General features: G+C 47.4%; 5 protein-coding genes across 13 annotated transcripts; 3 read left to right on the top strand and 2 right to left on the bottom strand.

Moving 5' to 3' along the window:
• Positions 1–1,918: 1,918 nt before the first annotated feature.
• On the top strand, positions 1,919–6,572 carry COASY (Coenzyme A synthase). Of its 2 annotated transcripts, XM_079905885.1 has the most exons (10): positions 1,919–2,000; positions 2,391–3,098; positions 3,679–3,893; positions 4,139–4,270; positions 4,413–4,602; positions 4,686–4,750; positions 4,942–5,026; positions 5,180–5,277; positions 5,366–5,512; positions 5,614–6,572. In XM_079905885.1, the coding sequence occupies exons 2-10, from the start codon at positions 2,402–2,404 to the stop codon at positions 5,671–5,673; spliced, it is 1,689 nt and encodes a 562-aa protein (XP_079762011.1). In that variant the 5' UTR covers positions 1,919–2,000; positions 2,391–2,401; the 3' UTR covers positions 5,674–6,572. The 2 variants fall into 2 exon arrangements, with proteins under 2 accessions (XP_079762011.1, XP_079762012.1); XM_079905886.1 differs by lacking the exons at positions 4,686–4,750; positions 4,942–5,026.
• Positions 6,573–6,774: 202 nt separating this feature from the next.
• Positions 6,775–13,727, top strand: MLX (MAX dimerization protein MLX; the record flags this gene model as incomplete). 4 transcript variants are annotated; one of them, XM_079905635.1, is made up of 8 exons in its annotated part: positions 6,775–6,876; positions 7,430–7,466; positions 7,945–8,034; positions 8,313–8,419; positions 8,666–8,765; positions 8,953–9,052; positions 9,422–9,623; positions 12,589–13,727. In XM_079905635.1, the coding sequence occupies 8 exons, from the start codon at positions 6,835–6,837 to the stop codon at positions 12,643–12,645; spliced, it is 735 nt and encodes a 244-aa protein (XP_079761761.1). In that variant the 3' UTR covers positions 12,646–13,727. The 4 variants fall into 4 exon arrangements, with proteins under 4 accessions (XP_079761761.1, XP_079761760.1, XP_079761758.1 ...); XM_079905632.1 differs by having other exon boundaries at positions 6,835–7,038; XM_079905634.1 differs by lacking the exon at positions 7,945–8,034 and having other exon boundaries at positions 6,807–6,876.
• A 136-nt stretch (positions 13,728–13,863) lies between these two features.
• Positions 13,864–18,597, bottom strand: PSMC3IP (PSMC3 interacting protein). Of its 4 annotated transcripts, XM_079905637.1 has the most exons (8): positions 18,454–18,597; positions 18,265–18,365; positions 17,986–18,075; positions 15,076–15,187; positions 14,441–14,586; positions 14,267–14,320; positions 14,086–14,145; positions 13,864–13,999 (listed from the first exon to the last, which is right to left on the bottom strand). In XM_079905637.1, exons 1-8 carry the CDS (start codon positions 18,485–18,487, stop codon positions 13,943–13,945), a joined length of 654 nt encoding a protein of 217 aa, XP_079761763.1. In that variant the 5' UTR covers positions 18,488–18,597; the 3' UTR covers positions 13,864–13,942. The 4 variants fall into 4 exon arrangements, with proteins under 4 accessions (XP_079761763.1, XP_079761764.1, XP_079761765.1 ...); XM_079905638.1 differs by lacking the exon at positions 14,267–14,320; XM_079905639.1 differs by lacking the exon at positions 14,086–14,145 and having other exon boundaries at positions 13,882–13,999.
• A 1,067-nt stretch (positions 18,598–19,664) lies between these two features.
• Positions 19,665–40,931, bottom strand: RETREG3 (reticulophagy regulator family member 3). Of its 2 annotated transcripts, XM_079906112.1 has the most exons (10): positions 40,495–40,577; positions 37,103–37,148; positions 28,613–28,719; positions 26,872–26,902; positions 25,817–25,943; positions 25,092–25,176; positions 24,150–24,287; positions 23,022–23,104; positions 22,259–22,391; positions 19,666–21,855 (listed from the first exon to the last, which is right to left on the bottom strand). In XM_079906112.1, the coding sequence occupies exons 3-10, from the start codon at positions 28,665–28,667 to the stop codon at positions 21,398–21,400; spliced, it is 1,110 nt and encodes a 369-aa protein (XP_079762238.1). In that variant the 5' UTR covers positions 28,668–28,719; positions 37,103–37,148; positions 40,495–40,577; the 3' UTR covers positions 19,666–21,397. The 2 variants fall into 2 exon arrangements, with proteins under 2 accessions (XP_079762237.1, XP_079762238.1); XM_079906111.1 differs by lacking the exon at positions 37,103–37,148 and having other exon boundaries at positions 19,665–21,855; positions 40,495–40,931.
• Positions 40,932–41,030: 99 nt separating this feature from the next.
• TUBG1 (tubulin gamma 1) lies at positions 41,031–45,706 on the top strand. Its single transcript, XM_079905101.1, has 11 exons — positions 41,031–41,161; positions 41,480–41,592; positions 41,797–41,964; positions 42,827–42,895; positions 43,183–43,262; positions 43,687–43,813; positions 44,037–44,123; positions 44,237–44,386; positions 44,802–44,954; positions 45,038–45,199; positions 45,368–45,706. The coding sequence occupies exons 1-11, from the start codon at positions 41,113–41,115 to the stop codon at positions 45,563–45,565; spliced, it is 1,356 nt and encodes a 451-aa protein (XP_079761227.1). The 5' UTR covers positions 41,031–41,112; the 3' UTR covers positions 45,566–45,706.
• Positions 45,707–68,665: the final 22,959 nt, after the last annotated feature.

A 68,665-nucleotide genomic window follows, 5' to 3' on the forward strand; every position in this document is an offset into this window, starting at 1 on the left:
ATTTGAGGCAGCTCTCGAGCTCCTAGCTTTGTAAACCGCACAGTAATGTCTCCAACTTATCATCCCACTCCCCCACCCCGCCTGCCAGCCCCGAAGTGAGCAGAACAGTGGACAATGCACGTCCTTCTCTAACCTCAGCTCTTCTTCCAGCTTTTCAACTTGAGTTTCAGCCTCTAGTTAGGCATCAGTGGCCAGCGACCTGCCCACCCTGCAGACATTCATCTCCCATCTTAGCCACGGTGCACCCGGCACAGTTCCTCAAACAGGCACGTTAGACCAGCCTGCGTTTCCCAAGATTTCCCATGCAGGTGCCTCTTTCCCAAGGCCCATTTCTTCGGTCTCCTGGCAGGCTTGCCAATGTTGATTTGTAAACTGGCCCCATACACAGAGGGCAAAGAGAGACTGAAGAAAGAGACAGCCACTCCAGATTGGTAGGTGGCAGGTTTAATAAGCAAGGGAACTTACATACGAGGCTTGTCCTGGGCAGTGCTAGAAGAGTAGATCTCTGCACCTGCACACCAGAATCTTCAAGTTTCTACAGAGGCCTTAACTGGGTTCAGTCATGTAATTCATCCAGTTGGTCGCAACAACACATTGCCCTCTCAAGTCTGCGTCCTTGAAACAGCTCCCACTGTGGGAGTCGTGGGCAGACTACATTCCAAGGACACGGGAGGGGTGAGCAGCCTCTGACTGCCTGTGTCCAGCTGGCAACTGGTCAACTGGCAGTCACGTCATCCAGATAACCTCCTCCAACAATGTCTAAGTAGGCATGTGAGACTGTGTGTCCAGATGTTTCAGGGAATTTCCTGACCGTCTTTGCGATTTGCTTCTTCAACTGGTCCTCTCTTTAAAACCCAACTTAAGATGTGTTTGCAAGAATCCTGGTCTCAAGGCCTTTGTGGCACTAAAACTCTTCCATCCTTGACTCCAGGACCAAATGCAGGTTCTCTGGGGCCAGAGGCTTATACGCTTTGGGAGACCTCTTTAGGAATACAAAACCCACAAAATTAAGTATGAAAGTGAGCATTTATTTAGTTTGGGAAAATAAACTACAACACGTTACTGTAGTGGAATCCTGGAGATTGGCTTCCCTCCCTTTTTAGATCGTCCTGAATAGTTTACCCGAAATGTTTCCTGATGGCAACCTGGCTTTGTCCTCCCACGGAGATTTCCAGTTCCAGCCTCTCCCGCACTCATTAGCTTCACGGTAAACCCTCGGCACTAAGTCCCACCCCTCTCCCCCCCACCCCCGCCGCCCCCTTTTCTCCCGTCCATAGGGACCATTCTCTGGCGGCTCTACTGAGCTCACACGCAGAGCTCTCCTCCTCCTCCTCCCCTCTCTCCGTAAAAAACTGTCATATCACTGGTTCTGGGTGATGTGGAGAGCACTGCACGGGAGCCACGACACATGGCCTCTGTCCTTACCTCCCCAGATGTCCCTGGAACACACAGGGCGTCAATTTTTCCATCTGTGAAATGGGGGCTTGTACATTGTCCTGTGACCTCCCACATGAAGATCCTCAGACTGGGAGGGTGCCAGGAGGGCTCTGGGGACGCCGAAACCTCATTCAAGTGCTACCCTACGACCCCCCCACCTCCGTCCCCGCGATTTACGCAGGAAAGCCAGGTGTTAGTTCCGCCTTTGCCGCTGTCTCCTGAGGGACATGGCTGAGCCAACCTCTTCTCTCAGAGTCTGAAGGGCACCCGTGTGAAACGGGCTTTCAAGTCCGCCTTGACCTACTCGACCCAAGTCTCGTGAGGTTGGGTTTTGGAAATAACTTTCCCCGTATCTCCCAAACCCCCGAGCTCGGCTCCTTATCAATGCAGGTGCCCCACCCCATAAGAAATCTCGCGAGAATCCCTCGCCGAACCAAAGTTGAGATGTTTGGCCTTTCTCAGGTTCCGTAGCTCGGAGTCGCAGCACCGGAACTAATGTTAACTGGTCGCGGCTGGGGAAGCCTTCGCGGTGGTGCAAGCGGAACCAAGGCCCGGAGGTCTCAGTAAGTAGGACCCGAGCCTAAGCGTCCCTTTTTCGTACTCTCCTCCGATTCCTTGAAGATCCTGGTGTCGCTCAGCAAGAGCGCCCAGGATTTCTGGATCCCCAGCCTTATGACTCAGGGGCTCCTGCCGAGTTTTCCCCTCCCGGGATTTCGATGCAATTCAGCGAATTCACCGCTCCGTCTGAGAAATGATAAAACCGAGATTTAGAGCACAGCCCCGAGGCGCCGTTTGCCAGGTCCCGTACCCTCCCCCGGGTTCCTCTCGATCCGCACTGGGAACGCCATCCCTGCTCCAGGTCTCCCTCTCTTGGGTCCGAGTCCTCCTACAGTCTTCGGCCTCAGACACATACCACTCAGTAACCTTCGCCTCGTCTCCCTGACTGTCCGCAGGCCTGGGCAGCATGGCCGTATTCCGGTCGGGCCTCCTGGTGTTGACAACGCCGCTGACCTCCCTGGCCCCTCGCCTGGCCCCCATTCTGACCTCGGCGGCCCGGCTCGTGAATCACACGCTCTATGTACACCTGCAACCGGGCATGTGCCTGGGCGGCCCGGCTCAGCCCCAGTCCAGCCCCGTGCAGGCCACGTTTGAAGTTATCGATTTCATCACGCACCTCTACGCTGGCGCCGACGTCCACAGGCACCTGGACGTTAGAATTCTGCTGACCAATATCCGAACCAAGAGCTTTCTCCCTCCCCTGACCGGCTCAGTCCAGAACCTGGCCCACCCGCCGGAAGTGGTGCTGACCGACTTCCAGACCCTGGATGGAAGCCAGTACAACCCAGCCAAGCAACAGCTCGAGCGTTATGCTACCAGTTGTTACAGCTGTTGTCCGCAACTGTCTTCGGTGCTCCTATACCCCGATTATGGGCCTGGAGTTCTGCCCGTGGGGTCCCTGGACGTCCCCTTACCCTCCACCATCAGCCCAGCCTCCCCCGTGGGCAGGTCTGCCAAGCAGCCAGTGCGTGGCCACCAGCGAGGTGCTGTGGGTGGCACGTTTGACCGCCTGCACAATGCCCACAAGGTGTTGCTCAGCGTCGCGTGTCTCCTGGCTCAGGAGCAGCTTGTGGTGGGAGTAGCAGACAAAGACCTGTTGAAGAGTGAGTGAGAGAGACCGAGTTAGGGCAGTCTTACCCTCCCCACAGGCCAAGATTGAGGAAGGGTGGGGCCATCCGTTACTTCCCACCACTCCCAAATGTCACAGTGCCTGGCACTCAGTTTGCACGGAGGGAATTTTGTTAAATGAATAAATGCAGCTTTCTAGGTGTGTGGTCCAGTCACCATTCAATCAGGATCCCCCAAATGTGTAGCCAAGGAACCTGCACTTTTAAACAAATTCTCCAGGTGATGAATCCTAAAGTTTGAGTCCCAGGGAATAAATGGATGAGTAAGTTGTAGGTAGCAGTGCCACAGGCGGTCAGAGGAGCCTCGCGGAATTCTCTGGCTCTTGGAATTCTCCATCTGACTCTGGTGCCTTCTGGCACTGCTAGTTCTCTGCACACGTGCCAGCCCTTGTAGCTCTATTGTGCTTGCCTGCTGCCTCCTCATAGCTCCCCCGTACAGACTACTGCCCAGCTCCCCTCTGGAGATAGGATGCTTAGGGACGCTCTCCCCTAAACTGGCCCACACTCTTCCTCCCCAGTAAAAAGATCTCACTGTTCTTCTGGGCTCCTTCCCCAGGCAAGTTGCTCCCTGAGCTGCTCCAACCCTACGCAGAACGCGTGGAACATCTGAGTGAGTTCCTGGTGGACATCAAGCCCTCCTTGACTTTTGATATCATCCCCCTGCTGGACCCCTATGGGCCCGCTGGCTCTGACCCCTCTCTGGAGTTCCTGGTGGTCAGCGAGGAGACCTATCGTGGGGGGATGGCCGTCAACCGCTTCCGCCTTGAGAATGTAACCCCTGAGGGAGACTGGCAGAGGGAGTGGATGGGGATGGGGAAGGCCACTGGGGGCTGTTGGAAGTACATGACCCCAGAGGAGGGAAGAGAGGGCTCAAGGTGGTGGGAAGAGGCAAGGAGGAACTTCCCAGCTTGCCCTCCGAGGCAAGCTCTACCCCTGGGTAGGCGGGGGAGGATAAGGCGATAGATTTGTCCTCATCTCACCCCTCCTTCTCTCTCCTCACTCTTCCTTTGCCTCAGGACCTGGAGGAGCTCACCTTGTACCAGATCCAGCTGCTGAAGGACCTAAACCACAAGGAAAACGAAGAGGACAAAGTCAGCTCCTCCAGCTTCCGCCAACAAATGCTGGGAAACCTGCTCCGGCCTCCACATGTAAGCCTAACCCACCTGCCTCCCACCCCTTCCCCTGCATGGGTGGGCTGGGAATGCTGGAGAGGAGAGACTGAAGGGTTCAGCCTCAAACCTGAGTCTGGGGACCCTAGTAACTGTGGGGTTCCCTCTTATCTACCCATAGAAGAGGCCAGAGCTCCCCCCAGGTTTCTACGTGATTGGGCTGACGGGCATCAGTGGCTCTGGGAAGAGCTCAGTAGCTCAGCGGCTGAAGGGCCTGGGGGCATATGTTATCGACAGTGACCACCTGGGCCACCGGGCCTATGCCCCGGGTGGTCCTGCCTACCAGCCTGTTGTGAAAGCCTTTGGAACAGGTAATAACTGGGGAGGGCTGGAGGTGGCCTGAAGTGAGGAGATGGCTGGCCTCCTTGCCCAATCTTCTGTCTCTGTCATCCAGATATTCTCCATAAAGATGGCATTATCAACAGGAAGGTCCTAGGCAGCCGGGTGTTTGGGAACAAGGTAAACACACACCTCTCCAAGGGCTCTGCAGCTGCTGCTAGACCCAGAGGTTGGGACCCAGTGGACCTCTCTGGTCTGGCCCAGAATGCCAGTTTCCACTCAGCTGTTCCCAACTGCCTCCTCCCTCGGGCTGGCTGCATCTCATCCGGGGGAGGGTAAACTCCGCCCACCCCTTCCATTCCCTTCCTCAGAAGCAGCTGAAGATACTCACGGACATTATGTGGCCAGTTATCGCAAAGCTGGCCAGAGAGGAAATGGAGCAGGCTATGGCTGAGGGTGAGTGAGCAGCCCAAGGGAACAGCTAAGCAGAAGCTCCCTCGGGAGCGTTCCCACCCTAAATCAGACCAGCCACTTTCCCTGGGACTGTGTTTCCTTGGCTCTCTGACTGGTAGAAGGTGGCTGCTGGCAGTGACTGGGGTCTCCCCACAGGAAAGCAGGTGTGCGTCATTGATGCCGCCATGCTGCTCGAAGCAGGCTGGCAGAACATGGTCCATGAGGTGTGGACCGTTGTCATCCCTGAGACTGAGGTATCTGGATCCCACCCCCCACTCTATCCCCACTGTAGCCCGCATCCTGCTCTAAACCGGTGGGCTGATGAATGCCTTGTCTGCCCAGGCTGTACGACGCATTGTGGAGAGGGACGGCCTGAGTGAGGCTGCGGCCCAAAGCCGGCTGCAGAGCCAGATGAGTGGGCAGCAGCTTGTGGACCAGAGCCACGTGGTGCTGAGCACCTTGTGGGAGCCACACGTCACCCAGCACCAGGTTGGTGCCCAGGGAAAGGCTGGCTTGTGGGGAGGGAGTCTCTGGTGGATGCTTGTATGACCCTGTCCTCTTTTCTTCCCAACATTCTGGCCTGTCCAAAGGTGGAGAAAGCCTGGGCCCTCCTGCAGAAGCGCATCTCCAAGGCACCATCAGGCCCATGACTGACAATGAGTTCTCTGTGGGGCCAAACTGACCCCTGGAGCTGACAAGAGATCCAGTGATGATGGCGAATTGGGGCCTTGAAGCTCACCGTAGCTGGGGCCTAGAGGGCTCTGTGCTAAGCTGGGCGGGGCCTGGCTGGGCCTGCTGGACACAGGAAGCCTACCCAGCTTGCCAGTGTTTGGCCAACACTGAGAATGTGGCTCTTGGGGGAGCAGGCCCCCTAGCGTTGTTCCGTCCTCGCTTTTGCCCACAGGCCTGTGGCACCCGTGGTGGGCTGGAGCCAGGGCAAACACTGAAGCTTGTTGCAGAATTAAAGGTGAACGTTGCTAGGTGCTGCCTGTATGGCGCTTACTTCCTGCTCCAGTGCCTTTGGGTATCTTTGCGACACTTTAGCCACAAGTGCAGGGCCCAGGCCCGAGCTGTAAGCCAGGAATGCAGTGGTTAAGAGCATGGCTTTTGAAGCTAGCCAGACTGAGGCCAGTCTTGGCCCTATCACTGACTAGCTGTGTGCTTTTGGATACGTTTTGGACTTTGTAGTTACCTCAGTTTGCGTAGCTTACAAAGTAGCATGACTTGGCCAACAGGCTCTTTGAAAGCGTCAATTCCACAACTATCCTGCCAGACTTGGGCTGGGCGTTGCAGGAACATCCTACAAGCCACGCGGGGCCTCTGGCCTCACAGAGGTTGCACCCCGGAGGGGTCGGACGAGGTGGCCAAGACTGCAGGTCCGGGAAATTCGTCCCGGTCCTCGGAAGCTGGCTGGCCTCGGCAGTGCGAGTGCGCGCAACTCTCTGCGACACTGCGTACAAGCCTTTTGCGGGGAGCCCGTTTCACCGAATGTGCTTCATGTCGCGGCGGCTGGGACGCCTGCCCTGAGGAAGAGCAGGGACGGGCGAGTAGGACGGCCCCAAGACCGCCGGTATCAGCCCCGACACCAAGCCGGACTCCAGCACTCCACCGGCCGCAGCGGGGGGGGGGGAGGGGGGCGGGGGGGAGGGGGGCGGGGCGGCGTCTTCCGGGTCGCGCATGCGCAGCCTCCTCGCCCCGCCCCCCGCCTCTGGGCCGCGGGTTGGTGGGTTTGGGTCACGTGGGCGCGCATCGCCGCTTCCTCGCCGCAGGGGGCCAGCCCGCGGGCAGGTTTCCGGTTCGGTGGGTCGGAGATGACGGAGCCGGGCGCCTCTCCGGAGGACCCCTGGGTCAAGGCAAGCCCCGTGGGCGCGCACGCCGGCGAGGGGAGGGCGGGTCGGGCTCGTGCACGTAGGGGGTCCGGAAGACGAGGGGACTCCCTGAAGTCCCCAGAGCTACTCCCGCTCTCCGGGCCCCGGGGCTGCAGAGAAGACAGCTCTCACCCCGCGTGTGCCAAGGTGGGAAGACAACTGAGGCGTGTGCGCGCGGGTGTGAGGGGACGGGGTTGGAGGGCTGGGGGTGTGGAGTGGGCGGACGGGGTCCTGGCGAGGGGTGGCGCTCCCGCGGCCTAGCCACTCTTGGCTCTGGGGGAATCCTGCGGCTGCCCGCGCACCCCAGGGGTGTGTGTGTGTGTCACTCTTGGCTCTGGGGGAATCCTGCGGCTGCCCGCGCACCCCAGGGGTGTGTGTGTGTGTCACTCTTGGCTCTGGGGGAATCCTGCGGCTGCCCGCGCACCCCAGGGGTGTGTGTGTGTGTGTGTGTGTGTGTGTGTGTGTGTGTGTGTTTGTGTTTGTACACGCGCGCAGAGGCGGAGGTCTGAACGGGCTTCTCCCTTGCTTGGTGCCGCAGGTCGAGTATGCGTACAGCGACAACAGCCTGGACCCCGGTGAGTGCGTCCCCCACCGTCTGCAGCTGTGGAGGAACACTCCCATTTCAGCCCTATAGATTTAAGTGGCCTTGCTAGCCACACCTGAGCACAGTCCACTGCCCTTGAGCTGAGCGGGCCTGAGCAGCGAGGGAGGAGGAGCTGGAGGACAGGGGCAGGAAGCATCCAAGGGTGACACCTAGTTCCCTGTGTCCTGGAGCAGAGACGTGATGGAAGTAGTGACAGTTGGTCACGCACCATCATCACGCCCCGATGCCACTTTGTGAGCCAGGAGGTATCACTACAGGCCTGTGGAGCAGAATAGACACTAGAGACAGGAGCACTGCGAAATGGCACGACAGGAAGTAGGTGACCCAGTATGGCTGGCTTTTGGGTTGAAGGGGAGAGGTCAGTATTTAAGGCCCAGGAAGCCATTATGCTCCTAGCAGGGCCCCTCCCTCTATCCTACCCCTTAGTGATTGGGGCCTCTCTTTTCCAGGGCTTTTTGTAGAAAGCACCCGCAAGGGGAGTGTAGTGTCCAGAGCTAATAGCATCGGTTCCACCAGTGCCTCTTCTGTCCCCAACACAGGTAGGCAGCAACGTCCCCCCCACTCGGGGGAACCAGATATGCCTTCATTTTAGTATCTTTCCTAGACAGGGCAGCTCCAGCCATCCACGTGGAGGCGCTGGAACCCTAGTGCTAGAAGCAGGGTATTGCCATCTCTCACCTCATCTGGGATATTAGGTTCTTGTATCTATCTGCCATCTCTGGGTACCAGGTTCTTCTTCCCAGCTGGGGAAAAGTGGGCTAGATGGGCCCCACTGGGCCCCAGAATGACCTCTTCCTGCCCCCAACTCTGAGCGTAGATGACGAGGACAGCGATTACCACCAGGAATCCTACAAGGAGTCTTACAAGGACCGGCGGCGGCGAGCACACACTCAGGCTGAGCAGAAGAGGAGGGATGCCATCAAGGTGACTGGGGATGCCTGGACCTCAGCCAGCGCAGGAGGGCGCTGCACACTTCAGATCCACTCTGCCTCGACCCCGTCAGGCAGTCCCAAGCAGGCTTGGGGGCAGCTAGTCTAGGCCCTGGACATGAACTTCTCCCTCCTTCCCACTCCCTTTGAGTGAGTGAGCATGGAACTTGGTATCATGGAAGAAAAACTTTGTGCTCATTTGCCTTAACCCCGGAACCCATGTCCCCTGCTGTCTCCACAGAGAGGCTATGATGACCTGCAGACCATCGTTCCCACCTGTCAGCAGCAGGACTTCTCCATTGGCTCCCAAAAGCTCAGCAAGGCCATCGTTCTGCAGAAAAGTATGGCCAGGAGAGCACTGGAGGGCTTGGAGCCAAGGGGGCTGTGAAGGCTAGCGCCTCAGAGCCGCTTTTGGCCTGGCCCTGGTGGGGTGGTTGTAACAGGAGAGGTGGGGTCTGGGGGAAGGGGAGACACAATCAGCTTGGTCCTTCTGGTTGTGCCCACCCCCTCTTCCCTCCCCCACTCCAGCCATTGACTACATCCAGTTTTTGCACAAGGAGAAGAAAAAGCAGGAGGAGGAGGTATCCACGCTACGCAAGGACGTCATGGCCCTAAAGATCATGAAAGTGTAAGGGGGGTGCTGGGCTGGGGGAACCAGGGCTTCTGGTTCTGAGGGGACTCTGAGGCCCCTTCAGTTCACGCCCTTCCCTTTGTTCAAAGGCCACATCAGATAATATTCTCACTCTCTCATGTGGTAGGCAGGACTCTATCCCAGCTGTAGCAGATACTCTGGAAACGCCTGTGGGATTAATGAAGGGAAGGCTGGAGAGGGTGGGTCACCACTGCTGACCTGGAAGCAGTATCTAGCTGATGTTGAATACCTCCCCAAGGCTCTCTGGGAATCTCCTTCCCAGGGGAGTACGTAGGGTAGCGCTATTCTTCTTCCGGGGCCGGTGGAGCTGCTGCAGCCCCTTAGCCCTGGCCTGTTCGCTCTCAGGAACTACGAGCAGATTGTGAAGGCACACCAGGACAACCCCCACGAGGGGGAGGACCAGGTCTCTGACCAGGTGAAGTTCAACGTGTTTCAAGGCATCATGGACTCCCTCTTCCAGTCCTTCAATGCCTCTATCTCCGTGGCAAGCTTCCAGGAGCTGTCGGCCTGTGTCTTCAGCTGGATTGAGGAGCACTGTAAGCCTCAGGTATGGGGCAGCAGTGGACCACGGGGTTGGGGGTCTTCCCTCAGGCACAGTGGCCTAAGCTGTTGTTTGTTCAGAGAGACCGGGTAGCAGGTTTTAGGTTTCTTGAGGATATTTCTACAACTTTCAGTATTCTTGTTTCCCCCTTTGCTTTCTAGCCCAGTTTTTCCTGTTAAGGTTTCATTTGGCAAGAAGGATTGGAGCACTCACTAATGCAAGGCCTAGCTCTTGGCCTTTGTTTCACCCACATAGTGGCAAGTAATGGCAGCCTCAGGCATTCCTCCTCGGCCGCCCCGCAAGTAAGCCCCGATCACTTGCAGCAGACTTACTTGGGGTTTTTGGAAAGATTCCTGGCCCCCACCCCCAGGCCCACTAAAGTAGCTTTCCATGGGGTTTCTAATTATTATTTGTAATGGAGAGTGTGTTAATGGTTGCACTGAGTCTTCCATTTTTGAGGCCTGGTTGCTTTTTCTGAGGCTTGACTTGTATCTGAGATTCTCACGTTTTTGTTTCCCAACATTTTTTTCAATGTAATTTTTAAAAGTTACACTCCATTTACACTTATTACAAAAAACATTGGCTACATTCCCCATGTTGTACAATACCTCCTTGCAGCCTTACACCCAGTAGTTTGTACCTCCCACTCCCCCACCCCCCACTGGTAACCACTAGTGTGTTCTCTGTATCTGTGAATCTGCTGCTTTTTTGTTATATTGACTAGTTTGTATTTATTTAGATTCCACATATAAGTAATGTTATACACGTATATGTGGAATCTGTCTCTGACTTACTTCACTTAGCATAACGCCCTCCAAGTCCATCCATGCTGCTGCAGATGGCAACATTTCATTTTTCTCTTTGGCTGAGGAGTATTCCATTGTGTGTGCGTGTGTGTGTGTACCACATCTTCTTTATCCATTCATCTTGGTTTTTTGCAGGGTTTTTTTGGTACTTTTAAAAATTTTATTAAAGTACAGTTGATTTACAATGTTGTGTTAATTTCTGCTGTACAGGAAAGTGACTCAGTTATACATACATATAATCTTTTTCATATTCTTTTCCATTATGGTTTCTCACGAGATATTGAATATAGTTCCCTGTGCTCTACAGTGGGACCTTGCTGTTTATGCATCCATCCTATATACAGAAGTTTGCCTCTGCTAATCCCAAACTCCCACTCCTTCCCTTCCCTACCTCCCCCACCCCTGCAGGCTCAAGGCTGTTCTCTGTGCGAGTCTGTTTCTGTTTCGTAGAGATGTTGATTTGTGTCATACTTAGATTCCACATATAAGTGATATCATATGGTATTTGTTTTTCTCTTTCTGATCTACTTTGCTTAGTGTGATGATCTCTAGGTCCATCCATGTTGCTTCAGATGGCGTTATTTCATTCTTTTTTTTAAGGCTGAGTAGTATTACATTGTATATATATGCACATTTTCTTTATCCGTTCACCTGTTGATGGATGCTTAGGTTGCTTCCGTATCTTGGCAGTTGTAAATAATGCTGCTGGAACATTGGGTTGCATATCTTCGAATTAGTGTTTCTATTTTTTTTGGATATATACCTGGGAGTGGAATTGCTGGATCATATGGTAGCTCTGTTTTTAGTTTTTTGAGAAACCTCCATACTGTTTTCCACAGTGGCTGCACCAGTTTACATTCCCACCAACAGGGTGCAAGGGTCCCCTTTCCTCCACATTTGTTATTTGTGTTTGATGATCACCATTCTCACAGACGTGAGGTGATATCTCATTGTGGTTTTTTGTTTTTCTGGCTGCGCTGGGTCCATTGCGGCATGCGGGTTCTTCTTCATTGCAGCACATGGGCTCAAGCTCACGGGCTTAGCAGTTATGGCGCTTGGGCTTAGTTGCCCTGTGGCATGTGGGATCTTAGTTCCCCGACCAGATCTTACCCGCGTCCTCTGCATTGGAAGGCGGATTCTTAACCACTGTGCCACCAGGGTAGCTCACCATACTGTTTTGATTACTGTAGCTTTGTAGTATAGTCTGACGCCAGGGAGCATGATACCTCCAGCTCTGTTCTTTCTCAAGATTATTTTGCCTATTCGGGTTCTTTTGTCTTTCCATACAAATTTTAAAATTATTTGTTCTAGTTCTGTGAAAAATGCCATTGGTATTTTGACAGGGACTGCAATGAATCTGTAGATTGCCTCGGGTAGTATGGTCATTGTAACAATATTGATTCTTCCAGTCAAAGAACATGGTATATCTTTCTGTCTGTGTCATCTTCAATTTCTTTCCGTCAGAGTACAAGTCTTTTACCTTCTTAGGTAGGTTTATTTTATTCTTTTTAATGTGATGGTAAATGGGACTGTTTTCTTAATTTTTCTTTGATACTTAAATGCAAGAGATTTCTGTACATTAATTTTATACCCTGCAACTTTACCAAATGCATTGCTGAGCTCTAGTAGTTTTCTGCTGGCATCTTTAGGATTTTCCATGTTTAGTATTGTGTCATCTGCTAACAGTGATATTTTACTTCTTCCTTTCCAATTTGGATTCCTTTTACTTCTTCTCTGATTGCCATGGCTAGGGCTTCCAAAACTATGTTGAATAAAAGTGGTGAAAGTGGGCATCCTTGTCTTGTTTCTGATCTTAGAGGAAATATTTTCAGCTGAAAGCATGTCCCAACATTTTTATTGTGAAACACTGTAAACATACTGCAGCATTGAGAGAATTTTATAATGAACACTCATATATCCCCCCCCCCTCCAAAGTTTACCATTAACGTTTTTTGTATTTGCTTTATCACATAGTAATGCATCTCTCCATCCCTGACTGACTCCTTCCTGTTTTGGGGGCATTTGCAAACTGTAGACATCAGTGCTTCCCAGGTTTTTTGTTTTAACTGTACTCTAAAGAGCACACCTGGTTCAGGCAGGCATCACTGAGCAGCTCTGTGCCCTCCGTGAGCATGATCTCTCTCTTTCTCTGCTGCCCCTACCAGACCCTACGGGAGATTGTGATTGGTGTTCTACATCAATTGAAGAACCAGCTTTACTGACCAGCTCTTGGAACCTGCAGAACAGCCAACAAGAGGCCTTGAGTCTCCTACTTGGCCGTGGAGCCACTGGGCTTATGAGATTGGACTGTGACACTGCACACCAGTCAGCTGCTTTCTCCTCAGTGTTTGGCTCCCCAGCTCCCCCCTCCCCCTCAGCCCCATCTTCAGTGGGGCTGGGGAGGGGGGAAGGTTATTATGAAAGCTTTGATTAATTTATTATACTGACCATAGATCTCAAACCTACCTAGTCTTTCCCCCTCCCCATGGAAGTCCTCGGGATGGGGTCTGCTCTGGGAACCCTAGAAAGCTCCTGGCCTCTCCCTTTGTCTAGGCCTCAGGTTTCTGCTCCTGTTTGGTAACTACCGTTTGCCTGTTCTGGTCTCTCTGGCAACCTTTAGCCTGAGTCTGGCCACTTTGGCAGTAGTTGGATGGGAAGGAAGGAGGAAGGGAAAACGCTCTCACAGCCATGAAGGGTGAAAGGTGGCCTCATGCCTAGGCTAGGGCTGCCTGGTCAGCCCAAGGTGAGGCCAGAGCTTTCTCTGGCCAGCTCAGGGCAGGGCTGCCAGGTTCCTGCCCTTGCCCCCTACTCTGGGTGGTGGAGGGAAGCAACCTCCTCACCCACTCCTGTCCTCTGTGTCCCCACAGGCAGTAGCACTGCACAGCAAAGTCAAATGTGACACAACACTACATATTAAATTTTTTAATTTTTCTAAACACCAACAATGCAATTTTGCTGAAGTTACAATTTTGGAAAACTGGTCTCAAGACCACTCCCAGGCTTTCTGTCAAGTGTATCTGGGTCTCCACCACCTCAGTGCTGCCTGAATTTCTCCCAGGACTTAGGGTGGGGTGAAGGTGGGTAGAGAAGATTTTCTAAAGGTCTCCTGGAGTGTAGAGCCCAGGAGAGTCCTGGGTGAGGCCCTGGGCTCCTTGAATGCTGTGCATAGTAGCCTCTCCCTGCCCTTGTCCCCCAAGCTCTCTTTTGCCTTCCTCAGGTTTGATATCTGGGAGGTTTGATTATCCAGAGGAAATTAAATATTTTTATATCAAATTATATTACAATAAATATTGCCAAATGCTTTCCTTTTGCATTGTTCCCCATCTAACTAACTGTTAAGTTCAGGCAGTCAAAACGTGGATGACGAAATGAGTGAAACCATCCTCTCTGGGCCACCAGTGCTCCACCCAGTACTTTGGTGTGTGCCCAAAAGCGGACAGCAGCAGGAACAACAAAAAAGCTGACCTAAACAAGGCAGCCAGTCCAGGACATCTGTGTTCCCAGGCCTGCCGGAGGGCCTCAGGGATCTGGGAGCTTGAGGTTGTAATCTTCATCTGTCTCTATCCCAACTTCCTCCTGCGGTGGAGGGGCAGCAAGACAAGTGAATGAGACCTCCCTGGACGCAGGCCCCAGGGGAGCAAGGAAGGGATAACACCACTTACAAAAAACTGCTTCTTGCTCTTGGGGTATCCTTCAAGGATTGCATCAGACAGCTCTGTTGCCTGACAAGAAACAAAACCGCCCCCTTTCAGATGGGCAGTACTCGGCTTGCCTGAGGGGTCCATGATACCCCCCCGGTGGCTGCCGCTGTCCAGGGCCTGCCTAGAGTTCCCCCGCACTTACCATCCTCTTGCGCTTCCTCCACTCCTTGCAGTACCTCTGCCTCTCTCTGTACACCTAGACAGGGAAACAGGTTCCTCTGACCCCCTCAGCCCCACAGCAGCCGCTGGGGTCGACCCTCCTCACTTTGAACCTGCACAGGCAGCCCTCCCTGCTCCCCACCCCCTCCCCACCCACCTGCTCTTTCTCTTCTGGAGTCACGTGGTTGGTGGCCGCTTTGATGTTCTTCAGTCTCTCTGTGTAGCCAGCACATTCCTTCTTTAACTCCTGGATCTCTTTCTGCATCTCCGCTGTGGTCAGGGCACTAGCTAACTCCTTCAGCTCTAAAACCACATCCCCCGGAGAGGTCACTGGCTACCCTGAGGTAGGAGACCAGGCCTCCACCTTGCTCTGGGCTCTATACACAGGGTCCAGAATGGGTCCCATATTCTGGAAATCCTCACGAGAGATTAAGGCTTACAGAATTGTCGGTTTATTCTAGCTTTCTTTCCTTCCCCATCTACAAATAGTTGAGGGGAATGAGTCTGAGTAGACTGTTAGCTGTAGTCAGTTAAAGTAGCAGAGTAAAGGGAAGTGTGGGAACCGTATACTGGTACTCACAGCAGGGAAGGCAAATGCCTGACTTGCCCACTTGTCTTCAAAAGCCATTAGTTGTTAGACATAGATTTTAAAGTAATGCTTATGACAACCCAGCAAAGGGATCTTTGCTGCAAGAAGACAACACTGCAGTCAACAAACCCTTCACTTGGTAATTCCTGACCTCGGACTGACCCTGACACTAGGGGTTCCTTCTGGGGGTTGCCCAGTCCTACCAGCCTCCATGTGGCGGCAGCCCTGCTGCAAGCTCTGCACCTTAGCAGTGAGGGCCACGATTTTGGCATCCAGGACTTGGAGGTCAGCATCACTGGCCGTGTCAAATTGTTCCTGCCAGAGACAAAAGGAAAAACAGAAGCAGGCTGATGGGAGAAGCAAGAAGGGAACCCACGTTTGGGAAGGCCACGTTCATACACACTCGCGAACCTGGGCCTGGGAAGATAGTGAGAGGGTACTTTCGAGCAGTCAGTTCAGTACCAGTCCACTCAAAAAGCTGTAAAAGAACAAGTTGAAACCTGATACTCGTCCTCAAGGGGTTTTGAGGTGCAGGATACTGAACAACAGGACAGAAATATCTTTCAGGTTACCGGCAAAACCACTCACTGGGCTGAAGGAGTAAAGGAACATTCTTCTCAAGGTGATGATACCTAATTATGGGTTTCCACAATAGGAAGAATCTGGACAGGTGAAGAGGCATGGTGGGAGGTATTTAGATAAAGGATACCAGTGAAGTCTGAGGAACCTCTCGCGTGAGACCAGCAGCTAGAAAAGGCCTGTGCTGGGGCTCAGTGGGGTCTTGTCAGTGGTGATGGGAAGCAGAATGGAAAGGATGGGAATACCAGCCCAGGCAGTTTGGACTCTACATTCAGGTGAGGTAAACCATTAGGGCAGGAGGCAGCAAACTACAGCCTGCAGGCCAAATCCTGCCAAATGCATGTTTTTGAAAAAAACTTATGGAAACATAGCCACATCCACTTGCTTACATATTGTCCATGGCTGGTTTTGCTGTACGGTGGCAGACTTGAGTACTAGTGACAGTTGTGTAACTGGGACAAGAGACCATCTAACCTGCAAAGCATAAAAATATTAACTGGCCCTTTACAGAAAAAAAAAAAAAATCTGCCAACTTCTTTAAGGGATCCTCAATAGAGCAGTAATATAATGAAATCTATTTTGGGATAATTAGCCTTGATGGTGGATGTTAAATCCTGTGGGGTTACTGAGTAAAGGAAGACGAGAAATGGGGTCTGCCCCAGAACAGCTTCAGTTTTGTGAGGGAGACAAGTGAAAAGACAATTACAATAGAGTGTGCCTCAAAAGAGGTAAGTGCCCGAAGAAGGCAGTTAGCTCATAGCGTTCAGGGAAGGTTTCTGGAGGTGATGCCCTGTGTGAAATCCTAAGGGATGGGTAAGAGTTAGCCGGGCAAAGAGAAAGAAGGGACTCAAAAACTCTGAGCAGAGGAAGGACAATGAGCAAAGGCCACAGGAGTAAAACACATCTAAATGGTCTAGTATTGATGAATGGAGAAATAACAGGGACAGGAGAGGCTAGAGGCAGGCTGGGGCCAGGTCTCCAAGTGCCTTTTATCTGTTCTAGGGAGCACTAGAGTTTTCAGTAGGGAAACGGCATGACTAGATTTGTACGTATATAGATTATTCTGGCTGCAACGTTTAAGATATGTTTAAGGAGGGCAGGAGTTAGAAGGATATTGCAGTAGATGAGGAGCACCTAAACTAGAGCAGTGGTGGCAGCTGGAAAAGGAGAGGATGGATTCAAGAAGAGGAAAACAACTGGACTTGATGGCTGACTAGGCATGTGAAATAAGGGAAGTTAAGAATGATTCCCCGGGACTTCCCTGGTGGCGCAGTGGTTAAGAATCTGCCTAACAATGCAGGGGACACAGGTTTGATCCCTGGTCCAGGAAGATCCCACGTGCCACAACTACTGAGCCTACGTGCTGCAACTACTTAAGTCCACGCACCTAGAGCCTGTGCTCCGCAACAAGAGAAGCCACCGCAATGAGAAGCCCACACACCGAAACGAAGAGTAGCCCCCACTCGCCGCAACTAGAGAAAGCCTGCACGCAGCAACGAAGACCCAATGCAGAAATAAATAAACGAATGAATGAATGACTCCAGGAACATCCCTGGTGGTCCAGTGGTTAAGAATCCTCCTTCCCATGGACATATATACACTACCAAACATAAGGTAGATAGCTAGTGGGAAGCAGCCGCATAGCACAGGGAGATCAGCTCGGTGCTTTGTGACCCCCTGGAGGGGTGGGATAGGGAGGGTAGGAGGGAGGGAGACGCAAGAGGGAAGAGATATGGGAACATATGTATAACTGATTCACTTTGTTATAAGGCAGAAACTAACACACCATTGTAAAGCAATTATACCCCAATAAAGGTTAAAAAAAAAAAGAATAAAATATACTTATTTTCTTCAAAAAAAAAAAAAGAATCCGCCTTCCAATGCAGGGGACGGGGGTTCGATCCCTGGTCAGGGAACTAAGATCCCACGTGCGGGTGGGCGGGGGGCAATTAAGCCCCCCCACCGCAACTAAGACGCAATGCAGCCAAAATAAACAAATAATAATAAAAAAGAATGACTCCCCGGTCTCTGGCCTGGGTGAAGAGTGATTCCATTAAGGGAGAAGAATACAAGAGGAGCCAGTTTAGGGGAGAGATGAGGCATTCTACTTTGGCAATATTGATTCTGAACGGCCTGAAAAGCATCCAGGTGAGGGGGGTCTGGGCTGGAGATACAAAGTTAATGTCACATGTGTTTACGGAAGGGGGTGGAGACAGAAGGAAAATAATTTGGAAGACGGTGGTTCTCATCTAGATGATTGGGAATAAGAACTTCCAAGGATAAATGGATCTCGATAGCAACAACTCAGGATCTTCTGTCCTCTATCATATTTCAAGTCTGGAAATCTCGTGAAGTTTGGATGACAGCAAAGGGGGTCCATACTTTGACTTAAAGGCTGGCTGGGACCCTTTTATGGGCCTAAGACCGGTGAATTTCACAGGATGCTTCAATTCTCCCAAAGAGAGTTCATACCAGGGACTGATTCACCTAATGCCGGACTCTCACACACGTGCTAATCTGCACGTTTCCCTCACCTGGTCAGCAAAGTATATTTTCTGCTTGCCGTACATCTTCTCTTTGATCTTGCCTTGTTGGGCCAGCTGGTCCAGCGCCTTCACCACCGCCTGGCAGAGGGGAGGGGGCGGAGAAGTCGGGGGAGTGACTTCGGGCCGGGCTGGGGAATGTCACCAATGAGGCGGGAAGCGCCCGAAGAGCCTTAGGAAGCCCAAGGCTAGAATGGCAGCCTCGGGAGGGGAGGAATCCAGGCTGATTCAAGGGGTCCCAGGGGAGGAATCCCAGGAGAGGGTCCTCACCGCCTTGCCCAGTCCGTGTTCCCGCTGCAGGTTCCCGAACACGTCCTGGGCGCTGTAGGGCCGGTTCTGCTCCTGTAGGTACCTCAGCAGGATCCCGGAGGCTGCGGAGAGAGACGAGGCGGGTAGGGGTTCCCTCAACCGACCCCTGCCCGCCCTTCTCCCAGGTCTCCCGGCGCCCACGGCCCTTACCTCCCGCCACGGCTTCCGCCCGGCCTTTACTCATGTCCTTTACCGCCACAAAACTCCGAAAGCCGGAAGTTGCAGTTGCTCGGGGCAACAGCTCCTTCCGGCGATGAGCCGGGCTGGCCTCAAGTGCTGATTGGCGGAGGGAAGCCTTCGCGAGGGGCGGAGCAGCCCTTCCCGGACACCGTGTTTCAGCTCGGCCGGGAACTCGGGCGCCTACGTCTCGCCGGCCGGGTCCCGGTCTCTGCCGGGTAGGCGGGGCGCGCGCTTCGAACCTCTCACTTACTCCTCTCGGAACCAGGGCTGTAGGGAATCACGCGCTGATGTTTCGGGACCCAGTTCTAGCGGCCGCTGAGCACTCGTGACCTTGAATTGGGCTGAGTATTCGAACGGAAAGAAACCTCAGCATCACCTCCCGCTGGGCAAGCGACTTGCTCAAGGTCACAGGGCTAGTTACCTACGGACGTGTCCCCTCCTACGGCCCAAACCTTTCAGTCGGTTTTTCTCATTTTTTGTAAAACGGCAACAAGAGGTGTTTGCAGGAGGGGAGTTATGAAGACAATAGAAGGGGTAAGCGCCCTGAAAAGAATAACGCTGCCTTAATTTGCCCGTTACCGAGCTTCGCACACAGGGGGCGCTCAGCACATGCTGTGGTTGAAGGTAGGGTTGGGAGGCGCTGCTCTTAAGCCACAATGCTTGTAGAAGTTTCCTCTTGGCCGAGACAATCTTATGGCAACACCTGGCAGGTGCTTTCCACTCCTGCCCACATCGGCCAATGGGACAAAGCCTGAAATAAGTATTTCTAGTTTCTGAGGTCAGCTGAAGGCCAAAGAGCAGCTGTTGAGTTGCAGGTTCAAACAATCCAGGGGGCCATGGTGCTAATGTTTAAAGCTTCTATTACCTAAAATCTCATTAGCCATTGAAACCTGTGCTTGTCTTCACACGTTTAGGGGACAATATTAAGAATTAGAAATGACGGAACTGCAGGCTAGATGCCAGCCGAGAGTGCCGGTTATGCTCACATCCGGGCTCTCCTGGAGAGGGGAAGTAGCCTCCCACCATGGTGATTGTTCCGGCCATCACAGAAGGAAAAACAGGGATGGGCAGGTGGGTCCCTCACACATGGGCTTCCTCTTTTGAGGCTATCACCTCCTCAAATTAATATCATCTCAGATTAACAAGACTTATCAAAGGATAAGGCACCATTCAACATCAGTCTCTTAATTGTTCTCATACAAGATTTATTCCCCAGCACCCCTCCCTCCCTCATCCCCATCCCAATTCACAGTGGAGGACTAAGGAGATTCAGAGCAGGATCCGCAGGTACAAGAAACACCTTCCAAAGATTTTGCTCTCCTTCCTTCCCTCCCTCTTGCCAATTTCCAAGGCCCGAAGCTAAACACACTCATGCAAACACACAAAGTCCCACTCCTTTCCCACACCTGTTTTTTCCACATCAGAGCTCACTTGTAAGACATCTGGGCTCTGGGAAGAGAGAAGGTATCCAAAGTCTGTTTGAGAACACTAAAGTGGGGAGAGGCCGTTATCCTAACCTTCCACAAAGGGAAGTGACTATGAATCAGACACCTAGCTCTTCTCCCTTCTCACCGTTGACTATTTTCACTCCTTGGCCTCTACCTTGTCCATCAACCAAGAGCAAACATGTTAGCACACTCCCACCTGCAGCACGTGAAAATGGGCTCTGTCCAACATCCCTCACCCAGCTACAGGGGTGTTGGGGGAGTGGTCCCTGAGGATCAGCAAAGGGTTAATGCAGAGGGAAAGAGGACAGAAGAGTTCAGCTTGAGCTCTGATTGGGGAGGCACAGGTTTAGAACTAATGACCTTTTAAAATTTTTGTCTCACATGATTATATTAGGGGCAGTAGAACAGATACCCTTTACTGGGGTCTCTGCTGATTATAGACACATTCTTGCTAACTGGGCTCATCCTTAAAAGAAGCCCTGCCAAACTGGGGAGGAGTTGAAAACAAAATTATTAAAGGAGCTGAACAAGGAGTAAGAATAGCTGGTGCAAGAAGAGCTGGTGGCTCCTGGGATGAATGCCACTGAGCCATCTGTAAAGTGCTACTCTGACATTGCCCATGTGGGATTATTGCTTCTCCAGAGGAGGAGCAGGGGAAGGAACAGGAACATGGAAATGGGTATGGCATGGTATTGCTTTGCTCACTGCTCAGGCTGATGGGCAAATGGAGCCAGGGGTTAGCAGCACCAAAAATAACCAGGCAGCTCCGAAAGATTCAGTGAGACCATGAGATACAGAGGCACTCACCCTCCCAGCCAGCTGACCCCATGGCCCAAAGTAATGTAGAAGAGGCCCACCCCCACCTCATGTTCACATTCTTAAATTTCACAAGCAATATGTTGGAGCACTGGAGGTTAGGCCTCGAGAAATGAGGATGGGCTGGGGCAGAGGGAACAGGCCTGCTCTGCAGAACCAAAGGACAAGCTTGCTTAGAAAAAGGCAAATCAAAGCATGGCTTAGCAAAAGAGGAAGATGACAGTGTAACTCTCCCAGCTGCCTGACTTGGAGCTCTCGGGAGATGATAAAGGGAGGAAGGAAGGAAGGGATCTATCACTGAGGGCTTCTGAGCACCCATACTTAGAAGCACACAGCAGCATCCCCTCAAAAGGGAACCAATACCCCTGACTACTTCGTTCCCCAGAAATACCACCATCCTGATGGAGAGAAGTGTCCCTCAGGGGAGCACATTCTCACTTCAGTGACTTGAGCTCAGAAGTCAGTGTCCAGCTGGTGGCAGAGGAGTGAGTGTCCTCTCTCATCAGGCCTCTGCGCATCTGCCAGGCTACTGAGCATACATATATAACTCGGGGGCTGGGACCTGGGTTCTTCCCTTGCCCCTTCACCTTAAGTGGAATGGGGAGCAAAAAAAACCTAAACCACAATGACCCCCAAGGGGAGTCTCTGCCTCAGTGGCTCCTGGAACTGGCAGGGTCCAGCTGATTCAGCTCCGACTGGTCCAGAAGTTCAAAGTCATCCCCCTCAGCATCAGTGTCCAGGTCTGAACTGGGGGCCCGGAGGACACCTCTTGTGGCTCTCCGGGGAGGTAGGCCAGCAGGGCCTGGCTGGGAGGCCCCTGACAGGGCCAGCTGGATCATGCCCTGGGAGACCAGGCTAGCAAGGTTGCTGGTGAGGTTGGATCCTGCAGGCAGGGCGCCGAGCAAAAGCTCCGGCAGTGCAGCCTCGTCCCGGCTGGCAGGGGGGCCCTGAGGCTCCTCGGCCCCTGGTGGGGAACGGTACATCGAGCTGGGCATCCCGATGCTGGTATCGTCCTCATCATCCAGGCCAGCAGGATCCACGTTAATGGAAGGAAAGTCTGGAAGGTCTCTGGCAAAGGATTCCTCTGGATCACTGTGACCATCTAGGTCTGGGAGAACAGAGGAGTGTCTGAGACATGGCAACTGCTTGGCCTTCCTATGCCCTAGCCCCACCAAGTCATCTCCAAGTAACCAGATGTTTCCACCCTGGATTTCTGGCACCGGTCAGCTTTCCCCCTCCACTTATAGACTGCTGTGACCTCTATTGGCCAGAGAACTCCCCCTTTCTTCCTCTGCTATGTCCCCCATAAGCCGAGAATCTGAGGCTATAAGGGACTGAGGATTTCTAGGAGAGCAGCAGTGCCACCTGGCTGGAGCCATACCCCTAACGCTGCTCTGCCACCTGCTCCACAGCTCAGAAAACAGGAGAAGCGGGGGCAGTATCCCCGCTGCCCGGGAAGCTGAGAGGCAACAGTCAGGGCCAGTATCAACTTGGGTCCAAGGTTCCTCTACCTTCAGAGCCTTCTGTTAGAGGTGTCTGGCCCCGTGAAAGATTGAATGTGCCGTTGTCTGTACAGGAGACCTCAGCATCCGAGTGCTCAGAGTCTGTGATGGCCAATTCCCTGGCAACAGTAGAATCATCCAGCTTAGGAAAAGAAAAGACCAACACGCCTGAAGAGATGGTGCCATTAGAAACGAGCGCAGTTCCCTAGTTACAGCTTCACCAGTGAGCTGGCCCTAAAGGCTACCTTAAGGCATGCATGGGGACTTGAGTCAAAATCTTGACCCCTTTTAGGCTGCTCCCCCAGGGAAAACACCCTTTTTCATCAGTCTTGAGCACAGGAAGGAAAGCAGTCTTGGGTGTCAACCAGCCACTTACTCTTAAGCAAATAATTGATCCAGAGAATACTTTTCACAGGTGGCCAGGAGGATGCCCACATTGCCTGACCTAAGGCAAGCCGGGCTGTTTAAAAAACGATCACGCCAGTTGCAGAAGTTCTGCCATGATGGCAGGGGTTAAAAGGAGGCATGGAAGAGGGTGTGCTGGTCACCAGGCTCAAACTGAGATTCTACATACAAAGTCCCAATATAAAACTAGCTTCTCTCCTCACTGCTCTTGGGGCAGTGAGGTCCTTGGAAAAGGGCAAGAAGCTGGGTCCCTGGAGAGCCCACAGGGAGCTTGAAAACCTGGTTACTGTCTAAACATGCGTGCCAGATGGTTAAAAAGGAGCTAAAAAAAAACTGGCCAGCGACGCAGCTCCCACACCCAAGATACCTGAGGACAGAAGGCAGCAAGTTCCTCTTCACTGTCACTGTGGTTGTCCCCAGCGCGTTCTGCGTGTAGACCTCTGCGGCGCACTATGTGGAAAGAGCAAAAACGCCTTGACGCCTTCCCTTGAGGGGAAACTCCTGTCCCCTTTGGATTTCAAAGGCATAAAATCAGAACACGAGAATGAACCCCCTAAGCCTACATAACAACGCCTGAGGGAGGAGCTGCTGAGCCTAAGTGGCAAGGTAAGCTGATAACACAGGAGAAAGATCTCTCTTCCAACATCCCTCCCTTTTTGTTCTGGTCAGATGATCAACTACCAGGCTTGTCAACAACTCTCAGGATCAGCTAGGGACAGACCAGATGTCAATGTGTAAAGCGGACACTGTCACAGAGAAGGCAAAGGGAGATGCCCCACCTGGGCCGAATCAGCCTTTTGAGGACTGGTACTATTCAACTGGCTGCGTTAGGGGGAGCTGGGCCTTGGTGCCCATGTGCAGGGCTCTTAGAAGGCCAGGGTTTAATGAAAACCCAACCTGACCATACCACAGAAGAGAGGGAAAAGTTCGCACGACTGTCACTCGTGTGTTGGAAGATCCTGGGCTAGTACACTTCTGGCTTCTGAAGCCAGTTTTAAATTACTTTTGGAAGGCAGCTTTCAGTACTGAATGGAGGCCGAGCTTAGGAGTTTGAAAGACCTGCTCTGCCATTTACTAACCGTGAGCTTCAGTTTCCTCAACCAGAAACTCAACCAGAAAAAGATAATACCACCCTCTTCTCAAGGTTGTTATAAACGTTAAATAAGACAATGTATGCAGAGCAGCCAGCACATGGGACGTGCTTCATAAAAAGAGGCTAACACTGGGAATATCTTCACTGTCTGTCTTTTAGTTGACTTGGGAGAACTTTTCTCGTTATTTGTTTAAAATGGGAGCGTCTAGAATTCCAAACGGGAAAAACCAGTAAGCCTGCACAGATTTCCCTGGAATAGAAGGTCACTTTTACCACCAACCCCCTACACACCAACCACATCCCACTTCTCCATGTTCAAGGACCTATTATGTCAGACCTACGGGCTTCTCCTTCTCCTCCCCAAATTGTCCAAGTAGAAGGAAGCTTCCCCTTGACACTTACATTGTCTCTCTCTCTGCTTGGACATCATGTAGCCACGGACACTGAAGTCCAGCCGCTGCAGAGCTGGCTTCAGTCGTACATACACTCGATCCCACAGTCGGTGGTACACAGCAAGGGGCCACATCATGACAGTGACAACTGAGAGGAGTGGGAAAGAGTGGCAAAATGGAGAAAGGGCTGCATGAAACAGTCCTGACTGTCCCTCTGCTATCGTGTCCTTGGGGCTTGGACACGGTAAATTCTAATTCTGCTGGTCATCTTCACAGATGTGAAGGTTCTGGAGGGCAGAGACTTCGGCAGTCACCTACAGGGCTGTGCATAGCGGAGTACATGCTGACACATCGAGGGCAGGACCAGGCAGTGCTGTCACTTGCATATGGGTGTTGCTGAGCCATAAATAAGGCCAAATGGTAACAATGCCTCAGCAAATACACAACAAATCATGTGAGCTTCGGATATACAATGGCCAGGGCCATCACTGCTCAGTTCTTCCAGTCTCAAGCAGACAGAGTTCATGCCAATATGAAGCAACTAAATTTACAGAACTGTGCTCCAGGGGGAAAAAAAAGTGCTCCGGGGTAAACAGAACCTAGTAGAGGATCCCCTAAGTGTTATGTTCTACTGTTATACAATACACTGACTCTAAAAATTCCCTCCTGAAATAGGGACAGACAGTCCTTTATAGCTGGTAACACAATATATGTTAGTGGACCCTCATCAGTTTCTAAAGCTGACTTGGTAAGAAAAGGACTTTATATGTGGGGAGCCTGATACAGGTAAGAAGAAAGATATTTTCATGACACTAAGCAGGACATGAAAATATAAAAAGGTCATTTCCTGGAGAACCAAAATATAAAAGTCCTCTCCCTAAACCCAGAGTTAGCTATGGCTGGAAAAGCTATGAGGAGGGTAAGCTTGTGGGGAGGTATGTACCATACTTACGAATTAAGTAGGAGAGCAGGAGCCCAGGGATGTAGCGGCCCAAGACAGCCAAAAAGGTCAGTATCCCACAGCTCAGCAAGCAGAACTGGGGGCGTCAGGAAACAGTAGTAAGCTTCTGCTATACGGCAGGGGACTGGGTTGGGCATGGGGGGCGGCTAAGATGGAGATGTGATAGAAATGATTCTTTATGACCTCTGAGTAAAGCATGGACATGTCAGAATGACATGTACCTAGCTACTGTTGCATCCAGTGGTGATTCTGTTTGGGAGGAAAGGGAGGATGTCCACTTCTATTCAAACTCTTCTCACATGGCTAACCCCACAGGGCCGCACCTTTCATGCTGGCAAACTGGTTTGAATAGGACTCAGCCAAAAGTTCTCTCTGAAAACAAGTGTTGGTGGTGGGCTTTTTAAGTCGAAGTAAAATAAAATAAAAAACTCAACCACCTACCACATGTTTAACGACACAGAATGCACACAAGCAAGCTTTCTTTCCCGTCTTGGGGCAGGAAGATGGCCTAATCTAAGTAGCAAGCACCCAAAGAAGGAATCGTCACGCTCTTGCCTTAGTCTTAGTCAGAAGCCCCTTCCTACAACTTCCCTTGTCTATACAAACACCATGGTCTTCCCTTTCTTGAAGGAGGGTAGGTAGTAAAAGGGCTGTTTCCGTTTAGCATGAACTGAACTGAGAGCCAGAAATGAGAGTGAAAAAGGGAAGAGTCTTACCTTGCCTGGGTTTTGCTTTTTGAAAAGCAAAAGGTTCCTTATGAAAATGGTCCCACTAACCCAGACTTCAGCTACGTGGTAGCAGAGCTCGGGCACGCTGAGCAACCGAGGGTGCACAAAGCCCCAGCTATGGGAGAGAGAAGGGGGAGCTGTGAAAGGAGGGTGTTGAAGGTTCCCCCCGCATCTCACTGTGAAGGCAGCCAGTCCTTCCGGTTTAAATAGGGTCTGGGAAGTGGCTAGTCCTAGTTGCTCTGGACGTGAAGCATGACTTTCTTCTTGGCTCACCAGGTTGAAACTGGAATTTAAGGACTAGGAGGGCAGACTTGTTCTGACAACTCCACCCTATGAGCAAGCAGCCCAATCCACGTGTGTAAACCTGCCACCAGCTCCAAGGCCCTTTGTGCTTAAAAACATCTTTCCTGGGCTCAGACCATTGCAATTCACTGTGATTGCAACGCAGGGAAAAAAGTAAAGCACAGTCTGATACCACTGCTGCAGAGGCGAGAGGCAGAGGATGTGCCCCTGAGAGAGAAAACAAAGCAAAACCAAAATAAACCATGGCAAAGAAAATTCTTTGGGTCAAATATATGAGATGAATGAATTGAGAAATGAAAGCAGGAGCTGTAAGCCACAAGGGGAATCTTTGGCTTGCTGATGCCAGGAATCACTGTTTTCTGACCAGGAACTTGAAACAGCCAGAGGTTACAGAAAACACTAAATGACCTGGTATAAAAGCTAGGAGACAAATGAAGTAAGTTGCCTCTAAGTTTTCATACTAGAGCTGAATAATGCAGCCAATTCCTTGGTTATGTCAGGTTATGGGGCGCTGTAATGCTTCTTTCTCAGAAACATCTTTTGTAAATATCAGAGGACACTAGCCATCTTAACATATTCCTTCCTGAACTTGAGGATTTGTTAAAATGATTATTTGCAACAGACTAGGTTCTCAGCTTATACTTTGTATCTAGAACATGGAGTTAACAACCTATAACCAGAATATTACAACAAGAGAATCAATCAGAGCAACAAAAAGGGATTTAATTAGTGTTCCATACCTCTCATTGTCTAATGCGTCGGGTCTTGGCACTACAATATTAAAACAAACACCAGCATTAGTTGGTAAGGAAAACTTAAACATGAAAATGTTAGGCTGTTGGTCTGATAGCTCAAGTTTTAATGGGTTTGGGGAAAAGGAAACAGTAATAGACAATAAAAAGGAGACACCATGTTATACTGCCAGAGTTAGGGAGCTGCAGACAAGGGAATGATGGCTGATGCCTGCTCTTTTCTCTGGTGGGATGGGGTGGGGATCCAAATGGAGCATTAGGGCCCCTTCTAATTACTACAGTTGAGAGCCAAGGCGCACATAAAAAAAGGTCCATCCCACCCCTCAAGTGTGTCTGGGTTGCGCGTACGCATCAATGTGTGCCAGGTTACGAAGGCATTATATGACTACTTCAACTCTAGAAATCTGCCTATTCTCTTTAAAAAGAGACCCGTTAACTACAATCAATGATGTAAAGTCTTTTGACATTCACTAGCCATAAGACAGGTGGGTGAACTACCTGATTCCTTGAAGTCTCTCCAAAATAGGATGGGAATGTATTTAAAAGCTGTATACTCTGGTTTGAATATTCTGCCAACACTTCAAAATTACCATGTCCGACCTACATCAATTTTCCTCTCTCTCACTCCCCACCCAAACCAACTGCCCTGCCTGACGTTGCCTACATCTAACTGTAATGCCACTGCTACTCTCCCAGCTTTGAAATCCCAAAGCTGCTGTTATCCCTTACTCTCCTAACCTCTACTTATCAGTTTGACGTGTCTTCCGTCTTCACAGCTCTCCAAGCCATCCATCGTTTGTTTCCACTGATACCTCTCTGACTACTTCTCACACAGATACAGCCAGAGTCTCCCTTCTTCGCCCTTTTCTCTTACCATGTGGTTGGGTAAAATGCTATCAAATTAATCTTTAATATCTTCTCAGCATATAGCTCTAATAAAAGAATTATCAGGGACCACCCACTATCTATAGGATAAAGGTTCTAAGCCTAACTTAAAGGCCCTTATAAAATCTAATCCCAACACACTTTATTTCCTAGCACTCCCTTTAATGACCTCTCCACTCCTGTGAAAATGATCAGTTCCCTGCCCTCAGGAGATGCTTTGCAGCTTCTGGTTCCTCAGACTAATCAAGCCTCTGACCCCCATAGAAACCCACTTATCTCTCTACCTGTCCAAATCTTTTGTTTCATTCAAGGCTTGAGCTAGGGCCAAAATACATGACAAACATACTGCACTGTGACATCTCTGGTGCTGTTCTGTAACTTTTCTTATGTTTACGTACGTATCATCTTGGATAAAAGGAACCATATCTTAGAGGACTTTATCTAAGTCATTAATACCTAACTTAGTGCTTTGCAAATAAACAATTTAAAAGAAATTCCAGAGGCAAATTGATACTGTCTTGGTAATGATGTAGCACCCAGTGAGGAGAATTATTTTTTAACAACTTGAGCACTATTTATTCCTCAGGCCAATTATGAGGGCAAGAATATCTCAGGTGGCGGATACAGATTTCCTAAGCTTAATAAACAATGAGAAGGACAGAACTCAGCTCTAAGGAACTACAGATGGGGCACTAGCCCTTCAAACGTCTCCTAAAGCAAATAATTCAGACTTCAAAAGATATTCCCAGCTCCACATACTCTCCCCAAACCCCCTAAAACTAAAGGTAAAAATGACAGAAAAGCCATTTCCGGTTCAGATTGTTCTAAATGCTACCAGACTTACCTTTTATTTCAGGCCAGATTTTGCTCTTCCATTGATCTATACACACAATGATCATTGAGCTGAATGCAAGTAAAAACACAAGACGAAGGGATGTCAGGGCAAAGAACCTAAAGAGAAGGAAGAACAGAAGATCATTATCCAATTAAGCTAATTTCAGAAAAGACCATATGTGCACCACTGGTCCTGTGGTAAACAGACTTAAGTGTTAGTTATACACCTTGGGAAAAATCACTTAAACTTTCTGGACTTCAGCTATTCTACCTATGGTGCAGAGATAATAATTTGCTTCTGTAAAGGCAGAGGACTAAACCAAATAACCTCCTAAAGCCCATTTCAACTTTCAAGCCTGTGATTCTATTAATGTCAAGGAGAAATTCATTCTTTGTTTTTGTTTTTGCCACACAGCACGGCTTGTGGGATCTTAGTTCCCTGACCAGGGATTGAACCTGGGCCCTCATCAGGGAAAAATGCAGAATCCTAACCACTGGACTGCCAGGGAATTCCCGAAATTCATTCTTGTACTGACCAAGTCGTTTTGATGAAAGCAAACATCGTTCTACCAAATTAGACCCTGGTTCAGGGCAACAAACTGACAGACATGCACTAAAGTGCACCTAATTCAATGAGATATCCTTTTACAGAGGAAGGAACTAAGGCTCAAAAAAGTAAAACGAGTTGGTCAAGGTCACACAGAAAGTGAGCACTGAAGCTACATCTAAAAGCCAGTTCTCCAGAATTAACACCAACCCTTCTCAAACTCTTCCCAAAAAATTGAAAAAGAGAGAACACTTCTTGATTCATTTAATGAGGGCAACATTACTGTGGTACCAAAGCCAGACAAAAACACTACAAGAAAACTAAAGTATATTGATACCTATGAATATAGATGCAAAAATCCTCAATAAAATATTCAAAACGCATTCAGCAGCATATTAAAAGGACTACACACCATGACCAATTCCTGGGATTTACTCCAGGAATGCAAGGGTGGTTCAACATACAAAAACTCAACAGTTGTAATGTATCACATTAAGAGAATAAAGGAAGAGCTAGTTCTTATTAGAAGGCATCAACCATAAAGAGATATTTACAAAAAATCTGGGAAATCTGAACACTGACAGTACATCTGAAGATATTAAGGAATTATTGTAATTTTGGGGCTATGATGTTATGGAAGTTATGCTTTTAAAGAGTCCTTATCTTTTAGAAATACATACTAAAATATTTATGAATGAAATGATATCTGGGATTTGTGTCAAAACAATAGTTTGGCAAGGGAAAGGGTGTGAAAGAAGAGGAAACAAGATTGACTATGAGTTGATAATTGCTGAAGCTGGATGATGAGTACTTGAGATTATTTATGCTATTCTGTCTACCTCTATATATTTAAAATCTTTCACAATAAAAATTTTTTTCAAAAAAAGCTAGTTCTTCTGAGTCTTTCTATGATCCAACTCTAAAGCCTTTAGGGCAATGCCCTGTACAGTGTCTGTAGTCCAGTGACGTTACCAGACTGTGAGGAAATAAGTATAAAAATTGAAAGTAAGAATTTAGCAATTTGACCAAGTAATTTTGAATCTAAGGGTATATTTGGGCTTGTATTTTGTATGCATTTTAAACATATCTAGTAACTCATTTATACTGTATTTTACAAAAGTATTGCTCAGAAATAGACTGGGGAAAACGACAACACTAGTCCTTCACTGCAGATCGTTTGAGAAACAGTGTTCTAAGATCTTGAAGGAAGCCAAATGCATCACAAGAGGCGGTTCAGCAGGCATGGCTCTTAGACTGACTTGAGTTTGTTTCTCTGAACAGCCACTCTGAGTTGATGACCTTGAATAAATTAGCTTGACCTCTTTAAGCCTCAGTTTCCTCATCTATATGTGATGTTAACAACAACAAATCAGGAGACTTTCCTGGTGGTCCAGTGGCAAAGAATCCACCTTCCAATGTAGGTGACACAGGTTTGATCCCTGGTCGGGGAACTAAGATCCCACTTGCCGCGGGGGCGACTAAGCCTGCGCGCCACAACTACTAAGCTCGCGCACCTCAACTAGAGAGAGAAAAACGCACACGCCACAACTACAGAGAAGCCCACACACTGCAATGAAAGACCCCTCATGCCTCAATGAAGATCCCACATGCCGCAGCTAAGACCCAATGCAGACAAATAAATAAATATTTTTTAAAAAAATAACAAATCATGCAAGATTATTTGTAGGTATTAGAAACAACATACTTAATCACTTATAGAAATATCATAGTTGGGCTTCCCTGGTGGCACAGAGGTTAAGAATCCGCCTGCCAATGCAGGGGACACGGGTTCGAGCCCTGGCCTGGGAAGATCCCACATGCTGCGGAGGAACTAAGCTCACCACTACTGAGCCCACGTGCCACAACTACTGAAGCCTGCGCGCCTAGAGCCCGTGCTCCGCAACAAGAGAAGCCACGAGAATGAGAAGCCTGCGCACCACAAAGAATAGTAGCTCCCACTCACCGCAACTAAAGAAAGCCCAGGCACAGCAACGAAGACCCAACACAGCCATAAATAAATAAATAAATAAATAAAATTTTAAAAAGGAAAGGAACAGAGAGCTAGAAAAGCAGCAAGAAAACAACTAACAAAATTTAAAAAAATATCATAGTTGATCTTGCTAAAAAGACAAGAAAATACAAGGCACCTAATATACGCCTAATATATGTCCTATTCAGTTTTACAATGCAGAAGTGTCGTTAGCTATCATCACAGCAACTGATCAAACAAGAGTAAGGATGACCAGGAGTTGGTTATAAATGACCTCTTCTCTCCTCAACACATGACCTAATGACATATTCACAGAACACCATACTAAGAGTATAATCCTTACATTAAAAAAAAAAAAAGCTTTATCTGTATCTATGAATACGTATATGCAAGCAGGAATTGTCAGAGGAACTTTCATTTTGGTCTCTAGACGTTTCTGCACTGTTTTCAATAAACATGAATCTATGTCACATAATTTTTTAAACTATACAAAGAATGAGGGATGGAAGAAACCAAGAACTTAGAAATCCAGTCATCAATGACAACCCTATTCCAATATTTCCACTCCATCACTTGAAGGATACTGTAATTATATATGAGATTACAGAATGAAAGTAGTTTAATAGATTTAAGCCTCTAGAGCTGCCCCAGGCCATTAATCTTCTCTCCAAAGCCAGTTCATCATCCCAACAAACAAGGAAATTTAGCAAGGCCAAGGAGAAGGGCTCGAGGGCATCCTGCTCCCCAGTGCTGCTGCTTCCATGTCCCAGCAGCAGGATGTGGCACACTGTTTTCTCCGGAGTACTTGAAAGGGCTCTCTGGGGAGGCAATCCAGGCTGTCTGCAATCTCTGCTTCCCAAATCATGATTACTAACACAAATATAAATTGGGGTAGGGAAAGGATACTAAGCTCTCCTAAGAAAGGTCAGTTTTCCAAAGATGATGGCAATAAAAATACTGTTTCTCCAAGAGCTGGACTATTTTAGTAACCTGTTAGAACCCCCACCTATGCTTCAACTCAGTTCAAACATTTATTAATTGCCTATTATATGCTGAGGCCTTGTGGTAAGTAGGCCAATTACAGAAAAGAGTAAAACATGGACCATACCCTCAAGTGTATTTATGTCAGTACGTGTTTGTAATATAGCATGACAAGTTAACGATAACAAAGAGGACATCTAAGCTGGGATTTGAAAGATTAATGGTAAGACAACAGGGCAAAAGGATGCGGGGAAAGAGAGGACATTCAGATAGGGAGAAGAGCCAGCTGGAATGATGTATTTAGGGAACTACAAGTAGTATGACAGAACTGGAACCTAAAGAACAGAGGGAGGGGATGAGTATGGGGAGAGAGGCAGAAGTCAGATCACGAAGGGTCTTTCATGACAAAGGGTACTGGATTTTATCCTGCAGATAAAGTTGAATCAGCAAAGAGTTTTACAAAGGGTATATTTTCTGGATCATGAAGGCTGAAACTGTGCGCATCTTCTTGAACCAGATTAATCCTGGTCCATAATTCAATTTTAGAGCCAGATATAAGATAACCTTTCCTTGAACAAGCCAATGCAGAAACTTAAGAGGAAGAAGAGTTTTTCTGTGTGGTGCAAAATAACAATTCTTGGAAAAATAGCTTCTTCCATATAGATAAAATCTTAACTAATGGAAAGACCACCTCAAACCACTAGAGTTACCTCTCCAAGGTAACCAGACAATTAATATCAAATATTATTAATTCCCTTCGGGGGTCTATCAAATATAAAAGAATATGGATAAGTGTGTGCTCCTTTCCTTCAGCCCTCAATACTAAATTCTTAAACAAAAAGGAAATATCAATCTCAGGTGCATGTGTTTGGGATATACTGAAGTCACACTACACTTTTATTTTATGGAGGTAACCTGGAAGCCTACCTGTAAAAAAACCTCTGCAACTAAGCACAAGGACAAGACAAAATTGAAGATAAAGTACTTGTGAGATTGGTATAGGTAAGGAATGAAGAAAAATAAGGGAGGATTCCTCTGGATTAGTTTAGTCCTGCAACGTCTATTCACGCAGGCCAAAAAATTCACATGCAGATATGTGTACAGGTTTGATAAGACAACATGCAAAACATTTTTCAGCAACTATGATCAGCATGAGAACTTTCCAATTTAGCAAAGATAACTACAAATGCAGTCAACTCTGGATATTCACATGTGAATTATTTAATTTGGTTACTGCCCATAGCCCATTACTCCTTCTACCCATTGTAGGCTCACAATAGACTTTTCCTTAATGATATTTATTTTTTCATATTTCTAAAGGCAAGCATGTTTACAGGAGAAATTTTAGAAAATATAATTACTAATTAAGGAAGAAAATAAAAATAATTAGTACACTATCACCCGTATGAAACAGTCTTGCCAATAAAAAAAAAATTTTTTTTTTGAAACTAAATCTGATCAAGACTCTAGATTTAGCTACCAATTTACAGGAAATACACAGAGGAGCACAGGGGAACATGTTACGCCACAGGGATGCAATCAGCAAAATTCAATCTGTAGGACACTTTACAGGACAAACTGGTTTCTTCAACAGATAAACTGCAGAGGAAAAAAGACTGAAAGGGAAGCAACAGAGTAAAAGAGATGCTAAAAACAGAACAATCGGTCACAATATGTGGACTGCATTTGGATGCTAACCCCAAAGAACTGTTGAAAAAACAAAGTGACATTTATGAGAAAATTTGAACACTGACTGGAGCCATTAATTTTTTACATGTGATAATGGTAGTGATTTTTTAAAAAATCTTTATTTTTCAGGGTCACATACTGAAACACTTAAGAGATTAAATGACATGATGTCTAGGATTTCCCTCAAAACAAGAAAGGAAGCGGAAAAGAACTGGGGTATGGAAGACACAAAATTGGCCATGAAATGAAAAATTTTAAAGCTGGGTACAGTTGTAATACATACTATTATTCTGACTGCTTATATATATATTTTTAATTTTCCATAGTAAAAAGTTTAAAAAATAACCTATTATCTACACACATATCCTAAAATGGCAACAGAGGTTCTTCATTTAAAAAAATATTCAAATATAAAAACTCCATGGAAGTATATAGAATATCTGGTTTAAAAACCTCCTCCTTCATTTAAAAATACATGGGCATGAAAAAAAAAAAAAAAAAAAAAAAAATACATGGGCATGTTTTCCTTCATCACCAGAAAAGCACCACAACTTGAAAATGATTACATCATACACAGATACAATTAGGTGGTTTTTTTTTTTTTTTCTTTGGCTGCACTGGGTCTTCCTTGATGCACGCGTGCTTTCTCTAGTTGCGGTGAGCAGGGGCTACTTTTTGTTGCGGTACGTGGGCTTCTCATTGCAGTGGCTTCTCTTGTGGAGCACGGGCTCTAGGCGCACAGGCTTCAGTAGTTGTGGCACGCAGGCTCAGTAGTTGTGGCTCGTGGGCTCTAGAGTGCAGGCTCAGTAGTTGTGGCACACAGGCTTAGTTGCTCCGCGGCATGTTGGATCTTCCCAGACCAGGGCTCAAACCCCCGTCTCCTACATTGGCAGGAGAATTCTTAACCACTGCGCCACCAGGGAAGCCCCTACAATTAGTTTTCTAAACCTTTCCCTAATTGAACTGAGATGTTTCCAATTTTTGATGTAATAAAGCTGAACTAATATCACTGAGCATAAATCTTTGACCTTATTTATGATTAGCCACTTTAAATAGAAGTACCAGGTCAAAAAGCATTAACTTTTTTTTTTGTAACAGTATTATTGAGATACAGTTTGCATACCATAAAATGTATCCTTTCAAACTAATTCAATGTTTTTTAGTATATTCAGAGTTGTGTGACTATCATCATTATCTAATTTAGAACATTTTGATCATCCCAAAAAGAAACCCATGCCCATTAGCAATCACTCCCCATTTCTCCCAGCCCCTGAAAAGGTAATAACTTTTTAAGTATCTTAATACATGTTGCTAAATTACTTTCCAGAAAGTCTGTTGAATTTATGTTCCTATCAACCATAAACCAGTTTTTCCATATTGTGCCCGGAATTAAATACTATCATTTTTAAAAACCTAATAGGCAGAAATTAGTAACTCACTGCCACTTATATTAGAATTTTTTATTACTAATACGTAAAAATTTATATATCTATTGATTTATTATTATTTGGGTTTTTTTGTCTTTTTATAAACTGTCCATCCCCTTTATTATGGGCTAAAATCCAATTAATTATCCGTCTAAATAGAATACTCCTTGGAAAAACAATCTGGTGTCCAGAAAAATCATGAGAAATTTCAAAAGTAAACAATTTTTCTGAGGTCAAATATACCATGGATCCTCATCATTAGTACAGATAAATTAAAGTTTGTTATAATCATAAACAAAAGAAAGATCCCAAGTCTATTTTCAATCAAAGAAGATACTATTTCTGGGTTCCTTTGTTATTATGGAGTAAGCTTCTCTCAGTGGCACTTCGAACAAAGCATCCCATCCTATAGGGACAGAAAGCCCCCTATTGTACAGCACTTGTGGCTGTCTGCTTAATGAGCCAGTCACTGGTACATCAGAATGAAAACAAATTAACCCAACCAATATCATGTAGAGATAGTTGTTGCTTGCACAAAACCAGAAATGAAACCAGCTAGCTGCAAATGACCTACCTTATGTTAATGGACAGAAAACACCCAACCTATAAAAAAATAAATAAAATAAAATTCAAAAAAAAAAAAAAAGAAAGCACCCTTATAATCAGAAGAGATAAAAACTGATGGCAAAAGAGAGGCAAAAAAAAAAGTAAGCCAAGGCATCTCTGGGAGTCTTCCTTGCTATCAAAAGCAACAAGAACCCTCCAAAACTATCATCAGAAACATTTGCTCAATAGATTTCAACTGAAATTTGACGTGTAGATTTTTTTTTTCACAGAACAAATGTTTCTACTTAAATAGGCCCTCCCTTCCATCTCCTATCTCTCACTATTACTTTTTACTCAAATTCTAACTTTTAAAAAATATTTATTTATTTATTTGGCTGCATCCGGTCTTAGTTGCGGCACACAGGACCTTTAGTTGCTGCATGCGGGATCTTTTAGTTGCAGCATGCGGGCTCTTAGCTGCGGCATGTGGGATGTAGTTCGCTGACCAGGGATCAAATCCCGGCCCCCTGCATTGGGAGCACTGAGTCTTAACCACTGGACCACCAGGGAAGTCCCTCAAATTCTAACCTTTTAGATCAGCATTGTGGTATACCTTTAATCACTTCTCCAGTCATTTTTTGGGGGGCGGGGGGATGGGGGGGATTGGTTAACTCAGACTAGTGACTGTAAAAGCAGATCCCGACAGAGATCTTAACAAAAAAACAGCTTGTGGATTGCTCTAAATCAATATTCCTAATTTGAAGACCATCTAGAATCACAGACTGCTAAAAACTGAAGAGGAGCTCAGCAGTCATCTAGCCCTCCTTGAACCATATGTACTTCATAGGAGGCGGTGCGAGGGCTTAAGAGTTCACACACGTTTCCAGGGCTCCTTTGTCCTCCCCTTATCTTATGAGTCAAACTAAAAAAGTTACTGAAACTCTTCTTTTCTGATCCTGTCACGACAGACTCTTGCTGACTCACATTCTTCCCCCAAATCATTCATTTACAGGTGGTGCTGAGGCTAATGAAAATATAGGCTATTGATAAGGAAGGCCTGACATTTCTGTTATTACACTAGAGAAAATAACATATAAGTGACCAGAAGCAATATAGGCTGGAAGATCTCTAATATGATCACTATAATTTTTCTGGAACCTGAAAATAAGAGTGAAAGCCTTGAAATACTATAGGAGCAAGGCATCTACATCTATCCCTATCTTTTATGTTGTTTTTTATTAATATGTAAGAGGGCACATTCACAGGTATGGAAAAACCTCAAATGAGAAGACAGAACACTGAAAGTTAAGAGCTACCTACCTGAATTCTGATGATTTGTTTGTATTCCTATCCAGTCTTCTAATACCTCAAAATGTATAAAACACCTCAGTTAATGACATATCATTATTCAAAACAAATAATGAAAGAAAAGTAAAATGTTTCAGATTTGATTTTTCTCTGACCTGAGCTAATGGATCCACCTGTGTTTCTTAAATTGCTTTTTTAAATAAAGTGAGAACAAAGCAGTTACTCTTCAACATTCCTAAGCAAAACGTCAACACCCACATTCAATTTGATGCTACTGGAATGTGAAGTCTAACTTTTATTTTGAACCTCACACTACCTTCCAAGGAAGCTCAGTTCCTAAAACAATCCTGTGAATTCCAACGCTAAAACTACCCTAGCCTCTGGGGTCAGTCATTTTGTACCCTTCACAGGTATGAGTCCTCTCCAAGAATGGCATATCCAATTGCTCTTTCATTCTCAAGAGTCACACCCTCATTTTGCTACATCTCTCCCTCAGCTACTTAGAGCCTGATGGGAACGTAACAGGAGTAACTGCATTCTGGATACACAACAGGCAAGCTACCAGGAAATGCCAGAGATAAAGACCAATCACACTGATGCTTTAAGAGACTCAGAGTAGGTAAAGGGGATCTGAGTGAGATTCTAAACACAGCATATTAGTAAACTTAAGTATATACTATTGGGAGCCAGTAAATTAAAGATAACTAACATTTAAAGATGTGTCTCAGTCAGAGCGGCTCCTTATGTGCAGACCTCAACCCCACATTCTACTTTGAAAATCTCTCTCAGGCAAGGGGGATGTGGAAAGCCCTCTCCTCAAAAATAACAACATACATGCTACTGATCTATTTGCATTAATAAACCCTTGGTTTCTCAGGATTCATTTAAATCCTGATAAAGTTTTTATATATCAGTCACACTCTGACACAAACTGGTTTATGATCAACTTTTTTCCTAGGCCCCCTAGGAAACCCAATGTAGGAAATGAAGTTCTGACTAAATGGTCTGCGGTTAGAGGTTGGGACAGGGAGGTGACAGGAAAAGAAGAAAAGGTCATTTTGGAAACTGCTCCAGAATGAGGTGCTACAGTTAAGGTTTTTGACAGACAGCCAAGGAGAGAAGTAGATACCTGGGGATCAAGGAAGAAACACTATCAAAAATAAATGAAGGGGCTTCCCTGGTGGCGCAGTGGTTGAGAGTCCGCCTGCCGATGCAGGGGACACGGGTTCGTGCTCCGGTCCGGGAGGATCCCACATGCCACGGAGCGGCTGGGCCCGTGAGCCATGGCCGCTGAGCCTGCGCGTCCGCAGCCTGCGCGTCCGGAGCCGGTGCTCCGTAACGGGAGAGGCCACAACAGTGACAGGCCCGCGTACCGCAAAAGAATAAATATATAAATAAATAAATGAAGAGGGGCAGGGGACACAGGTTCGAGCCCTGGTCCGGGAAGATACCACATGCCACGGAGCAACTAAGCCCGTGCGCCACAACTACTGAGCCTGCACTCTAGAGCCCACGAGTCACAACTACTGAAGCCTGTGCGCCTACAGCCCATGCTCTGCAACAAGAGAAGCCACCGCAATGAGAAGCCCGCACACCGCAATGAAGAGTAGCCCCCGCTTGCCGCAACTAGAGAAGGCCTGCATGCAGCAACAAAGACCCAACGCAGCCATAAATAAATAAATAAATTTATTTTTAAAAATAACAAAATAAATAAATAAATGGGGCTTCCCTGGTGGCGCAGTGGTTAAGAATCCGCCTGCCAATGCAGGGGACACGGGTTCGGGCCCTGGTCCGGGAAGATCCCACATGCCGTGAAGCAACTAAGCCCGTGCGCCACAACTACTGAGCCTGCGCTCTAGAGCCCGCGAGCCACAACTACTGAGCCCACATGCCACAACTACTGAAGCCCGCGTGCCTAGAGCCCGTGCTCCACAACAGGAAAAGCCACTGCAATGAGAAACCCGCACAACACAATGAAGAGTAGCCCCCGCTCGCCACAACTAGAGAACACCCACACCCAGCAAGGAAGACCCATAGCAGCCAAAAATAAATAAATAAATGAAGAAAAAAAAGAACACTCTTTAAAAAAGTCATGAGGGACACAAAATAATTTAAAAATAAATGAATGAATGAATGAAGAATGCTGTAGGAGAAGTTTATCATCAAGTTTGCTCAAGACTCTAGAAGCAACAACTGCTGTGACACCTCTAATCTGAGTCTCCTTCAAACTGTGAGAGGATTAATGTAATAAGCACCAGTGTGTCTTCCTGTCAATGAACTTGGAATTATTCATTTTGCTCCAGCTCACTGAAAGTCTTCTTTCAGACAAAGGATAATAAATGTTTTGGTTTTAAAACCAAGAATTTCAAGAGGAAATGTATTTTTAGCAAAAATAATTTTGTTTTGGAAACACACACTTTGTTCTGTTTCAGACTTATCCAGAACAGCTTTATTTCACTCAGCTGTAGAAGCCACCCTACACTTCAGTTCCCTTGGAATCTGATCAATAATACTTCCCTAGTTATTAATAAATCCAAACTCTGCTTGGCACATCTTATGAAGACCTAAGTCCACTTTAGGTGATGACAACTCAGAAGCAGCAGTTCCATTTTCACAGAGCATGACACAGACTGATTCTTAAAGCATACTTGTAGCCCCACTTTTCCAGCTCAGGAAAATACACACACTATTAGACACCCTCAATTTCCCTGGCTATAAACCGTGGCTAAGGATGCCTCTCTAATTCCCTGGAACAGGGAAGACTTGCCGTCATACGTGACTTTGAAACGGGTGAAATCTCACAATCACTATTTCATAACTGTTCTTTAAAAGCTTACAATTTTCTTTCAAGTTGCAACTATGGAGGCTCTCACGGACGCTCAGACTTCGCAAACTTCCCGAGTGGGCGAAAGAATATCTATCTAACATGCTAATTCAGATCGCTCAAGTTTGTTTTCTTATCACACCTATGTATACCTTTTCAAGAGCTCACACCTCACGCATCTACCCCAATAATAATTACTAAAATCCCTGGAGACAGTCTTCAAACCACTGTTGAGCAGACAAGAGAAGGGAGGTGATGGCCTTAACGGGACACAGCTTCCCCTGGCTAATATGAGGCGCCCTCGCTCACTGCGAGCGGCTCAAGATGTTACTAGAAGCTCCTGCCAGATGTGCGGGGCGAGGGTGCGGGAGCAGATAAAGCACGGGAAACAACTGGAAGGCCCTGGGGAGAACTGCGGTGCTAAAGCCGCAGGCGGGAAGCAGTGGAAGGTGAGGCAAAATTAGGCAGGTACAGGAAGGAGCCAATGCAGCGAAGAAAATAAGGGGGGCGAGAGATAGAGCCTTAGAGAAACCTGACGAATTCGCGCCTCGGAGGGTTTCCGAGGATCCAGTTCTCTCACCAGAAAGCCGCGTTCAGCCCCAGGCACCACAGGGCGCTCCTGGCTGGCCGCTCCCACACCAGGGCTGCCTGCACCCGGCTCAGCAGAGGCTCGTAAGGCCCCAGCACCTCCACCAGGGCCCGCTGCGCCGCCTCAACCTGCTGGTCACGCTCCCAGGAGCCTGACATACTGCGGCGGCCCCTGAAAGTCTGCCCCGAAGCTGGGCCTGGGGCCACGGCCACCCCCTCAGCCTCCGCCATCTCCCCCCGGCAGCCACAACATCCGGGGCCACGGCTCGACAGTCACAATAACACCAACTGCGCAGGTGCAAGATTCGGCGGGAAGGCCGCTTCCCTCCACAGTGCGCCTGCGCGTAGGGTCTAACTCCTGTCCACCCAGAGAGAAGAACGCTGCGTCAAAGTACGTCCCCGGCGCCCCAATCAGGAGCCGCGCACGCGCAGTCTGCAAGACTGAAACCAAGTGATTAAGGAAGTGCGGTCGGCAGAACTCAGTTCTCATTGGAGCGAAGAACGTTCGTGGGCGGAGCGAGTTGTTTGGCGCCTGCGTCGTCCGGCTAGCGGGCTAGCGAGCCGCGGCTGGGCTGGCGGGAGCGGCTGCAACGCAGGTGCCTGAGGAGCGATGCCGAGGGAGATCATCACCCTACAATTGGGCCAGTGCGGCAATCAGAGTGAGCGAACCTCCGGCCCCTCCACTAGCCAGGTTCCTTAGGTTCTATGGGATCTCGCTGTGGGATCCTGGACTCCATCGGCCCTTCCCAGAATCGTAGTTCTCCGAAAGGCAGGACATACCTGACCCAGTGTCCAGTTGCCCAACCCCGAGGGGCCGTCCCCTGCTCAGTCGCTGACATACAGCCCTTTCCTCTGACACGGGAGACTCCCGAAGCTTGACTTCCTATCCCTGGACCCAGGCGCTCAGTCCCCGCTCCTAGCTGGAACCTGCCCAGACCTAGATATCCTCTTTCTCCCCCGCCCGCCCCTCCCCCCAGTTGGGTTCGAGTTCTGGAAACAGCTGTGCGCCGAGCATGGTATCAGCCCCGAGGGCATCGTGGAGGAGTTCGCCACCGAAGGCACTGACCGCAAGGACGTCTTTTTCTACCAGGTGCCCCCAGCGACTTGGCCAGGGCCGGTAGTGGCCCAGGGGGCCTGAAGGGAAGGGCAGTGGCTTGGTACTGGAAACCCGCTGGGCAGAGGAGCCAGGGCGGCTGGCTTGAAGAGGGAGGGCAGGCAGGAGCCAGAGTTGGGAGGACTGGAGGAGTGGGTGGGCCCGAGCTTATTGGGCCCGATCCTGGACTCCCCTCGACAGGCAGACGATGAGCACTACATCCCCAGGGCGGTGCTGCTGGACCTGGAGCCGCGGGTGATCCATTCCATCCTCAATTCCCCCTATGCCAAGCTCTACAATCCAGAGAACATCTACCTGTCAGAGCATGGAGGAGGAGCTGGCAACAACTGGGCCAGCGGATTCTCCCAGGTTATTTGCTGTTCCCTGGCAGAACAACTCCATTCCCGTGTGGGGACAGGCCCTATGACTTCTTAGAGAGAGATGAACCAGATGGAGGATGTGTGACTGTAGAGAGAGAGACATGGCTGAGGGGAGTTCTAAGCCAACTATGTAATATTGTTAAGAAACTGTACTAGCTAGTGCTGTGTGCCAGGCCATACTAAGTGCTTTACGTATATTAACTTATTTAAACCTCCCAACAACCCTATAGGTAGGTTCTACAGGTCCACAGGCTCTGTGGGTTTCCAGAATAAAAAAAACCCTCTGAAACCAAAAGATGATTTATAACAACTCATTTAGCAGCAAAACCAAATCTCAATGGAGACAAGTTATTTTATAGTTTCTTTGCAACTTATTGTCACTACTCATAACTTCCATTGCAGAAATATTAATGTATTTGATTAGCACCCCTCAGACCCCCACTGGCATTTTACTTGGTACGTATTATACATTCTATGTTGCCTTCCTAGATCTGAAGTACTTGAATTCCAAAACGTAACTGGCCCCAAGAATTTTAGATAAGGAATTGCGGACCTGTATTAGTACCTTCATTATACAGATGAGGAAACTGACGTATAGATGAAGTAACCTGCCCAGAGTCACCCAGCCAACTAGAACTAGAGCTAATATAGGAACCCAGGCAGTCTGGATGTAGAGGGCCTGCTTGTAACCGCTAGGCTGTACTACCTCTCAGTGCAAATAAAAAGCAGGACCACTGTGCTCCTAAAAAGGACTTTTAGGTGCTATAAGGAGAATCGAGGGTGGCTCTTCTGAGGTCAGAGTCCTTGTCCCTTAGTCCTGTCCCACTCTGACACCCCCCATGTCTGTACAGGGAGAGAAGATCCATGAGGACATTTTTGACATCATTGACCGGGAGGCAGATGGCAGTGACAGTCTAGAGGTGAGTGTCTCAGGAATGCTGGTGGGAGCCAACATGGGGAAGGCTCAGCAACACCCTTTAGAAGCCACCTGTTAGGTACGAGACCTTCCCATGTGCCCTTTGCATTGGTCAGAAGCCACAGGGCCTTGCTGGAAACAAGGCAGAATCTCCTAAGCTGCATATGTGTGGCGGGGAGGGAAGTGGAGGAGAGGGCCTGGGAAGATAGGAGTCCAAGAAATTATGAGATGGGTCCAGTTTGAAATCCTGCCACTAGATATGTAGACACTGTCGGCCCCTTCCCCATACAGGGCTTCGTGCTATGTCACTCCATCGCTGGGGGAACAGGCTCTGGCCTGGGCTCCTACCTGTTAGAACGGCTCAACGACAGGTAAGTCTGTGTTTTGAGGGGCTGGGAGGATTTGGTTTCCCAGGTGACTGGGAGGCCCTCCAGATGAACCTTCCTATTTCCTGGAGCAGGAAAGGGCCCTTCTATTCCCTCCTGTACTGAGGAAAGACAAGGTACAATGACCAAGAACCCAATCACACTCCCAGTGGCTGGAAATGGAGTCTAGCATCTCAGCCTTAGATTAAAATTCAAGGAGTATGGCCGGTTTGGAATTAGAACCCTAGGTCCTAAGATGTCTCTCTACCCTTCCCCGCTTTTGGGTTACAGACTTCCAAAAGTCAAGTCTCCCTTCTCTGCTGTTCTGTGACCCCACCCAAATTTCCCCACCCTGACAGTCATTGGAAGCCCCGAGTTTACCAAGCCTCCAGTCTGTTGCCCTTGACCATCCTCTCTCAAACACCGCTAGGTACCCCAAAAAGTTGGTGCAGACATACTCGGTGTTTCCCAATCAGGACGAGATGAGCGATGTGGTGGTCCAGCCCTACAACTCACTGCTCACGCTCAAGAGGCTGACCCAGAACGCAGACTGTGTGGTGAGTCCTGGATTCTCCCTTCTCCACTCCCAACCTTCCTATTTTATCATTTTCATGCATTTTTAAATGTCCATTTGGGACCTTCCTGTGCCCCAGTCCTGTTCAAGTCCCTTTTGGATGGGTCTTTCTGGTGCCAAGGAAATTAAGCTTCAGAGCCCAGAATCAGGCAGAGCTCCTGTCCTTTCTGGCCCCATAAATCTGTCACCCTCTTCGGTCCCCCCAGGTGGTGCTGGACAACACAGCCCTGAACCGGATCGCCACAGACCGCCTGCACATCCAGAACCCATCCTTCTCTCAGATCAACCAGCTGGTGAGCCCTCACTCCTAGACTCCTTTGGACTGGAACCCCGCCTCACCGGAGTGCCGTCTGGGGAAGGGAGGCCTCGCAGGACAAGGCCCTTGACACAGCACCCCTGTCCCCAGGTGTCCACCATCATGTCGGCCAGCACCACCACCCTGCGCTACCCTGGCTACATGAACAACGACCTCATCGGCCTCATCGCCTCGCTCATTCCCACACCACGGCTGCACTTCCTCATGACCGGCTACACACCCCTCACCACGGACCAGTCGGTAAGAGCAGCCCGCAGGCCCAGCAGGCCCTGACTTGCCTTTCTCTTTTCCTGCTGCACCCAGAGCTGCCCCGTGCAGCCCCCAGAGGCCCTGCGCTCAGGGACTGGCACAGGCTGGGCGACCTCCTGGCTGGCTTGCTCTCCTCTTCCCTCTGCCTGGGGCTCCCTGCAGGGCCCGGGCTGTACGGGGTCTGCTGATGCTGCTGCACAAGGGCATGAGTTTGCTGAGCTCGGGAGGACTGAGATCCCTGATCCCACAGCAGAGGCTCAGTGTGGACCTGAATCTAAGGACACTCCCCACAGAGGCCAAAGTACCCCGCGTCTGACGGGGACGTGTGTTGCCTGCTGCTCTCCGTCCATGCGTGTCTCGACTGTGCCCTGAGTGCTGGCCTGCCCTGTGGCCACTGTCCCCTCAGGTGGCCAGCGTGAGGAAGACCACGGTCCTGGATGTCATGAGGAGGCTCCTGCAGCCCAAGAACGTGATGGTGTCCACGGGCCGGGATCGCCAGACCAACCACTGCTACATCGCCATCCTCAACATCATCCAGGGGGAGGTGGACCCCACCCAGGTAGGTGAGGCCCCTTCGTTCTACCCCCAGAGCCCACAGGGGTAGAGGAGAGGCTACCACCACCACTCCTGTGCCCACCCCAGGTCCACAAGAGCCTGCAGAGGATCCGGGAACGGAAGTTGGCCAACTTCATCCCCTGGGGCCCAGCCAGCATCCAGGTGGCCCTGTCCAGAAAGTCGCCCTACCTGCCTTCTGCCCACAGGGTCAGCGGGCTCATGATGGCCAACCACACCAGCATCTCCTCGGTGAGTCTCACAGTTGGCACATAAGTATTGTCCTGGTTGTGCCGCACCCCTGCTGCCCCTGCTTCTGGCTTTTTTACTGTGGAGATAGCCCAGCCTTGGTTCCCTGGCTCTCTGAGCCATGTTGTTCGCTGAGGTTCTTTGTGACCCCTGCTTTCTGCAAACCCCAAGCTTTTCGAGCGGACCTGTCGCCAGTACGACAAGCTGCGGAAGCGGGAGGCCTTCCTGGAGCAGTTCCGCAAGGAGGACATCTTCAAGGAGAACTTTGACGAGCTGGACACATCCAGGGAGATTGTGCAGCAGCTCATCGACGAGTATCATGCAGCCACGCGGCCCGACTACATCTCCTGGGGCACCCAGGAGCAGTGAGTCCTCAGGATGGGGACCCTCATCTGCCTTACTGGTTGGCCCAGGCCCCACCTGCCTGACCACCCCCTCAGAGCACAGATCAGGGACCTCGTACCTCTTTCTTATAAACATACAAGTACATGGCCAGGAGACACATGTACTTCTCCTCTTTTGAGACTATTTATGTTTAATAAAGCACTGGCTATAAATCAAGTCACTGGTCTCTTGGAAGCCTTGGAGAACTGGGGGAGGTGGGTGCCTATACTTTCTCCATCATTCCGACAGGGTCTTCCTCTACCTCCTACACCTTCAACTCTAAGCAAACGGCCTCCCCTAGCTTTTCCTCCTCCCGCCCAGTATTGGAGAACATGGGTGAGGTTGACCCACCTGAGACGTTCCTTTCCAGGACAAAAAGGTCCACAAATACTGCCTTGCTCTCTATCTGACACTCCACGTCCCAGTTCCCTCCCACCCCTCCCTGTATGGTGACCATTCCATCAGGTTCACATTCCCACATCAGAGTGTTCTGTTGGTCGTCACAGCAGCAGGCCTGTGGCCACCACCCTCACCACCAAACTCTGGACAAGCAATAGAGTCAGCCCAAGTGCCTTTAATCTTTCTGCAGGCAGAGCAGTGACAGAAAGCCAGTCCGGGAGAGCCCTGGTCAGGCAGCTGGAGTCTAGGACAATCAAATCAGGAGACCAAATCCAAAGTCTAGACTGTAAGCAGGGCCAGAATGGGCCCATATCTGGGGCACCATAATTGTGTATTCAGGTGGTCTCCAGTTATTTCAAAGGCCAGAGCCTTCCACTTCTGGTGCAAGATTGCAGGGAGGTAGTCAATACATAGTGGCCTAAATCTTCAGGATCAAAAGGGCAAAGGATTGGGGCTGGCCGGGCTCAGCAAGCAGATGAAGCAGCCCAAGAAAGTTCCTGCAACTCTAGGGAGGCTGAAGAGTACACAGGAGCTTTGGGTGAACTAAGACCTTTTTCCTTCTTGCTGCCTGTTAGCCTGGGGACACACTTTTCCTTCCACGAACCAATTTATCTTTTATAAAGCTCTGGACGTGAACAAAGTGAGCAACATACAGGCCAGACCTTCATGAACAAAGGGGACACAGGACTGATGGGCAGAGAATGCAATGTCACAAGCCAGGTCCTGGGCTGCCTGAGGGGTGGCAGGGAGGCCACAAGCCTGTCACCACCACCGTCATAGCACGAGCCTGTCACTTTTGGTTGCCAGGGTCTGTAGGTGACTGACTAGGGAGAGCCAGCCTGGCTGGTGTCAGCCAGCTTCCTCCCTTCATCCAGTAGGGAGGAAGATGACTTCAGGGAAAACCTATGGGCACCGGGTCCCTTCTCAGCTCTACCTCTGACCCCTGCACCACTGGGTACCTTGCCTGGCTCCTGTTCTGACCCTGATGACCAGCCTTTTATCACTTGGGGCATCTGCACGAGTGGCTGGTGCGAGTAGGGGATCATGAGCTGGCAGATGGGGTGAGGCTGCTATACGTGAATAGCAGCTGGTCCCCCTCCAGGCCACAAGCCATCCCAGGGCCCTCATCTGCAAGACCTAGTTAAAGAGTGTGGAGCCCAGGGGGAGGGAACACCTAGGTAGTCCGGAGTAAAGTTGTGTGTGGATATTACTACAGTCACCAACCCAGAGGGGTGAATACCATCCCTGAGAGGGAGAACTGGACGTAACAAAGATGCCTCCTTTTTCAGACCGCTGAGTGTCTAAGCGCAGACAAACACCTCAATGCCAGCTTCAGAGCCAGGCCCCTCCCCCAAGGCTATTTCCAGATCACCCATCACCCCACACCAGCACAGCCCCTCCCTGTTCTTGGGCAGCAGCACACCCCAAAGTATGTCAACCAGAGGGCAGAGAGGAGGCCAGGTGGAAAGGGAGGGAGGCCTCTGGGAATCAGGGCAGCAGGTGGTGCTGGTGGTGAAAAATCCCTGCAGCCTGAGAGCCTGCCAGCCACAGAAGTAACAGTGAGACGAGGGCTGCCGCAGAAGAGCTGGAGAGAGCAGAATGCTCAAGCCGGAACAGGAACCTCTCTTGACTAAACAAATCAGAGAAAATGAGCCATTTAAAGGTAATGTTCCTAGAACACTCCAGTGTGATGTGACCCCAGGGACCCTGAAACACGCATGAGACAGAGATCTAGCAGCAGGAAGCACTTTAAAAATAGAGTGGTATAAACCAATCTGAAACCTCAGGATTGTAATTTTGGAAAGTGTGTGGAGATGAAGGCAAGAGGTAATGAGCACAAGGGTAGGGAGGCTCAGGGTGAGCACAGCCACTGCACCGAGCTGGTGAATCGTCTAGCAAGCCTTATCCCTGGTCTCCACTGGACACAAGTATTCTAGAAATCCCTGGAAATGGGCACTCTGCAGTAGATAGTCAGAGTGCCCAGACTGTATCTTAAAATCCAACATACAGGGCTTCCCTGGTGGCGCAGTGGTTGGGAGTCTGCCTGCCAATGCAGGGGACACGGGTTCGTGCCCCGGTCCGGGAGGATCCCGCATGCCGCGGAGCGGCTGGGCCCGTGGGCCGTGGCCGCTGGGCCTGTGCGTCCGGAGCCTGTGCTCCACAGCAGGAGAGGCCGCGGCAGTGGGACGCCCATGTACCGCAAAAAAATTTAAAATCCAACATACAGCCCCCCCTCCAGTAATGCCCACCCCTCTACCACTTGCTCACTTTCCAGTCCCACTTGAGGATCTGAAGCAGGTAAGGGGCTGCCCTAGAAAAGTCACAGAACATTTAACTTGACATTCTGATTTACTAATCCATCATGTGTAAGTTTAAATTAAATTCCCTAGGGCCTGATCACTCAGTGTGAATTGGTGAAACTGAGCTCCTTGCAAAGCTGCAGGCCCCATCAGTCAGGGTCTAACGCCCCCATGAGACCCAGTTGGAAACACCATCTGCATATCTGTGGCATTGCTATAGTGGTAACCTTGGCCATGGAATCCAGAGGTAGGCAGTTCTTCTACATAACCCTCAACCCTCAAATCCAGTGGTACTGAATTATCACCTGGGTGACCAACTCATCCTGGTTTTAGTACTGAATGTCTTGAGTCCCAAGAACCCCCTCAGATTTGGTTTTAAAACTAAAATTCCCATATTCCCTCATTCCTGGGAAAACCAGGACAGTTGGTCACCCTAAATTAAAGAACACCATAGAGAATGACTGGAAAATCTCAAAGCAGTACAAGTGAGTGATCAGGGCTGAATCAAGGCCAAGTAGACAACAGTTCATGTGTTCACTAATTAAGCAAGCATTTATTAAAAATAGAGACCAAGGGCTTCCCTGGTGGCGCAGTGGTTGAGAGTCCGCCTGCCGATGCAGGGGACACGGGTTCGTGCCCCGGTCTGGGAAGATCCCACATGCCGCGGAGCAGCTGGGCCCGTGAGCCATGGCCGCTGAGCCTGCGTGTCCGGAGCCTGTGCTCCGCAACGGGAGAGGCCACAACAGTGAGAGGCCCGTGAACCCAAAAAAAAATAGAGACCAAGTTGCCCATTAAGCTTCACAATGGACCCTACCTAAGGAGGTTTCCAATTTTATTGGGAGTGGGTAATATATAATGTAATTTATATTATGTATTTATAAAATATTAATAATATTTTTGCATGTGATCATATATTGTTTTTCTTAATTAAATGTCTCAAACTATGTTGTCCAATTTTAAGTGCTATATGTAAAATATAATACAAAATAATTTTGGAATCATTATTGAGCATTTAATATACACTAAGCACTGTTCTAAGCACTTTACATATATGAGCTCATTTAATTTTGACAACAACCATATAGATAGGTACTGTTTTAGCGCAATTTTTACAAACAAGGAAACCGAAGGTCAGAGGAAAGTGAAGCTCAGGGTCACATGGCTAGTAAGTAGTCTTTCCCCACCTGGAAAGAAAAGACTTAGGAGGAGATGTGGTGACTGCCAAATATATGATGGGCTGTCAGCTGCAGGAGGGAGGAGACTCATTCTGTAACACTCCAGGGAGCAGAATGAGGACCAGTGGAGGGAACTATGGGGGGGGGCAGGGTCCAGCTCTGCAGCAGGAAGAACTTCCCCATGATCAATACTGTCTACCAGATGCAATGAGTGGCCACATGGACCGTGAGTCCCCCTCCACTGAACTCGGTCAAGCAGATTCTGCATGACGACTTGCCTGGAATGGATGGATCCCAGGAAACGGATGAGGTGACCTTTTTTTTTCACAGCATGCCGGATCTTTGTTCCCCGACCAAGGATCGAACCCGTGCTCCCTGAAGTGGAAGAGCAGAGTCCTAACCGCTGGACCACCAGGGAATTCCCAGATGAGGTGACCTTCAGTGTGCCTTCCAGCCTTAAGGACTGTTAGGAATTTCTTGAAAACCACTTTCTTTTATAGTAAAGCTTATTCATTTTCAAAACGAGTATATTAAGGGCTTACTGCGTGCCTGAACTTTTCTGGGAATTGGGGATACCTAAATGAATAAACTAAGGTGCTGAATCTCAAAAAATTCATAGCCCAAGACATCTATGCAGAAAGTGACAGTCAAGGTGGTAAGCAAACATCAGAAGGATCACAACAGTGTGTGCTCAATCAATATTTGTTGAGGATTTCCCTGGTGGCGCAGTGGTTAAGAATCCTCCTGCCAATGCAGAGGACACGGGTTCGAGCCCTGGTCCAGGAAGATCTCACATGCCGTGGAGCAACTAAGCCCATGCGCCACAACTACTGAGACTGTGCTCTAGAGCCCACGAGCCACAGCTACTGAAGCCCGCGTGCCGCAACTACTGAAGCCCGCGTGCCTAGAGCCCGCGCTCCACAACAAGAGAAGCCACTGCAATGAGAAGCCCACGCACCACAACGAAGAGTAGCCTCTGCTCACTGCAACTAGAGGAAGCCCGCGCGCAGCAATGAAGACCCAATGCAGCCATAAATAAATAAATTTTTAAAATAAGAGCTAAAAATATATATATATATAATTTGTTGAATACTTGCAAGAACGGAAGGCTGTGAGAGGCCAGTGCGGGAGTCACAGAGAACAATCATTTGACAGGGTCTTGAATTCTGAGGGAAAGCTTTCCAAGTGGAGACGTATGAGAGAGTAGGAGGGCTGGCATGTGCAAAGGCCCAGGCTGGGCAGGGGAGCGCGAGTTGCAGCTCACCTCTCTTCTGAAGCTCAACCCCTCCCTTCCCATCAGTGGCTGCGAAGGGAAGCTCACACCAGGCAAATGAGGCCACCAGCGCTCACCTGGGGCTGAGGGGAGACCAAAGGCAGAGAAAAGGGGTGTGGCCCAACCCAGGTATGATAGTAGGCTTCACAGAGAGAAACCAGCAGGGCCTTGTATGCCGGGGAGCAGTTAACACACTGACACCCAGAGGGAAGAGCATGGTAGGCACAGGGAAGAGCACCTGAGAGAGGAGGGAGCCCCCAAAACAGGACAGGGTTCTGGAAGCTGCAGAGACTCAGAGGTGCATGTGGGGGAGCAACAGGAGACCAGGTCAGGGAGATATTCCAAGACCAGACAGGTCATGTAGAGCCTTTTATGCCATGTAGAGTTTGGACTTTATTCTCGGAGCAAAGGGGAACCCCTGAAGGCCACCTGGGAAGCTCCAGTCACCAGCCTGCCCTTTCTGGACTTTCCCCCCCAAATGACCCCCACGCCCCTTCCTGCTTTCTTTCTTATTTTTTTTTTACTCTTCCATTATGGTTTATTACAGGATATTGAATATAGTCCCCTGCCTTATACAGTAGGACCTTCTTGTTTATCTATTTTATATATAGTAGCTTGTATCTGCTAATCCTGAACTCCTAATTTATTCCTCCCCCACCCCCTGTCCTCTTGGGTAACCGTAAGTTTGTTTTCTATGTCTGTGAGTCTGTTTCTGTTTCGTAAGTTCATTTGTGTCATATTTTTAGATTCCACATATAAGTGATATCATATGGTGTTTGTCTTTTTCTGACTTACTTCACTTAGCATGATAATCTCTAGGTCCATCCATGTTGCTGCAAGTCACATTATTTCATTCTTTTTTATGGCTGAGTAGTATTCCATTGCGTATATATACCGTATCTTCTTTATTCATTCATCTATCGATGGACAGTTAGGTTGCTTCCACGTCTTGGCTATTGTAAATAGTGCTGCTATGAACACTGGGGTGCGTGTAGTTTTTCGAATTAGAGTTTTCCCCAGTTATATGCCCAGGAGTGGGATTGCTGGGTCACATGGCAACTCTATTTTTAGTTTTTTAAGGAACCTCCATACTGTTTTCCATAGTGGCTGCACCAATTTACATTCCCACCAACAGTGTAGGAGGGTTCCTTTTTCTCCACACCCTCCCTAGCATTTGTCATTTGCAGACTTTTTTTTAAAGTTTATTTATTTATTTATTTATTTGTTTATTTGGCTGCATTGGGTCTTAGTTGCTGCACGTGGGCTTTCTGTAGTTGCGGCGAGCAGGGGTTACTCCTCATTGCAGTGAGCGGGCTTCTCATTGTGGTGGCCTCTCTTGTTGTGGAGCATGGGTTCTAGGCACGCGGGCTTCCGTAGTTGTGGCACGCAAGCTCAGTAGTTGTGGCTCGAGGCCTCTAGAGCACAGGCTCAGTAGTTGTGGCACACGGGCTTCGTTGCTCCGCGGCATGTGGGATCTTCCCAGACCAGGGCTCAAACCCATGTCCCCTGCATTGGTAGGCGGATTCTTAACCACTGCACCACCAGGGAAGCCCCATTGTAGACTTTTGAATGATGGCCATTCTGACCAGTGTGAGGTGGTACTTCACTGTAGTTTTGATTTACATTTCTCTAATAATTAGAGATGTTGAGCATCTTTTCATGTGCCTGTTGGCTATCTGGATGTCTTTGGAGAAATGTCTATTTAGGTCTTCTGCCCACTTTTTGATTGGGTTGTTTGTTTTTTTTGTCATTGAGCTATATGAGCTGTTTGTATAGTTTGGAAATTAAGCCCTTGTCGGTCACAACATTTGCAAATATTTTCTCCCAGTTCTGTAGGTTGTCTTTTGGTTTTGTTTATGGCTTCCTTTGCTGTGCAAAGTTTGAGTAGGTCCCATTTGTTTATTTTTGCTTTTATTTCTATTGCTTTGCTCATCCCCTGCTTTCTCTTCCCTCCTGTTCCCTGACTTTTTCTGCAACCAATATTTGGCAAATCTGATGTCAAAACTCTTGTCTATGCCCTGCCACTCCTTTCTGAAGGTGGATTCTTAGATGCTGTTGCCAGCATGCTGACGGCCTGCTCTTTATCATTTTTTTCTGAGGAGCCATGGCCTGCCCTGCCCTAAGCTGCCCCAGACCAGTTCTGCTCAGCAGCCTGCCCTGCTTCCTTCCCTCCCCCAAAGCCCTCAAATCATTCCTGACAGGCTCAGCCGGGCCTCCTCCCCCAGCTCAACCACAACATTCCCCTTTCTGTCTGCAGTCCACCAGATGCATAATTTCACAATATTTTGTTAGTGTTATAATTATATTTTTGTCATGTAATTTCCTTTTCTAAACTCTCAAACACAACCCCATGTAGTCCATAAAATGCTTTGGCATTCTTGCAATAATTAAGTTCCAACAAATAAAGTTGGTTTTGAAATGTACCCCCCCTTCCTTAGCAGTTAACTCTATAATTAAGACAGTTTCTTCAGTTCATTTTTTAAAGTAATCAAGACGTGGATATGAAACATGGACATTCTCTTTTTTCGTTAAAAATGAAAATATAAAGGGAAAGGCAGGGTACAAAACTCTAGCTACAAACTGATTTTTTTTTTTTTTTAGTTTGAAATGATAGATTCACAGGAAAGTGCAAAGAAACATACAGGGAGGTCTTTGACACCCTTCAGCCAGCCTTCCCTGATGTTAACATCTTGCATAACTATAGTACAATAGCAAAACTAGGAAACTGGCGTTGGCACAATCCACAGAGCATAAGCAGACTTCACCTGTCACATATAGTTCGCTCATGTGTGTGTGCAGCCCTATGCAATTTTATCACATGTGTACTTTCATGTAACCACCACAATAAACATGATACTTCATTGTGACAACATCGCACGACTCTTTCATGCCACCCTTTTATATCCACACTCACCCTGCCCTCAGCCTGATTTAAATATGAAAAAATATTAAACGGAGCACAGAAAAATTGCTGAGAGAAAATACAGCAAAACGATTGTCAATAGATGTCTGGATTGTGGATAATGCTTGATTTATTTTTTATTTTACTTTTTATTTTTACAATTTCCAGTCTTTTCCATTTTTCTTCAGTGATAATCCATTACTTTTATGAGGATAATATCTTGAAGAAATTTATAACATATACCATAGTATTTATAATAGCGTGATCCAACAATTTTCAAATTGGAAAAAATTCTGGTAGATTTTAACTTGTTTTGAAGTTTACTTTACCAACAGATCAAAATAAGCCCTTCCTTTCCAGGTGTAAAATTTTTTCCATCTCCCACAGAGCGATTTACAAAGTAAAACATCTAAGCGTTGTTCATAATTCTATCTTAGCCCGCCTTTATAAGGTTAAACTTGAGCACAGTAAAAGGACATTGTTTCAGTTATTTATTGATTGCATAAAAATTCATCGCAAAACGTAGAGGCAAAAAATATTGATTTATTGTTTCTCTTGATTCTGTTAGTTGATTGCAAAGTTCTTTTTCTGGATCACTTGGGCTACTACAGATGGTTGGAACAGCTGGAAATTTATTCCAAGTTGGCCTCATTCACAAGTCTGACAGTTGGTGCTGGGCAGGGAGTCTCAGTTCTTCTTGTGACCTCCCAACCTCCAGTAGACTAGACACTGGTACAGGACAGGGTTCCAAGAGGGCAAGCCCCAGTGCACAAGCGCTTACCCTCCCGTGCTTGTGTGATTCATGAGTCTCTTGGTCAAGTCCAAAGTTGATTAGGGAGGGAGCTACACAAAGGCAGGAATACTGAGAGTCAGGGTCATTAGGGGCCACCAAATGCAACAATCTACCACAGATATGAAGGCTTGCCCCTTTATAAGAATGTAAATATGGGCAAAATAAAATATTGCTTTGGGTCCAGGGGTAAGGTTGAAGAAGGCAATTATAAGGCAATTTCTAATCGTCATATAACCATGATTCAATCAAGATAATAGAAAAGGCCAATTTCCCCATGGCTAACTTAAGAACTAGTGCCTTATTAAGTGAGTTGAATAATACAGTTACATAATCAACTAGATGTTACATTCCTATATCTATTTCCATAGTAGAAAGTAATATAGATAAGAAATTCTCTTTTCTTAATATTCACCAAACATAATTTAGCTTTTTTTTTTTTTTTGGCCACACCGAGGCACGTGGGATCTTAGTTCCCAAACCAGGGATCGGTCACCCGAGCCCATGCAGTAGAAGCGTGGAGTCTTAACCACTGGACCGCCAGGGAAGTCCCCATAATTTAGCTCTTTATTTTAAAAAAGATTTGTTGGAATTCCCTGGCAGTCCAGTGGTTAGGACTCTGTGCTCTCACTGCCGAGGACCCGGGTTCAATCCCTGGTAGCGGATCGAAAATCCTACAAGGCTTGCAGAGTGGCCAAAAAAATAAAAATAAATTTAAAAAAAAGATTTATTGTTTAAAAACAAGTATTTGTGAAAATTATAATTCCTAAGAGTTATACATTAAATCAAACTTTGCCTCAGAACTAATTTCTACAAATACAGGAAATATAAAAATGGATATGTTGGGACTTCCCTGGTGGTGCAGTGGTTAAGAATCCGCCTGCCAGTTCAGGGGACACGGGTTCGAGCCCTGGTCCGGGAAGATCCCACATGCCGCGGAGCAACTAAGCCCGTGCACCACAACTACGGAGCCTGTGCTCTAGAGCCCACGTGCCACAACTACTGAAGCTCACGTGCCTAAAGCCCGTGCTCTGCAACAAGAGAAGCCACCCAATGAGAAGCCCACGAACCGCAACGAAGAGTAACCCCTGCTCGCCGCAACTAGAGAAAGCCCACACGCAGCAACAAAGACCCAATGCAGCCATAAATAAGTTAAAAAATTTTTTAAATCCTTTAAAAAACAAAAAGTCTGACCTGTTTAGATGCATGAATTCCTAGACCAACACAAATTTGAAAGGAGAAAGGAGAGAGCTACTAGGGACTGTCAAGTAAAAAGCAGTCAGGACCAGCACAATCATCCTGATAAGGAGAGAAGAAACAGAAACATTACCAAAAGCCATAAGGAAGGGCCAGTTGGCTTAGGGGAGAACCTAAGAGTCTTTGGGCAGCATGGCCAAACTCAAAGCCTAGCATTCATGCAGTGCCTCGAGTCAACGAGAAAAGATTGAATTTCATTCAGTATATTCCATTTAAGAAAAAAGAGAAGAGTACATTTTACATATACTCCCATCAGAAATATATATATATATATATATATATATAAATGTTTTAAGTTCTGAGACCTAAAGAGATAAGCCTGGTTATCTGGAATATCCACTTATCTACATGGAAAATCTTTTTTTTTTTTCCCCTGTTAAACAGTGAGGGGCTACTGATTTTCCACTGAAAGGGGTAGTATCTTTTCTCTGGGATACCAGCCCCCTGTTCACTGCTCTCCTGGCAATTACTCCACTACATTTCAATTAATGATTCACTTCTCTGTCTCCCCCGCTGGCCTATGCATTTCTTGTGGGCTGGGAGAGGGTCTTTTATCTCTGTAGCCCTGATATCTACCGCAGGCCTAGCACATTGTAACCATTCAACAAACATCTGTTAAATAAGTGAAAGAACAGTGTCAAGGCCATAGCTTCTACTGTCTTTCCTTTAACAAGGAGACAATAAAAGACTTGCCACACAATCACATAATAGTGTACCCCAGGATAAATTTGTGTGTTCACTACATTGGCCTTCAGATCAAGAACATTGTGACTTTAATCCCAGACCATTTTCAAAAAGGAGGGAAGGGCTTCCCTGGTGGTGCAGTGGTTGAGGGTCCGCCTGCTGATGCAGGGGACACGGGTTCGTGCCCTGGTCCGGGAGGATCCCACATGCCGCGGAGTGGCTGGGCTCAGTGAGCCATGGCCGCTGAGCCTGTGCATCCGGAGCCTGTGCTCCGCAATGAGAGAGGCCACAACAGTGAGAGGCCCGCCTACCGCAAAAAAAAAAAAAAAAAAAAAGGAGGGAAAAGGGGGCAAGAGATGTCATTTCTGCAACTTACAGAGACAAATTTTTTTCAATTCCTTTTATGCATGACGTAAGGAAAGCAATCCCCAGATTCTTACACTGAATAGCTTTATGGTATCAGGAACCACGTGGCTTGTTGTAGCTGAATTTCTGATATTTGATCCTTTGGAAATCTTCCCAATGGATACATTATACAATGTGCCATTAGCGCCTGAATGGAAACAAACTAGTGACTAGGAGTATTTTACTTCCTACAAGATCAAATCATAGTCATGAATCACGAACTAGATCTGTAGACGGCTGCACCAAAACAGAAAATCAGTGGAAGGTATGGCAGTTCCAAGGCCCTCCCTGCAAAGTCAGTTGGGAAAGAGGGCGTCAGAACTGGCACAGCGGGAAGGTCACCCACAGGGTAAGACAAAGTTGCCAACTGGATGTGCTCCTTTGAAACAAATTTGCAGCGGCCTGCCTTTCTCAAGGAGCAGGGCCGCAGCCAGGAGATGACAGAAAGGAGGAGGTGAGGAATGAGAGCGAGCCTCATCGACACCCAGCTACAGCGGGTTGGGCCAATGAGAAAGACACTGGGCCAGAGAGCCCCAGACCTTGCCCAGAGACTCGAAAGTGATTCAAGGAAAATGAACATTTTCCTTTCCCCAACCTACCGTCCTCCCTGAGAGGCCTGACTCCCACCATGTCCCATTCTTCCTTAGGATTCCAGAACCTAGAGAGAACCGCTCCCCAAAACTTTTCTCTTGCCCACCTAGATTCCAGTTCTGGAAATGGTACTATTCTGAGTATTCTGTCAGCGGGGAGGACCCCAAGGGCAGAAAGGAATCACACAGGGCACTGGCCACAGAGTTGGTGTGAAAGAAACACCAAGTCACCTGAGGTTCATGAAAAGGATCAAGTAGCGATGAGCATACTAGGGTTCATGTCAAGGAGCTAATGAAGGCCAGACTACTACCTCTGCTTCTAGGACATAACTATAGACGATAAAGCTTAAGAGGGTCCCCCACCCAAAGCCCTGGGACAACCTTAACTGAAGTCTAGTGTGGCCCCTGGAAATCCTTGTGACCTCACTCTCTCGTGGATTGTAAATGGACTCCTGAGAGCACTGGGATACTCTGCTCTGGGGTCCAGTTGTGTTCAGGGATCTCCCCGTAGTGACTCTTCTCTTCCAACCAGCTATGTTCCCTTGGCCTCACGCTATTTATTTCTCTGTATACACTGCAGTTGTCCCTTGCTCATTCAGTAAGTTTCTGACCACTGCCTCTAACCCACATGTGAGTGCATGCCTTCAGGTAAGTTTTGTTATCAGGAGATGCAGCAGCTGTTAATCCGTAGGCCCTGAGCCACTAAACTGATTCTCCTACCCTGCCATACTCCATGCACTTATATCCTTGCCATGTGAACAGCAAGGCCCCCTATAAATGCAAGCATTCCTTCTGTTTCCCCTACACCAAGACTTCTTAACCTTTGCTGGTGCATGGATCACTTTGAGAATCTGTTACGAACCTTTCCCCAGAAGAATGTAAACATATGAATTTGAAAATAATGTTAAGGGGTTCTTGATTCCTAAAGCCCATCTTTTGGACTCCAACCCAATGCTAACAATTCCTGATGGCAAGAAATGATGACCCTTCTAAAGAGACAGGCAGTCAGAAGAGTGAGAGCTCTGGGGAATTCCCTGGCAGTCCAGTGGTTAGGACTCAGGGCTCTCACTGCTGGGCCTGGGTTCAATTCCTGGTCAGGGAACTAAGATCCCACAAGCCACGCAGCGCAGCCAAAGAAAAATAAAAAAGAGCAACAGCTTAACCTACTTGCTCTCCATATGCATAAAAGCCTGCAGAAGATTTGGGGACAAAAGTTTGTCAGTTTCATCCTTGAGGTCCAGCCAGGGGCTGTGCTCAGCTGTCCACCGAGCTCAGGCAGCAGGCTAGGCTCATAATGACCAACCAAGGCAGCATCTCCTCATTGAGGCTGGCAGACACAGGCCCCTGCCCTTGCCCACACCAACACACTCCCACCTATGGGGCTAGCCCAGGCCTTACACACCTTTCCCCTATGGCCATCCAGGCAAGCCAGGTGACTCTGGTGCTACCTTGTCACCTTGAAATAGTGGATGAAAAGGACTTCCTCCAGGTCTGCCAGGCCACACCTTTTCTATATTTCCTTCTTCTACCTTCATCTCTCTCTCTCTCTCTCTCTCTCTCTCTCTCACACTCACACACACACACACACACACACACACAGACACACACACACACACATTCCAGCTGTCACTCAGGAGAACAGCCAGTGTCAGCATCTTGAGGCCCCCCCTGGAGCATTTCTCCCAGAGCACATCTTCAGGGAGGATTCTGCTGAGCTCAGTCATGACTGTCACCCAGCCACTGTCCAGATTCCATTTCCTGGGTCACTGTGACCTCCTCAAAGGCCACAGCCATCACGGAGCTGGTATTCTCATGCTGACATCCTACTCCAACCCTCTCTGCCTCAAAACAAAACAAAACAGCCTTGATCTTGGCACAAAACTAAGTGGTCATCACACACACAGAGGATTGCCACCAACCTTCCCCAACCAATGCCCAAAATGATCACATATCTTTTTTTAAAAAAAAAATAGTCAATAGGGCTTCCCTGGTGGCGCGGTGGTTGAGAGTCCGCCTGTCGATGCAGGGCACACGGGTTCGTGCCCCGGTCCGCGAAGATCCCACGTGCCGCGGAGTAGCTGGGCCCATGAGCCATGGCCGCTGAGCCTGTACGTCCGGAGCCTGTGCTCTGCAATGGGAGAGGCCACAACAGCGAGAGGTCCGTGTACCACAAAAAAAAAAAAAAAAAAAAAAAAAGTCAATAATGTATTGCATGGCATTCATAACATTTTTTTGGTTATAAATTTATTTATTTATTTATTTTTGGCTGCATTGGGTCTTCATTGCTGCACGCAGGCTTTCTCTAGTTGCAGCGAGCAGAGGTTACTCTTCGTTGCTGTGCACGAGCTTCTCATTGTGGTGGCTTCTCTTGTTGTGAAGCATGGGCTCTAGGTGCATGGGCTTCAGTAGCTGTGGCACACGGGCTCAGTAGTTGTGACTCACGGGCTGTAGAGCGCAGGCTCAGTAGTTGTGGCACACGGGCTTAGGTGCTCTGCAGAATGTGGCATCTTCCCAGACCAGGGCTTGAACCCGTGTCCTCTCCATTGGCAGGCAGATTCTTAACCACTGTGCCACCAGGGAAGTCCCTGATTACATATTTCTAACAAAGACTGACCATGAACATAATCTAGAGTCCGTGGACCCCAGGGATAGGGAGAGATTTCCCTGCCCTTCCATAGACTAGGGACTTCTCCCACTCTAGCCTTTCCCAATCGTGGGAAAGCTTCCTCCTCCCCACATATACCATCTTTCCTACCGGTAGAGCATTTCATCCTTGAGGTCCAGCCAGGAGAAACAAAACTGTAAGGTACTAAAAAAAACCTCTCAGGATGGACCTCAGAGTCAATTCTTGATGCCGTGGACCATCACATGAATTAGAAATCCATGTGAATAACATGTCACCAGAGTTTTATTCCAAGATTCAGTCCAATTCTGGCCTCTCCCGACATGCTGTCAAGCAGTGCAATGTACTTAAAATGTTATCATAACCTATGTCTCAGAACGTTGTCAATAACTAGATTTGTGATCTTGGGCAGGGCACCTGTCCCTGGGCCTCTGTTTCATCATTCATTCACTCAACAAACATTTATTGAGAATCTAGTAAGCTCCAGGCACTGTGCTAAGTGCTAATGACAACAAAGATGAGCAAGATATAGACTGGCTGAAGAATTTCCCACTCTATTGTTTACGTATTAATGTAAATAACACATCACATGGCTGCATGAGTTATTTACATTAACACATAATTAGGGCAATAACACACTAGGGTAATAATGGAGGCCAGACAAGGTACTAGAGGAAAACTGGGAGGGGAGAACCTGTGTCTGACTGGGGCAGAGGGGTCTGTAAAAATAAGGGGGTTGGACTTCCAGATGAAAGAGTCTGTTACTCTAAGATCATGATGCATTCCAAAAGGGCCCAGCAGCCGTTTGGATATTTCAGTTCAGGGAAATGTGTGCTAACCACCCTCCACTAGTGCAGATAAGGCATTTACCATTGGCAGTTTACCATTTGGCACCAACACCTCTTGCAAATTGAAGAGAAGCCAGATTCTCATTGTCAGACCTTTGCAATATCCAATTCCAATGATTACCTACGAGTGTAAATGACACTTGGTGAAATCAAGTCTCTTCCAACTCAAAGGTCAGAAAACACATTATGTATACTTGTACCATATATATACTTAACCAGTTGATGAAACAAACACATCATTTAGGAGAGGGAAAATAACCAAACCCATACACACATAAAGTGAATCTATCATAAGGTTTTCTTTCAAACAAAAACCAGAAATAAAACCTATTGATCTGTGATTGCTGGGAACTCATTCACCCTGAGATGCTACTGAACTAAAGTCTGCTAAATGTGGCTTACAATTAACTCACAAGCACTAGTTAATACAATTTAAATCCTCAAATACTGAGAGGAACAGAGTTGTGAATGCCTAAAAGGTCAATATCAATCCTTCCAAGCTATTTTCTTTTTCTGCTTACCTGTTTTTTCTATATTTACTACAATAAATATTTTTTCAAATTAATTAATTAATTTCTGGCTGCGTTGGGTCTTTGTTGCTGTGCGTGTGCTTTCTCTAGTTGCGGCAGGTGGGGGCTACTCTTCATTGTGGCCCACGGGCTTCTCATTGCGGTGGCTTCTCTTGTTGCAGAGCACGGGCTCTAGGGCATGCGGGTTTCAGTAATTGTGGCGCATGGGCTTCAGTAGTTGTGGCGCACGGGCTTAGTTGCTCTGTGGCATGTGGGATCTTCCCAGACCAGGGCTCAGACCCGTGTGTCCTGCATTGGCAGGCGGATTCTTAACCACTGAACCACCAGGGAAGCCCAATAAATGTTTTGATGTTGTAATATTTAAACCTGGTAAGGTCATTATTTTACATAGAATAAAGTGTGTCCTCTCCCATTAAAATATTTATTAGTTTTTCCTGTCTTGCCAAGGTAGTGTGTGGAATCTGATACTGCCACATGCAAAATGACTGGTAAGTCAGTTATATCTACAATTCAGTGCTTAGATTTTGTTCTATCTTGAAGTAGGAATACAGGTAAAATACAAGGCTTCCCCATCCCATTTTCAATTCTTCATCAGTTTTATATATATATTTTTTTTTTTTTCTTTTTTTTTTTGCGGTACGCGGGCCTCTCACTGTTGTGGCCTCTCCCGTTGCGGAGCACAGGCTCCAGACGCGCAGGCTCAGCGGCCATGGCTCACGGGCCCAGCCGCTCCGCGGCATGTGGGATCTTCCCGGACCGGGACACGAACCCGTGTCCCCTGCATTGGCAGGCAGACTCTCAACCACTGCGCCACCGGGGAAGCCCTATATATATATTTTTGATAAAAGTATATCTATGTATATTTGATATATATTTATCAAAAATATATATTTATCAAAAATTTTACGTGTTAAGAAGCCACCTTGATGGTTGCACACCAATGTGAATGTACTTACTGAATATTACACGTTAAAATTACACTGAGGGTTTCCCTGGTGGTGCAGTGGTTAAGAATCCGCCTGCCAGTGCAGGAGACATGGGTTTGAGCCCTGGTCCAGGAAGATCCCACATGCCGTGGGGCAACTAAGCCCGTGCACCACAACTACTGAGCCTGTGCTCTAGAGCCTGCGTGCCACAACTACTGAACCCGTGTGGCTAGAGCCCATGCTCCACAACAAGAGGAGCCACCACAATGAGAAGCCCACGCACCGCAACGAAGAGTAGCCTCTGCTTGACACAACTAGAGAAAGCCCACGTGCAGCAACGAAGACCCAATGCAGCCAAAAACAAAATTACACTGAACTGTACACTTAAAAACGGTTAAAAGAGTAAATTTTATGTGATGTATCTTTTACCACATTAAAAAAAATAATTAAAATGTTTTATTTTAAAAAATGCAATTGACTTGTGTATATGGACCTTGTATTGTAATCTTTCTAAACTCCCTTATTAGTTCCAGTAGCTTTTGAAGGAATAGTCCTTAGGATCTTCTATGTACAATCTTGTCTTATGTCTTCTGTAAATACAGTTTTATTCTTTTCTTAAAAAAAAAAAAGATATCTCTACATTAACAAAGCAAAGACTACCAGAATATAAAATCTTCTTTTCTGTACACTAAAATGCTTTTAAGATATGCCAAAGAGGAAGAGCCATGACACAACAGATGTCAACTCAGATTAGGGAAGATAAGATTAAAATTACTTTGATTCAACACATGAGAACAATTTGAGAATGACTTTGCTTCAACATGTGATTAACAGAAGAACACCATGAAGTCCTGTATCATTCCTGAGCCACAGAGGAACTATGGCAGAGGGAAGTGGACACAGGCTTTCCAGGGTTCCTTGGACTCTCATCTTATTGATCACGGGGTGATTCAACCAGGGAGCACTGTTTGGTCTCGATCCACCCAGAAGACACCCTCGATGACTTGCTTCTATCACACATTTACAGATGGGGTTGAAGTAAGTAAGGGAAGGGATTCTGACACGTCTCACCCGGAAACCTCAGAATAGACGCAGATCCCCCCTGAGAGCCTGCACAAAGGGACTGTCTGAGACCTGCAAACCCTGGGGTTCAACCGCCAAGGTCTTAAACTGGAGAGGTAAGGAGCCCGAGGGGCAGGCAGGCCAGGACTAAGAAAACAAGAGCTCCAAAACACATAAACAAAAACCATTAATAAAAAGTGCTAGGGCTGGATTTTCCAATTCTCAGTTAGACTGTTAAATAACTATTCTTAGAAATTTGTTGCGCTGATTTAACAAACCAAGAGCAGGAAACTAAAACTATGTCAAAAGTTAATTTTTAATAATCTCCCAAATAGTTTTAATTAGCCAAATATACTAGCCCGGCATAGCTGGAGAGACATATTGATAGCGTAATAAACATCAGTAGAGTCAAAAGGGACTACAAATTTCAACATACATATAAAAACAGTGGAAGCCGTAGAAATAATGACTTAGTCCCAGATACCTGAGGAGATCAAATTATTAAATATAACATATTAAAGCAGTAACAGAAGATATTACATCTTACCACAGTGGAAATATTTTTTTTTATTTCATCAGAAAAAAAATCTGATTTAATTTTTTCATGGCTGGGAAAATAGGATCTTAAAAAGGAATTCTGCCAAGAGCACCAACACAAATATATCATGACTTAAACAGAAATCATCTTTACTGTAAGAAGGAGAAAAAAATACAACTTTCACAATACAGAAAATACAGGCCATGAACAATATTATTACTAGTAGATCATGCAAAGATATTTTTTGAAAAAGAAACAAGCCTCAGTTTCCTCATTCATGAAATGAAAACTTGAAATAGACTGAGTATTTAGTGATCAAACTTTTTATGCGTTAACAAGCTATCTCGGACTTCCCTGGTGGCGCAGTGGTTAAGAATCCACCTGCCAATGCAGGGGACACAGGTTCGAGCCCTGGTCCAGGAAGATCCCACATGCCGCGGAGCAACTAAGCCCGTGCGCCACAACTACTGAAGCCCGCGCGCGTAGAGCCTGTGCTCCGCAAAAAAGAGAAGCCACCGCAATGAGAAGTCCGCGGGCCACAACGAAGAGTAGCCCCCACTCGCCACAACTAGAGAAAGCCTGCGCGCAGCAATGAAGACCCAATGCAGCCAAAAGTAAACAGATAAATAAATTTATAAAACAAAAAACAAGCCATCTTGAGGGATAGGGAAGGATGGGTTGGGAGTTTGGGGTTAGCAGATGCAAACGATTGTACGTAGAATGGATAAAAAACAAGGTCCTACTGTATACCACAGGGAACTATATTCAATTTCCTGTGATAAACCATAATGGAAAGAATATTTTAAAATGTATATATATGTATAACTGAATCGCTTTGCTATACAGCAGAAATTAACACATTATAAATCAACTATGCTTCAATAAAAAAGAGAAAAAGAAGCTATCTCGATGGTTGCACATCAGTGTGAATGTACTAATGCCACTGAATTGTACATTTAAAAATGGTTATAATGGTAAATGAGCTATAGGGGTGACAGGAGCCCCCAGGCAACCCCTCCCGAGGAGAACTGCCTCTACCCTTCCCTTTCCTTAGGGTGTAGTTGTCATTTTCTCTGTGAACACTGTGGGGGAAAGGTTGAGAAGGTTTAATTAGTAAATGATTTTTATGTCCCATCCAGCTCTAGCATGCTGTCACTATGCCTCCAATAAATGAACATTGTAATGCACAGTGACAACAATTTGAATAGACAGAACCCCCCGTTCTACACAAAGAAGTTATAACAAATAATGAAAATGACAGAAACATTTCTATCTCTCTAACAGCTACTTTTCTGAAAAGTACATTTAAAGAATATCAAGATTAAAAAAATTAAATACAGTTTAAAGCAGGCATTCCTAGCAAAATGTGTTTTAGGGCAGACTGAAATGAGGGCCTAAGGTCATCCATTTGATGGCTGTAACTGTAGCTATTTCCAACTAAGAGAATGTAGCCATTACATTCTCCCCAGCCACAGTTACAGGGATAACATGGACATGAACTAAGGACAAACACAGAATCCTGAAACTGTCATCATGAAATACATAATTTCCAATAAGTAGTATAAAAAAGGATACAAAAAATACATAATAAAATCAAAAAATTGAAATTTGTCCCTATCCTTTCTCTAGTGGGTATGAAGATATTAAAACACAATCATTTATTCTTTTTTTTATAAATTTATTTGTTTATTTTTGGCTGCATTGGGTCTTTGTTGTTGCAAGCGGACTTTTCTCTTTAGTTGCTGCGAGTCGGGGCTACTCTTTGTTGCAGTACGCAGGCTTCTCATTAAGGTGGCTTCTTTTGTTGTGGAGCACGGGCTGTAGGTGCGCGTGCTTCAGTAGTTGTGGCACATGGGCTCAGTAGTTGTGGCTCAAGGGCTCTAGAGCGCAGCCTCAGTAGTTGCAGCGCACAGGCTTAGTTACTCCGCAGCATGTGGGATCTTCCCAGACCAGGCCTCAAACCCGTGTCCCCTGCGTCAGCAGGCGGATTCTTAACCACTGGGTCACCAGGGAAGCCCCAATCACTTATTCCTAAAATAGTGCATGATTATTTTACAGAGCACTGATGGCATACACAAATTTACCTTAGCATTCAAGAGATTCCTAAAAGAACGTTCTCAAATTTATACATAGGATAAGTTCTTCACTTGAAATCAAGTATGAAGTACATAGGGTGCAATTATATGATCCTTGCTACTTTTTATGTTTTTAAATGTCCAAAATCAAAAGTTTGGAAGTTTAATTATAGATTATATCTTTCTAATGTTAAAATGTTTAGATTTTGTTACGTGATGTGCATAGCTGAATCCTGAGTGTGTTATTTCAGCCTGGTCAGTGATCTATGTTTTTAGCACTCCTGCTTCAATAAGAGAAATAAAAAGACTCAATTGAGCATATTGTTGAGCAATGCTCCTTAAAGTTCAATGTACAAACAAATAACCCAGGGATCTCCTGAAAATGCAGATTCTGATCCAGTAGATCTTGGGTGGGACCTTGTTATTTTTTAACAAGTCTCTAAGTGAGGCTGAACCTGCTGGGCCAGAACCATATCTGAGGAGCATAGCTAGAGAGCAATGGCTTTCAAACTGAGGTGCATGAGAATCATGGGGAGGGCTCCTTAAACCAGATTGTTGGGCCCCACCCCCAGATCTGAGGTGGGGTTTGAAATTCTGCATTTCTTTTTTTTTTTTTTTTTTTTGGCCGCATTGCAAGGCTTATGAGATCTTAGTTCCCTGACCACGGATTGAACCCGGGCAGTGAAAGCACCGAGTCCTAACCCCTGGACTGCCAGGGAATTCCCTGCATTTCTAACAAGTTCCCAGGCAATGCTGATGTTGCTTGTCTGGGATCCACACTTTGAGAATCGCTGCTCTCAAGGAAAGAATATTAGATTGGGAGAGACAACACCTGGGTCTAACCGCCGCTCTGTTACTAACTGGCCCTCTGACTCCATCAGGTAGAAATGCAGTCAGCTGCAATTAAAAGAGCATTCAATGAAGAGTAGCTTCATTATAGTAGTTTGTTTTTCTCACTTGGTAAACCCAGAGGTGGGGAGTCCAGGGTTGAGGTACCTATTAGGAAGCCATCAGGACACATGGCCTTTCTATCTTTGTGTTCTTCCATCACTAATGTGTGGCTTTTTGTGCTCATGGACACAAGACAGTTGCTGAACCAAGTTCCACGCAGAAGGAAGGGAATAGAGCAAAGGTGGAAGGGGCATCCGGCTGCACTTGCCCTTCTGAAAAAGTGTTCCCAGGAGTCTCGCTCCATGGCTTCTGCTTACATCTCACTGGCCAGAACTGAGGCAACCATAGACCAATCACTGGAAGGTGACTAGACAGAGGGGATTGGCCTCGCCAACCAACAATGTCTACCACAGTGATCTAAGACACAGACACAGATCTTAATATAACAACAAGACAGACAGAAGCTCCAAAACCTCAGTACACGTCTCAGCTCTCTGACCCCCCCGTCTCCTCATTTGTAAAGTGTATGAGATACACTACTGGCATTTTGGCACCTGCAGTATGGGTCTGTCCTGTACGTTGCAGGACATTTAGTAACTCTGATCTCTAGGTACTCAGTATTGCCCACACCCACCTTTGTGATAAGACCAAATAGGCCTCTGCTGTTTTGCTGCTGCTACCTCCGGTTGGGGTGGAGCTTGGTAGGGGACTACCTTCTGGGGTTGGAAACCATCGTACTATATGGTGTCTGGTCCAAAATCATGTGATTCTTCCTGGCCTCTTCGATAAAGGCTAGTGTTTTTTTGTTTTTTTTCTTTTGTTGGTTTGTTTGTTTATTTGTTTGAAGGCCTGCCTACACAGCAGGAGCATGGGTCCTCACTTTTCACCTCATGGTGGGTAGGCATTTTTCACCTCCTTATTGCTATTTTTAGACATTACTCTCTTTTTTTTGAAATATAGTTTATTTACAATGTTGTGTTAGTTTCTGGTGTATAGCAAAGTGATTCAGATATATATAGATATCCAGGTATATTGTTTTTCAGATTCTTTTCTATTATAGTTTATTGTGAGATATTGAATATAGTTCCCTGTGCTATACAGTAGGACCTTGTTGTTTATCCATTCTAAATGTAATAGTTTGCATCTACCAACCCCAAACTCCCAGTCCATCCCTCTCCCCACTTCGCCTTGGCAACCAGAAGTCTGATCTCTATGTCTGTGAGTCTATTTCTATTTTGTAGATAGGTTCATTTGTGCCATATTTTAGATTCCACATATAAGTGAAATCATATGGTATTTGTCTTTCTCTTTCTGACTTACTTCACTTATATGATAATCTCTAGTTGCATCCATGTCGCTGCAAATGGCATTATTTCGTTCTTTTTTATGGCCGAGTAGTATTCCATTGTATATATGTACCACATCTTCTATATCCATTCATCTGTCGGACATTCAGGTTGCTTCCATGTCTTGGCTATTGTAAATAGTGCTGCTATGAACACTGGGGTGCGTGTATTTTTTCAAATTAGAGTTATCTCTGGATATGTGCCCAGGAGTGGAATTGCTGGATTATATGGTAGTTCTATTTTTAGTTTTTTAAGGAACCTTCATACTGTTCTCCACAGTGGCTGCACCAACTTACATTCCTACCAGCAGTGTAGGAGGGCTCCTTTTTCTCCACACCCTCTCCAGCATTTGTTATTTGTAGACTTTTTAATGATGGCCATCCTGACTGGTGTGAGGTGGTACTTCATTGTCGTTTTGATTTACATTTCTCTAATAATTAGAGATGTTGAGCATCTTTTCATGTGCCTATT

Source organism: Stenella coeruleoalba (genome assembly GCF_951394435.1).
Source record: "Stenella coeruleoalba genome assembly, chromosome: 19".
NCBI classification, from domain to species: Eukaryota; Metazoa; Chordata; class Mammalia; order Artiodactyla; family Delphinidae; genus Stenella; species Stenella coeruleoalba.

Bases quoted from the DNA above. Each gene is read 5' to 3' on its own strand.
- TUBG1 (XM_079905101.1), top strand. From the start codon at position 41,113: ATGCCGAGGGAGATCATCACCCTACAATTGGGCCAGTGCGGCAATCAG. The intron at 42,896-43,182 runs GTGAGTGTCTCA...TTCCCCATACAG, and splicing joins ATGGCAGTGACAGTCTAGAG to GGCTTCGTGCTATGTCACTC. The intron at 44,387-44,801 runs GTAAGAGCAGCC...CTGTCCCCTCAG, and splicing joins CCCTCACCACGGACCAGTCG to GTGGCCAGCGTGAGGAAGAC.
- COASY (XM_079905885.1), top strand. From the start codon at position 2,402: ATGGCCGTATTCCGGTCGGGCCTCCTGGTGTTGACAACGCCGCTGACC. The intron at 3,099-3,678 runs GTGAGTGAGAGA...CTCCTTCCCCAG, and splicing joins AGACAAAGACCTGTTGAAGA to GCAAGTTGCTCCCTGAGCTG. The intron at 4,751-4,941 runs GTAAACACACAC...TCCCTTCCTCAG, and splicing joins GCCGGGTGTTTGGGAACAAG to AAGCAGCTGAAGATACTCAC.
- PSMC3IP (XM_079905636.1), bottom strand. From the start codon at position 18,487: ATGAGTAAAGGCCGGGCGGAAGCCGTGGCGGGAG. The intron at 18,366-18,453 runs GTAAGGGCCGTG...CTCTCTCCGCAG, and splicing joins GGCGGAAGCCGTGGCGGGAG to CCTCCGGGATCCTGCTGAGG. The intron at 14,321-14,440 runs GTGGGTGGGGAG...TTCCCTGTCTAG, and splicing joins CTCCAGAAGAGAAAGAGCAG to GTGTACAGAGAGAGGCAGAG.
- RETREG3 (XM_079906111.1), bottom strand. From the start codon at position 40,733: ATGGCGGAGGCTGAGGGGGTGGCCGTGGCCCCAGGCCCAGCTTCGGGG. The intron at 24,288-25,091 runs GTAAGTATGGTA...CACTCCTCTCAG, and splicing joins CCTGCTCTCCTACTTAATTC to TTGTCACTGTCATGATGTGG. The intron at 22,392-23,021 runs GTATCTTGGGTG...TCTTTTCCTAAG, and splicing joins TTGCTGCCTTCTGTCCTCAG to CTGGATGATTCTACTGTTGC.